The sequence below is a fragment of the Cupressus sempervirens genome, chromosome 5, assembly GCF_028749045.1.
Source record: "Cupressus sempervirens isolate cs-2001-9-10 chromosome 5, ASM2874904v1, whole genome shotgun sequence".
NCBI lineage: Eukaryota > Viridiplantae > Streptophyta > Pinopsida > Cupressales > Cupressaceae > Cupressus > Cupressus sempervirens.
In genome coordinates, this window is record NC_143122.1 from 382,000,041 (window position 1) to 382,072,129 (window position 72,089).

Here is a 72,089-nt window from a genome sequence, read left to right on the forward strand (position 1 = left end):
CCCAACCTAGGCCTCAAGGAGGCCACCCCCGAACTAGGTGAAACAAGGCTCAACTAGGATACATTCAAACAACATCACAAGACAAGAACTAACATGAATCCAACATCTTTACAACACAATAACAACCCCAACCAATGTTTACACAATGATTCACAAATGGAATCATAAGCATTGGGTGAAGGTGGGCTCTCCAAAGAGGAGAATGCAATATCCTTATGCATTAACAAATCTTGTAATTGCAATATGCCCAATAAGGCTTCCAAGAAACACATGCCATCCAAGGCTATCAATATTCACATGCCTCAACAAGATTATCCATACTTTCTCCTTTCAAAAATTCTCACTTATACCTCCCCATATAACAATAGAAAGGCAAATGGCTTTCAATGGAGTCCATGCTCCATGAAAACTATCTTCTCTCCAAGAGAAGGATTTCTCAACTTCAATGTAAATCCCAACTAACCGCTTCACCCCAAGGCTTCTCTTCCCCTCCAAGTGTTAATGAAGCCTTCACACCCAACACAAAATTCAATCCACCATAATAAAATTCAAGAGACAAAATCAAATGCAAGTAAATCCAACATGCTCATTTACATACACAACAACTACTACTTACACCACATACAACATATGAACCTTACAAGAACACTCTTACAATCTCCATTATTCAACTTTCAAGAGATAAGAAAATTCATGGCATGAAGCATTAACCTCCTTACAAGCTAATGGCTATGAAGTGGTGATGAAGAGCTTCCCTCCCTTGGCTCCCATGTTTTCTCCTCCAAAACCCTATCTGTCTCTACAATTAGAGAGTGGGTAAATAACCACTAAGTTTGGCACAAACTCCCTAAAAATACCTCCACTTCCATCCCCATCCACCCCTCTTACACCCTTATACCTTTCTAACAATAGGCACTTAACCAAGTGATGGGATGAGGAAAGAAGTCATGTGACACTCTGATTTTTAAATTGGCTTGAAAATGACTAGTTTAGAGGGTCTCCTTAGTCCCCTAGACCAACTTATGGGTTTAGACCCCCAACCTATACTTCTACCATGTGGGTCACTTATTTTCACCAAAATAACACTTGGGAACCACTTTTAGGCTCTCTAAATATCCTACCAAGTTGAATTCAAATTCCAATAAGATGGTGACTCCTCGTAACACTCTCCAAGGTGGGTTAAATTAATTTCATAATGGTGATTAAATTTAGATTAAGTGACTTCATGCTCAGAAACCCTATATGACATTTTATTTACATATAGACAACACAGGTGTCAAATGACACACACATTAAAATACTTACACATCATGATGTTATGTCTCTAATTACTCATGATCTTAAATTTGTAACACCCATGCACAATCACATTACGAAATACACACAATATGACAAGGTTTTGAATATTCCAAAGATTCACCTTGGCTTTACCGTGTTCACATAGGTTTGAACTTTGTTTCCCCAAATAATTTCTATGGTTCAACTTTCCTGTACACTCAACTTAACCATCAGTAGCCCAATGAAATATTATAGAAATACATACAGATAAGTACAAAATAATCCAATATCACATAACTTGCATTAGCACATACAATTAGCTTTCATCTAATCATTTCCATAAAATATTCAAAACATTGCAACATCAAAATATGTGTATCAATATTTATCTTTCTTAACATAACAAAAATACTAGTCTAACACTATTACAATACTTGTCTATCATAACCATGAAACACTAAGGTCATATCTATTACATCATTAAAAAAAATAAATGGTTCCTAGTATATGTCTTAAGTGGAGATCACTAATATGGGAACATGTAACTAGTATCATTTTAGTCAAATTAAACATAACAATATTCATAGCCATGCCCTTTTATTACATTACGAGGTTGTGTGTGTTCTAGGGTTAATCCCTCAAGCCATTAGAATGTTCCAAAATTATGTCATCATGATTTAAAAACAATCTACAAATAAGAAGAAGGCTTGTGGTGAAAAAGGATGATGATGAATAAGAATAAGAAGAAAGGACTGAGTTTGATGACTTGAGTTAGTTTAAAGTTGTAGTATAGAAGAAACATCAAAACATTGATGAGGTATGTGATAAACTTAAGAACACTGTAGGTTCATAAGGATTTCATTTTATCAAGTTTGAAACATTGAGTAAAGAGCATAAGGTGAAAGTAGAAGAGGTTGTGATAGATATGATGAATTTTTTTAAGCCCACATCAATAGAGCTAGGAAAGATAATTCTTTAAGAATTGTATAATAAAATTGACAGTAAGTGGCAACATGCTCTAACCACTACAAGGAAGATAAGGGAAGCCACATTTCCTTAGAGAATTCCTAAATACACTAAAGGATAGATTAGTTTAGCCTTGAGAGATTATACCAACAAATTTGTACCGAAGAGGAGAGATTATTTGGTATTGAAAAATAAGATAGAAAAAGTTGTGGAAGTGAGTAAAGTCATGTAGAAGAAGATATATGGCCTAATGTTGAATGATGAGGATAATAAGGAAGAGGAAGAGAATGAGGTTGGGCAAGTTGAGCTTGACACTATAGAAGATGTTGCTAAATAGGTAAACCTAGGTGATACTTTTAATGGCCTAGTATAGTTGAGTGAAGGAAGAACAAAGACTGTAAAAATTAATGATAAATCAAACACCAATCTCATAAAGGTAATGATCAAGTCAATATAATAGACACCAAGCCAAGTTTAGACCAAGACTATGGAGATTCCAGTCCCCACAAAGTTGTTTGACACAAATCCTATATTAGTGTATATAAAAGATTGTTCTAAGATTGAGGCATAGATGGCCACTTAGTTAACTGAACTCACAACTACCATTTTTTTGGTACCAAGTGAAGATAATAGGTGTAGACACCTAAATTTGATTACACTATTTTAGTAATCCTATTTAGTTATCTAAAAAGGCATTATTAATTAAATTTCTATTTAATTAATCCTTTGTCATCCCCTAGTTGATTAATTTAATTAATCATCTATAGTCCTAATTGATAAATCAAATAATCTATTATTTATCAATTAAATCCTATTCTTCTATCTAATTCCAAAAATCCCCATTTATTAAATAAATCTATTTGATAAATGAAATCCTCAAATTCAAAAACCCCTAACCTATCTCTAATCCTCCATTTAGCCTAATCCACCCCATCCACCCATACTAACCAAGCTTAGCCACTAACTCACCCACCCTCATTAATGCCATCCACTTGCACATCTCTAACATCCCTAATCTAATCCTAAACCCAAGCCTAATCCACCCCCTAATGTTGTCACATTCCTTAAACATGTTTAAGACTTTCCTAATCCAAACCAAAGTCTCCCCTCAAAAAATCCAACCACTAAGTCATGAGTGCTCTTACAAAACATAAAGACTCTTACAAGCCCACTCATGACTCTTGCACCCATCTTCCACACTCTTCCCTCTTCCACACTCATTCCTCTTACATCCCTCTTACATACTCAACCCCACTCATCATGCCTTTAACCAACCCTTTACCCTACCCTCTCAAACTCATCCTCCTTGTGACAAGTGTCACCTTCCCATTGGTGCTAAACAAGCACAATCCATGTGCTCTCCTTTGAGTGCATCCTAGCCCTCCTTAAGCCTTCATCAATCCTTGCATCTAAGCCCTCCATCCCTCTACCCCTTAGCCTATAAATTGAATCCCATCCCAAGCCATTTCATCAACAATCTTTGAGCTAAAGTTACCATGCTATTTTGAGAACCAAAGCCATCAACCATACCCTTATAATGCCAAATTGAGAGCTCACAAAGCTACCAATTTTCCATTACCCATCTCCATTGAAGCAGCTTTTGAGCATCTTGAGCATACATCCACAGCAAAAGGACACATCTACAGAATCAAGAAAGCATGCAGTGTTTTCTCTTGTGAGGTTTGCACTTCTTGTTTTCTTTCTTTGTCTAAGCATATATGTGAATTTAGTTTTTGGTTTGTGAATGTTTACTTTATTTGATAATGTTCTTTGCATAATGATTCTAGTTCTACAATAGGTAAGGTGATGTACAAGCTAGTGCTTTTGAGAAACTACATGGGCCAATCACTACATAAGAGACCACAAAGATAGATGAAGCCAAAGATGCCAACATTACAACAAATGAAAAAGGATAAAAAAAATTAGAAGGTCAAAATGATTAATTATATTAATCTACTATAAGCAAGGAAATACCACAAGCCTCAGGACCTTATATTGAGGGAGCAAAGGAGGTAGGACAAAAAAGTTCTATAATTGAGCTTAAACCTACAGAGGAGAAGAATTCAAGTGAAGAGCCTAAGAAGGATAGAGAAACAAGATTTAAAATTTAAAGACCACATATGGAGCTTCAAACCAAAAGGTTGCAAGTATCAATGCTAAGATCCAATACTCTAGGGAAAAAGATCAAGAAGAAGAGAGTCTAGTCCCTTATTGAATTCCATGCTAATCCTATTATGCTTGATGAGAACATTTTTATACCTGATTAGGAAAAATATAGCTTGATAGAGGAGACAATGAAGATATTGAGTGAATTATTTTCTAGGAAGGCTAAGCAATCCAAGATGAGAAGAGAACATCAACCAAAACAAGCACAAAAATAGGTGCTTTATGATATTAAGGATATATTTCTTGATTCTTTTTTTATTTATATTTTAGATGAAAATGCTCCCATTATTGAGAAATTAATTAAGCTTGTAGAGAGAAAAGATGACTTGGATATAGATAAAAATGAAAGAATAAGTCAATGGTCTAAAGAGAAATAGAGTGATGGAGAAGGTAGCAACAAAGATTGTTGTTAGATAGGTAGAGTTGTCAAAATTTGTGAATTATTTGGAACAAGTTTCTAATAATGTACATATAAAGTATAGGAAGTTGTTTGATAGCTCTACATACACAAAAGACATAAGAGAGAGGATGGATAAGTTAGAAGCATATTTATAGTTTAGTGCCAATGCACTAACTATGGATGCAAATTCTAGTGCAATCTACTTATCCAAACTTAATTTTCACCACAAAAGGATCACCAAAATTAACTATTAAGTACATCATAATAAGATCCAAAATGATCTCTATACAAGCCATGATGACACCACATCCTGAGGTTATGCATATGCATTTGAAGTTTGCAAAAGAGTTAATTCAAGTAGATCAAAATCTATTTGTCGTAGATAATTTGGTGGATCTAGCACCAAAATTGGAGATATAGATTCATGCTATTAAATCCATAAGGACTAACTAGGATAGAACATTAATTAATATTTTTCAAATTCACAGATCATTTTTGGATAAGTTCGGTTTGACCCCTACACCCCAACAACCATGAGTGACAAAAACAAGGGGGATAGATAATGATGTTTAATGATCAAGGGGAGTTTTGAATTTTTAAATATTTTGAAAATTTATATACCAAGTATAGAGTTAGAGTTTGTGTACATTGTTTACCAAGTCAATGTATGGATTATATTCTTAGGGGGGGTGGGGGGTACTTATGTTTCAATTTTAAAATGCAAAGTTTTGATCATGAAAAAGTGTTTTTTCCACTAATGTCAAAGGGGAAGATTGTTGATCCCTAAGTTATGTTTTTTGTTAGTGTTAAACAATTATTCATTCACAAGGTAGGGTTTTTAGGTCATCACTTCAATTGAGCCATCCTATATAGGTACCTAATGATTCTCATTGCTCAACATCTTATATGAACTTGACATAGCCAAGTCAAGAGGTGTCATGAGGTCTCCTAGGTGTGTTCATTTGTGTATTAAGGAATCTCATAGGCACTTTAGGTTTTTTCCTCCTTTCAATAAATTCATTTTTAGTTTTTAAATCATTCACCAATCTTTCATTCTTGGATTCTATATTTGCAATCTCTAACTCCTTTCTTGCAGTGCCATGATTTGCACTTAATAAATAATTGATCATGCCAAAATAATCATGGATTAGCTTCTATACTTTATTTATCCTTTTATCAAGTCTTGTATCCATCTATATTTTATCTTCTTCTACCATTTCTTTGTCTTCCTAAGCCTTTTTCTTTTGTTTTGTCACTTAACATAGTCACACTGCTTGTATCTCATGTTCTCTTTTTAATGATTAGACTTCTTCATTCACTTTTTTGTTCCTCTCCAACATACCTACTATTGCTGCATTAAATTCATTGGAACTACCCTCATAAAATATCTCTTCAACAATCTCTTCTTTATATTGGATGTCACTTTGTTGAATTTCCATATCTTTCCATCTCTTCAAGGATTTCCTCAATGGCTCATTTGCAGCCTTGACTTATTCAAATGCAAGATGAAAAGTAATTTTATGATTCTCAATGATATTTCATAGTTTATAGGCTTGCATATTCAAGATCTTTAAATCCCAACACTACAACATTTGGGGTCAAATTGCAACAACAATTGGTGGCAGTGTAATTTGTGGTAATTTCCATGGTTTTATTTTTGAAATTTTCCTTGATGCCATCAGAATACTAATGTTGGCATCATAATTGTGACACCTACGTGAGTATAAATGGAAAAAAGAAAGAAAACATGACATAAATCATTCCCCATTTTTTTTGATTGTGGAGAGCTACACACAAAAGAGGGTGGATAACTCTAAATGAGGGTGGAGAGCTCTAAACATTGCTGTAACCTTGTGAGTAGTGCATTTTGTTTGTGTGCCCTTGTGATCTCTACATTTTTTTTCCATGGCCTTTCTCTATAATTTCATGGTCATGTCATGCCCTTGTGATCTTTGTGCCCTTGATCTATGACTTTTTTCAAGGGCTATGTAAATGTTATTTTCTTTTCCTTCTAAACATGTATCTCTTTATATTTTCTTCTAAACATGTATATCTTAGAGATCTTTTTTTAAGGTTCTTATTACATCTTAGCACAACAAAAAAATTGATCTAGCTATATACATATTATAGAATCCAAATAATAAAACAATAAAACTCACTTGACTTGTGGTAAGTGACTTACCTCAAGATCCTACACAAAAATAATGTAGACCAAGAAAAATGGGTAAAGTTTGCAAGAATTAAAAAAAAAAATATCATAGCAGATATTTTTAGAAAGATAATTTAGTTAAATGGGTCTAGCTTTTGATTAGCTTGGTTGATTAAAAATTACTATAGGACTATCATTAGAATAGGTACAGTAAAATGAACAATCAACTATTCCTAGCTAACAGGATCAAATATAGTTTTCCAAGGTGATAACATTGATATGTAGATGCATCACTTTCATGCTAGGCATGAATTTAATTCCAAAATTTATAATGAATGGTTGTATATAAAGGCTTCATATGCTAGACCAACAATGTAAGCCAAGGATGTAACTATGCATGTATTGGCATAGTCTCCTTGCTAGGATCCCAAGTATCTACTACCGCTGTTAATTTGGGCATCACTATATGATCTAGAATGTTATGAAGTACTTAAGCTAGTAGTACCTTATCCCATGTCTATAGAAAATGTAGCATAGGTTCAAGGTCCCTTGGCTCCCAAGAATTTGTAGCAACTATTATCACTAGTGGAAGAATAACTTCAGTGAAGAGTTAAGTGTAAGGAGTTGGACAAGAAAGTTCTTCTTTTGTATAAATACCATAATCATGAGGTTCATTCCATTGTAGAAGCCTCTTCCACAATGAAATTACCTCTAAACCATGCAAAGGATGTTGAAGTGGTTTTGAACCTTGAAATACTCTTATAAGCAATGTATACTTGGGATCATCATAGAGAGACTATGCCAATACTTTAAAATCTCTTATAAGAAAATGCAGATGCAATACATGACAAATTGCACAACTTCTAGTCCTCCTAATATTTGGACTATAAATTCTCAAAGAGACTTGCAAGTGATTCCAATGTCATAGTACCTACTGCAACACTTTTCTAGATTCTATCCAATGGCTCCCATAATATCCTCTATGTTGTCTAGTTGTTTTTTCCAGCTATGCAGTCTCTTTCTATCCTTCTCCTTCTCTTTTTAAAGAAACTCCTCCTTCTCTCTCATGCTTTAAATTATCAAACTTCTAAATATCTACCTCTACCATATCTAAAATAAACTTCACATTGTGTTGTAACTTTACCATAGGTGTTTGATCATCGATAACTTTCATTTCATCATTCAAGTTTTCAAGATTGGTTAACACCCTCATTTGTAGACCTCTCATGTCAAGCACTTTTGGTACTATTTCAACACCATGTTCTTGCTTCTAAGCTAATAGTTCTTCAGGTGCATTTTCTTGTAAAACATTAATTTTGTTGAAAAATTGTAAACTCTTACAAAGTGTATTGTTGTTTTCATGTATGAACATATATTTATATATGTATGTATGTATGTATATACATATACATATGCATATATGTGTATATATACATACACAAACACACATATTTATGTCTCTATGTATGTATGTATGTATATACACAAAGAGATCTTGTGGATTGTAGACTATAAAAAAATGAAAACACAACATTAATCATTCCCCATTTGTTTTGATCAATTGTGGAAAGCTATACAGAAAAAAGGGTGGAGATCTCTGAATGGGGTGGAAAGCTCTAAATGTTGGTGAAGATTAGTGGTGATCTAGGATTTTTTTACCATTCCCTTGTGATCACTACATTTGGTTTCCATTCCATGCACTTGTGATCTAGGTGCCCTTTCTCTCTGATTTTCTTCAAGGGGAGAAGAGGTACCTATGTAAATGTTCATTTTTTCCCCTTCTAAACATGTATCTCTTTATATTTCCCTTAACCGGTGAATAGAGAAGCTTCTCTTTTATGTATATATATGTGTCTATATACATACACACACACATGTGTGTTTCTATGCATGTATGTATGTAGATATAGAAAATCTTCTCTTTATGTATAATAATGTATATATATACATATGTACACACACATGTGTGTATCTATATATGTATAAATATAGAAAGATTTTTTTTAAGGTGCTTATTACATCTTAGCATAACAAAAAATTGATGTAGATGCATACATATTTTAGAATCCAAATAATAAAATAATAAAACTCACTCAACCCATGCTAAGTGACTTACCTCAAAATCCTGCACACAAATAATGTAGACCAGGAAAAATGAGCAGAGTTCGCAAGAAATTTTACAAAAACATATCATACCAGATATTTTTAGAAAGTAACAAGCCATAACCCAGTTAAATGAGTCTAGTTAATGATTACCTTGATTGATTACAAATCCCTATAGAGCTGTCATTAGATTAGGTACAATAAAATGAACAATTAGTTGTTCCTAGCTAGCATGATCAAATATAATTTTCTAAGGTGATAAAATTGCATATGCAGATGCATCACTTGCATGTTAGGCATGAAGTACATCCTCCAACTTATAATGAATGGTTTGATGCAAAGGTAAGGGTGGTGGGAGTCAAAACCAAGTTAATCCCACTTAAACCTAAAAGGGAAGTACAAGGTTTTCCAAACCCTCTACAAAGTAAAACGTATACCAACAAATCCAACCCCTCCCCAATGATTAGGATGGGTGTCTTAGAAAAAATCAAGGTGGATTCAAAATTTTTCAACCAATTTTTGGTCCTCAAGTATAATCCAACACCGAAATCCCTCAAACTATCCTAGAGGCCTAATTGATTTCCCAATAGCCTTGCAATGACACAAAAGTGAACTTTCCTCTCAAACTTTCCTAGACACTCCCCCCAAAAATGGTGGATTTAGATACCCATTATGCCATACTATAACATATCGTAAGGGTTCCATGTGTTCTTTTGGACCATATCCTGTTGTTACTATACTATGGCTAAAAAATTGCATGTAAAGAGGGCAATTTAACAAAGAAAATACAAGTTTCTTGTATTCCCAAGATCCCAAACTCTAGAAAATATCTCCTTATGTTGTAAATGTTCCAAATCCAAAAGGAATTAGTCCCAAAACTTCTATAACCCCAAAAGCCCCAAATCGGTCTCCTACAAACCCTCAAAGGTAGGGTTTTCTAAATCTTTTCCTTCCAAGAACCTTTAGACTCAATTGAAGGTTGTTTCACCTTGTATCCAACATATCAAAGCACTTACAATCATTAATAACTAAACTCTAATGGATATAACTCTTGCTGTTGCTCCATAGCCATGAGTTTAGTGTGCTTTATTTCACAAACTCTAATGGTTGTCACCAATCCTTAGAACTTCCAATCAAAACATTGTTAGATATGATTTGTACATACTGCTATAAGATCATTCCATGAGAATCAGACTCCTACATTCATGGAATGCTCAAAATATCAAGTAGAAACTCAAACTTGTTAATGAAAATAATGCAACCCTTAAAGAGACAACAAAAAACTTGAAAGGAATGAACTTCACAAATATCAATGCATTAGAAATTGATCAAAAAATATGAAAAAAGGCTTACGAGATCATAAGAATACAAGAAACAAATGATAGCCAAGCCAACATACACTAAATGCTTTCCAAATGAAGTTTTTATTGGCTCTCTTTACACAGTCTATAGAACTGATCAATCCCAATACTGTTCTCTCCATACAATGCCTCAAACTTGACTTAATAAAATCCCTTACAAATATCCCAAATGATTTGGATTAGTTTCAATGCCTAGTTATGCCTAAAACTCATGAAATCTAATTTCCCCCCAAAATGGAACTAACCATTGCGATTCAAATATTTGAACTTCCCAACTTACAATTTATTGAATACAACAACTAAATAACCCACTAAACTTGCCTATTAGGTCCCCAAGATCAATTTAACCAATCCTAAACCTTTCTAAGTATCCTAAGGACCCAATTAAATCTAATATGCCATTATTTCCATATTTCACTATCAAAGGTCCTAAGGTCCTTAATAGGCCCTTTAGGATTCATTACATTTCTATCATCTTTAAAGCCTTCTAGGGCCATGCCAATTGATTGGTTTAAACTCCTCCCTGCCTCTAATCCATTTTTTTTTCTTTAGGGATCCTTGCATTTCCTTATGCTCCTATGTCACATACACTAACCCAACAATGGAAGCCAAGGATGTAACCATGCATATATTGACATAGTCTCCCTACAAGAATCCCAAGTATCTACTATTGTTGTTAATTTGGGAATCACTATATGATCTAGAATTTTTTGAAATACTAAAGCCTATAGTAACTTCTCCTATGTCTCCAAAAAATATATCATGGGTTTAGGGTCCCTTGGATCCCAAGAATTTGTAGTAGCTATTCTCACTGTTGGAAGAATAACTTTAGCGAAGAGTTGAGTGTAAAGAGTTGAAGAAACAAGTTTTTCTTCTATGTTAATGCCATAATGACAAGGCTCATTCCCTTGTAGAAGCCTCTACCAAAATTAAATTACCTCTAAACCATGAAAATTATGTTGAAGTGGTTCCCAACCTTGAAACAAAGCAAATGCAGATGCAATACATGTCAAATTGCACAACTTGTAGTCCTCTTGATATTTGGACTATAAATTCTTAGAGACACTTGCAAGTGATTCCAATATCATAGTACCTACCACAAAAATTTCCTGTATTCTATCCAGTGCTCCCATAATATCCTCTATATTGTCTAGCTATTGTTTCTTTAATTTAGTCTCTTTCTAAAGCCGCTCTTTCTCCTTCTAGTATATTGCCACAGATTCTCTCTCATACCTTAAATTTTGATCAAAATTCTAAATATCTACCTCTACCATATATAAAATCAACTTTACATTGTGTTGTAACTTTGGCATAGGTGTTTGATTCTCGATAGCTTTAATTTAAGCATTCAAGTTTTCAAGATTGGTCAATACCCTCACTTGTGAAACTCTCATGTCAAGCACTTTTTGTACTATTTCAACACCATCTTCTTGATTTTGTGTAAATTCCATAATCACAAGGCTCATTCCCTTGTAGAAACCTCTGTCATAATGAAATTACCTCTAAACCATGCAAAGGATGTTAAAGTGGTTCCCAATCTTGAATCACTCTTATACGCAATGGAAAAGCAAATGCAAATGCAATACATATATTACTATTATTTATGTATATGTATATGCATGTATGTATGCATATATGTATGTATGTATGTATATTTGTATGTATGTATGTATGTATGTATGTATATACATATATATACATATGTATATGTATATATGTATATATATACACATATAGATACACATATGCATGTGTCTATGTATGTAGGTATGTATGTATATATATATAGAGAGAGAGACCTTGGAACAATAGAAAAATTGATCCATCTGCATACATATTCTAGAATCCAAATAAAAAAAATAAAACTCACTCAACCCATGCTAAGTGACTTATGTCAAGATCTTGCACAAAAATAATAAAAACTAGGAAAAATGGACAGAGTTCGTAAGAAATTTTACAAAAAACATATCATAGAAAATATTTTTAGAAAGAAACAAGCCATAACCTAGTTAAATTAGTCTAGTTTCTGATAATCTAAGTTGATTACAAATTCCTGTAGAACTATCATCAGATTAGGCACAATAAAACTAACAATCAGTTGTTCCTAGCTAGTAGGAACAAATATATTTTTCCAAGGTGATAAAATTGCATATGTAGATGTATGCATGTATGTATGTAGATATGTATGTGTATATGTATGTATATATGTATATATGTATATATATGTATGTGTATATGTATGTATGTATATGAATTACAATAAAACAAACAACTCCCATTTGTTTTGATTGATTGTGGAGAGCTACGTGCAAAAGAGGGTGGAGAGCTCTGAACATTGGTGGAGATCATTGGAGATCTAGGATTTTATTGCCATACCTTTGTGATTGCTGCATTTTTTTGACACACCCTTGTGATCTCTACATTTCATTTCTGTGCCGTTGTTATATCTATATATGTATGTATATATATATATATATATATATATACATATGTATATGTATATATGGGTATATATACACATAAACACATATGTGTATATATACACATGTATGTATGTATGTATATAAACAAAGATATCTCTATATATACATATATACATAGACACATACATGTGTGTGTATGCATGTGTATATACACATACATATAGATAAAGAGATGCTTCTCTATATATACATACATACATACATATATACATACTTAGAAACACACACATATGTGTGTGTATGCATGTATATATACACATACATATACATAAAGAGAAGTTTCTCTAATAACCTACTGAGGGAAATATAAAGAGATACATGTTTAGAAGCAAAAGAAAAGAACATTTACATAGGTACCTCTTCTCTCCTTGAAGAAAATTGTAGAGCTAGAGCATGAAGATCACAAGGGCATGTCATGGAAACAAAATCATAGAGAAAGGGCATGGAGATCACAAGGGCATCGAAAAAAATGAATAGATCACAAGGGTGTGACAATGAAATATAGTGATCACAAGGGCATGGCAATAAAATTCTAGATCTCCACTGATCTCCACCATGGCCATGAAAAAAAATGTAGAGATCATAAGGGCACAAAAATTAAATGCAACGATCACAAAGGCATGACAATGAAATCTCCACCAACTTATAGAGCTCAGAGATCTCCACCAATGTTCATATAATAAGGATAGATTCCTTTTGTATCTTCTTCTCTTGTTTAGTATATGAGATTTATTACCTTAATCCCTACTTATAGTATCCCCTTAGGAGACTTCATAGACTCATGGCTCACTTTGATCAAGATTCATCTTCTCCTCTCTTTAGGAACCTTAATGATCCTATGGTTTCTAATGTCCCTAATCCTTCTATCGAGCATGAATCTTATCATTTATCTCATGATGAGGATGAGGCTTTAAGGGTTCCTCTTGAACAAGATAATAAGATTGCTATTGAGATTGATAAAGTGCATGATTGACTTCTTTAAGAGAATCTCAATACTAATACTATGGATGCTTTAAATGCTCTCAAGAAAGTGATTTGTAATGATGGACATGGATCTTTTACATGGTCTTACTCACCTTGTCCACACTCACAGGAAGCGTTGAAATTAAGCCACATTTGAAATAGGAATTGCCTCACATATCACTAGTGTTGAGCCTACCTTGTCTCTTTCCAAACCTATCCCTAGGATTCCTTCTTATGTTGCTCCTATTATGAATACTTATATTCAACCATTTAATCCTCTTAATATTAGTCTTACTATTCATTCTCTACCTGTAAGTGTTCCACCTACATCATTTCCTATCTCGCAACCTTCAAACAATAGTGCTCCTTACACTTATCCTAATCCCCTTACTATGGTTCCTAATGTCCCACTTATAGCACCTTCTATTCCAACTAATTTTTACACTCTTCCTAGTGTGTCAAATGCATACTTACCACCTATTTCTTTTATTGATTCCACTATAATTAGTATTTCTCAAATTGTTTCTTCCTTCCAACAACAACTTGATTCCCTTACTCAATCCAAGTTTAATGTGCCTACATGTGATATGGGTAGTCTTGCACAAAAATAATGCAATCTAGGGAAAATGGGTAGCGTTTGACATAAATTTTACAAAAACATATCATAGTAGGTATTTTTAGAAAGAAACAAGAAATAACTCAATTAAATTGGTCTAGTTTTTAATTAGCTAGGTTGATAACAAAATCCTATAGAAATATCATCAAATTAGGTAAAATAAAATGAACAATCAGTTGTCCCCACCTAGCAGGATGAAATATAGTTTTCCAAGATGATGAAATTGCATATGCAGATGCATCACTTGCATGCCGAACATGAAGCACATTCCCTAATTTATAATGAAATGTTGGATATAAAGGCTCCATATGTTGGCCCAATAATGGAATCCAAGGATGTAACCATGCATGTATTGGTATAATCTCCCTTTGAGGATTCTAATTTCTACTACTACTATTAATTTGGGCATCACTATATCATCCAAAATGTTACAAAGTACTAAAGCCAATGGTAAATTATCCCATGTATGCAGAAAATGTAGCATAGGTTCAGGGTCCCTTGGTTCTAGGAATTTGTAGCAACTATTCTTGTTGCTAGAAGAATAACTTTAGCGAAGAGTTTAGTGTAAGGAGTTGAAGAGGAAAGTTCTACTCCTATGTAAATGCTATAATCATGAGGCTCATTCTCTTGCACAAGCCTCTACCCCAATGATATTACCTCTAAACCATGCAAAGGATATTGAAGTGGTTCCCAAACTTGAAACACTCTTATAAGCAATAGAAAAGAAAATGCAGTTGCAACACATATATTACTATTATTTATGTACATGTATGTATGTATGTTGTATTTATGTATGTATATACATATATACATATGTATATATGTGTTTGTATATATACATACATACATACCCATATGTGTATACCTGTGTGTGTGTGTGTGTGTGTGTGTGTGTGTGTGTGTGTGTGTGTATATATATATATATATATATATATATATATATATGGGCACAATAGAAAAATTTATCCAATTGCATACATATTCTAGAATCCAAATAATAAAACAATAAAACTCACTCAACCCTTGCTAAATGACATACCTCAAGATCTTGCACAAAAAAAACTGCAAACAAGGAAAAATGGGCAAAGTTTGATAGAAATTTTACAAAAACATATCATAGAAGATATTTTAAAAAAGAAATAAGCCATAAACTAGTTAAATTGGTCTAGTTGCTAATTAGTTGGGTTTATTACAAATTTTTGTAGAACTAACATTAGATTAGGTACAAAAAAATGAACAATTAATTGTTTCTAGCTAGCAGGATTGAATACAATTTTCCAAGGTGATAAAATTACATATGTAGATGTATGTATGTATGCATGTATGTATGTATGTATGTATGTATGTATATGTATATATGTATGTGTTTATGTATGTATGTACGTATATATGTATGTATGTATATACATATGCATATGTATATATATGTGTATATATACACACACATACGTGTGCTCACATTTGGCTATGAGTAGGTGAGATTTTAAGTAGCTCAAAGATGGAAATCTGAGCATTAGTTCATTTCAACTGATTGAGAACACTATAACTAGTTGCGATCAAGTTCGTTGTGGGTTTTTCACCTTTATCGGATGGACCAGCAAGGGCTTTGTTTTTGTGTTGTTCAGGATTTGAAGTAGGAGGCGCAGGGCCTTTAAGCACCAACTTTGCATGAGAGCAACAGTGTTAGCACAGTGTTGCAAAGACATATTATCTATCTCATTGGAAGTAGGGCCCCTCAAGACAAATGGTGTCTTGGGTTTGTCGTTATCTTGCTTCCCCTTTATGGTAATAACGTCGCAGTATTCAGAATCTACAGGTTTAACCATGTGAATGACATTGTCATCATTGGAATATGTATAGTTGACCTTATTGTAGGGTTTTGGTTTCGAAGTCTCTCCTTTTTCATAAGCTAGGAAAGGTTCTTTGAATGCCTTGTGGTTCAAATTTTTGTTATGTCCATCTACCACAAGATCACCAACATCAATCATGTCCTGGACTTTATGACACAAGTTTATACAGTTGCTAGTTTTGTGTCCCTTGTTTTGGTGATAGTCACAAAATGAGGTCTCATTCCACCATGGTGGACGTGGTTGTGGATCATAGGGATGAGGGCTATCCATTGCTGAAATAAGCTTATGTTGTAGCAATGTTTTGTAAACCACATCCAAAGGTTCCCCCAAAGGCATATACTCTTGCTTGGGGCATGTTGTCTATGAGTTTTTCGGTTTGTTCCCAGACCTCTTATTGTCAGGGGGAGGTTTCTCAGCATTTTTGGCCACTTTGAGGCAATTTGTGAGATTAAATGCCGCTTTAGCAGGTTTGGGTGTGACATTTTCAACAACCCCATCATGTACAATTTCTTGGTTCTTGTTGACATGTTTAGTTTTATCCTTTTTGGAAGTGAAACCTTGTTTTGTGTCTCTTTGAAGAGTGAGTTCACCTTTCTTTACCATAAATTCTTTGATACAGATAGCCTATGTAATCATGTCTTCAAAGGTACATGGACCTTGTAGTTGGACTCTATACCTGAAATCAGGTAAGAGGTTATCAGTGAAAATGTCCAGCTTCTCTATTTTTGGGATTTTATGAGAATACTTAGTGTATAGTTGTCTCCACCTTTGGAGGAAAGTGAGGAAAGGTTCACCAACCTTTTGTTTAAGGTTGCATAGATGTCAAATATTGACAGGGTGTTGTATGTTATGAGAATATTGCTAAACAAATGAATTGGCAATTTCGTCAAACATCTTGATACCAGGAGGTAAATGTGAGAACCACTCCAAAGCCTGACCACCTAGGCTTCTAGGGAATAAATGCATGAGGTATGTTTGATTGTGTATAAACTCCATAGACAAAGCACCAAATTCTTGCAAGTGATCTTGGGGATCAGTAGTACCAAAGTACTTGTCATTTTGGGTAGTTCTACGCCTCATGGGAAAGGCGGCATGTTTATACTTTTGTCAAATGGAAATGAACAAAGAGCATCCAAATTGTATGTCTTTGTGGGTTTCTCTTTCTCATGCATCATCTGAGCCAATTGGTCTTGCATAATTTTCAATTGTTTTTGGAGTTTGGAAGTCTCAATTTCTTCTTCAATTTTGACAATGGTTTCTACATTGAAATGAGAAGGTAACTTTGCTCCCTCTTGGGCAAGTTTGAGAAAGTATTTTTCTTTCTCTTCGTTGATTAGGATTCCCATGACCTTTTCAAAGTTTTTGTCTGTTTGACATTTTTCTATGTGTTCAGGGAGGATTTCCACTTCTTCCTGTTCCTCATTAGTGTCATAGTCTTTCTCTTTCTCTTTGTCATTCCTAGGTGGTTCTTGATGTCAACTATGATTACGATGTTCAGGTTCACGATTAGTCATTATAGGAACGTATTCAGTTTTCATATGCTATGTTTCAAAAGGGTCTCTAGAGAAAGGATCATACATCGTGTTTGGGAATGTAGGACGTCTACCTGTCTCAGTATCCTCTTGGTAAAAAGGATTCCTAATTTGTCGCAAATTTATGGAAAATATTTGTTGAACTCGAGATGACCTAGCAGGTGAGGGAGATCGTGAAAATGCCTCACTAGCCAAACTGGATACAGATTGCGTAACAAAAGCTAAGTGACCTCTGCCATGATTATGGCCCCTAGCACGACCACGCTTAAGGTTATAAGGATAAAACACATTGCCGCTTCTGGTTGTGATAGTCATAAACAAGGACAAGAAGCTAGAACTTGGACAAGGACTACACTAAGACTAAGTCTCAAAAAGGACAAGATAATAGTAAGAATGTTGTTCACTAAGGCACAAATGGTCTGATTTAAAGGCTAGAGTAGCCAGAGATTATGACCAATGTGACACAAAGTATGACAAACATTAAGACAAGGACCAAAAATTTCTTATGAGATGAGACTAGTCAAGGTGCAAGACGCAAGTCTTTAGCTAAGCAAAGTGTCACTATTTTAGGACTGTTTGCAGATAGAGAGTGATAAATGGATGCAGAAAAAGATAGCATACAGGTCATAGACAGCTAAAATAGACCCAAATTGGTAATGCTGACAAAAAGTCTCGCGTGAGAAACTTTTACATGCTGCACGAAGAAGTTTTACAAGTTGTGCGAATAATTTTCCTAGATCGCGCAAAGATCAACGATAGTAGTTTAATTTTGTGGGAAGAAGTTCTAAGGCCACGTGAAGACTCATGTTAGCAATTTAATTTTGCGTGAGAACAAAATGATTTCGTGCAAGAACCAGATGATTTCGTGTGAGACCAAATGATTTCGTGCGAGAAGGCAGGCCAATTTTACAATAGCAATTGATTTTGACAAATTTTGATCATTTTAGTAACTAGGTAGATAAATAGGCACATAGAACAGCAAGCAGGTGATTTCAAGAATGTCTGAAAACAATGAGCAAGGGTAAAAGCAACTTTGCGCATGAACAATCAAGTGACTTAGTTTGTGCTAATCCTTAGGAGAGCTATTTGTGTATGTTTTCAAAGAGTTTTTCAATCATTGCACACATTCCTAGAAAGTGAAAAGTTTGGCCTTTGTAAGGTTTTTAGTAATGTTTTGACTCTGCAACTTTTATGACTCATAGAGGTGACCTCCAATCCTGGTGCACCGAGGTTTCAACACAGTCCAAGAACTTAATCTTCAAGAGCGACTGGGGAGATCTGACAACCCACATTGAACCACACCCATGGAGATTTCTTCCACAAGGACATTTATATAGCGGTTCTCACTACCATGTCAAAAATGGCTATTATTGCTTGAGGTTCCATCCACGTAGTTTTCCTTGTAGAGGGATTGTCTACTATGGTTAACCCTCTCTAAAGGTGACTGATTCACAATAGTGTACCACAAGGGGACTTAGCTTCCAAATTCAAGGTTTTGACACCTTTTCACTTTTAGCCCAATCAAAGCAAACAGATTAATCTGACACTCTAAACTAAGAGTATCTCTTAAAGATCTATGATATCAACTCCTAGTGATCTATCAACCTCTCCGAAGAAAGGATGCCTCAATCAACAAGTTGAAGATTCATCTATCTGCGAGATGCTCAAAGTATCTTCCCCACCTATAAGGAATCTATCATAGAGAGGAGTTTCACTAGGAACCCACTCTCTCAAGATCCACAAATAGTGTTCATGGGGCCTAATTACTATGTGTGTACAGATGTTAATTCCTAAAAGAAAATCTATCCAAAAGAAATCAGAGAGCACAAGGTGGTACACTTAACACTTCAACTAATGTGAGGTGAGTCCAAAGATGTGGAACATTTAACCCCTCACACAAGCCAACATGAGTCCACAACTCAAAAACTAATGAGTTCTAGAAAGCACAAAAGGGTTGCCTTGTGGACCATTTAATGCTTCTTTCCAATAGACCCCTCCCCTTTAACGTGGTGCTGATCTTGTAACCACAGGGTGAAATGAGGGGCTAGTGGATTAGCAAGTCCAATAACCCGAGATAGCTAATTAGATCTATCACTAGTAACTAAGCCTTCTAGTTGAAAACTAATAGAGATCACAACCTAGGATCAAATTATGCATGTGTTGTAAAATGAGAACATGGAAGGAAATACACACAAGCTTGACACGAGAGATGTTCATTTTATGTCCAAATGAAGTGTTATCAGTCAAAGAGAATTACCTAGTAATCCTTGCAATGTTCTTAGTAGATGTTTTACCTATTTTTAGCAACTTTATCACGCTTTCCCAATTGCCTTGCAAAATCGTTGTTATGCTATTCCAAAAAATCAAAAAATATAGAAAAACTAGAAACAATGAGCAATTAGCAAAAACACTAGAAAACATGAAAATCAATGCAAAATAAAAGCCTCTGTCAATAGAATCTCGCGCAAAATTCCTGATAGTCCATGCAAAGAAGTTTTAGGACCCACGTGAAATTATTTTATGACTGACACGAAGAAAACAAGTGCTGTGCGAAGTTTCGTGTGCTCAGGCACTTTCTCGCGCGATACGAAAAGAATCTTTGCGTGAAGATTCTCAAATTTGTATGAGATAGTACAGACAAAGAACAAAAAAAATGATTAAAAAATGCAAAAAGAGGCCAAAAAAATTAGTTTTCCCTACCCCACGGTGGGCGCCAAAAATGTATATGTGAAAATGCGGCCTATGCTAACACGCACACTTCAACATGGTCCTTATTTGCGGATTCATGCCAAAATGAACATTGGATTGTTCATCCAAAAATTAGCCAGCAAGGTGATCTGTTGCCTTCTATCTAAAGGGATTTTTCTTTTTAGATATCCTCAGATTTGAGGTGTTAAGCAACTAGACCCTCTAAGAAGGAAGGATTTAAAAGAAAATGCGACTAATCTATATGAGAATGCAGATTAATCTAGAATGGAGTATGCACGTTTAATCTAAGAACATGTAAAAGAAAGCTATGCTAAAATATATGCATATTATGTTAAATGAGATTAAACTAGAAAATAAATATCTTATGAAAGTAATGAGCTCAAATGAATGCACAATCTAGCAGCAATTCGATGCAAATTCTCATTCAACCTCCTTTTTTGAAATGAAGAGAGGAGGGTCTCTTATATAGACTTTCCTAGAATCCATCAACGGTTGAGATCGATTTCAATCAAGGTAAGGATTAAAGGTGAAGTTCAGTCATAAAGGAAGATTCCCAAATTAGAGGAAGTTAACTGATTTAATTCAAGTAGAATAAGGAGTTAACTAATTTAATCCCTTTTTGATCAACAGTGAACTACGAATTTCCTTTTTTGAACTGAAGAGAGATTTTGGTGAGATATTTAATTTAATAAAATGAGATATGCTCTCATAATTACCTTTTCTATTTAATTAAATAATTCTATTTAATTAATTAAAGACACTTTTCTTATTTAATTAAATAACTTCATTTAATTAATTAGGAATGACTTCCCATTGAATTAAATAACTCTGTTTAATTTATTAGAAGTAAGTTCTCCATTTAATTAAATAATTTTGTTTAATTAATTAAAATAGGCACATTAAATTAAATAAATTTAATTCCATAGTACATTAGCCTTAGGATTTAATTTAATTTAATTAAAGTATAAATACTTAGTAATTAAATTAAATATTAATCAATAGGTTTAATGTGACTAATATGAGTAAATACTATAAGAATTAAATAATAAGCATGATGAATGTAGATTAGGGTTTTCTACATTTGACAATTAAGTCAAGTAGCGAGTAGCCAAATAAGAATTTTCCTAATGGAATAAGACTTTAGGATTGGTCAAAAATAGACCAGAATTGGTATCATGGCAATGAGCCAATTTTGGGGTATTACAATTAGTAGAGAATATTAAATTATTCTCAAAATGAAGTGAAGCTCAACATTAACCTATGATTGTATGACAACTGATTGTGTGAATCTCTTGGTTTTGGGCAATGCAGAAGGAGGCCATAGTTCAATATGCAATCTCAATTCATATGCACATGACATTAGGCAGAGTTGAACAACACAACATGTTTGCATTTTTGTTAGAGGTCTTTAATTAGGTATTTTAAGTTATAGATCATCATGAACATTGTAACTTTGACTCTTATAGACAAGGGTAATGTCCTCAACATGCAAGAAAATCAAGACTTTCTTTGTACTGGCTTATTGAGCACATTCTCTTGGCTATAATAGCTAGAGTTCTAATGTTTATGATGGTCTATAATTTTTAAAACTTAATAGACTTATTAAATAAAAGTAATCATGCTGAACTTTTTCAGCTGCACCTATTGTCCATGCATATAGGATGTAGTTGCACATGCATTCCCAATTCAGAGTGCTTGAATCTTATTTTGGATGCGACAAAAAAATGACATGCACCAGAAGATGAGAAAATGATGTCACTTTTGTTGGTCTAGAACCTTTTTTTATACTTTAAAGATTGATCCTTTCTTAAAGATTTTAGATGTTAATGGGTAATTTAGATGTTAGGGGTGGGGGGTGGGTCCAAATGAGCTTCCACCTTCACGTGGTTGGCTTTGATTAGTAGAGAATATTAAACTATTCTTGAAACTAATTAAATCTCAACATTAAGCTATGATTTCATTATAACTAACTTTATGAATCTCATGGTTTTATGCAATGCAGAAGGAGGTCATAGTTTAATATGTAATCTCAATTCACATGCCACATTTTTTGGTCAATATGACATTTTTGCAAATTTAAATTATGCAAACATAATAGTTAAGAATGAGCTTTGGAAATTGAAGGGAACATTAATGTATGTCTACTACACTTGAATACAAGGATAGGTTTGTACTTGGGCAAAGAAAACTAAGTAAACTTTCAAAAATATGATCATCCCAAAATCACTAGTTAGACTCCTGCATGAGTATCTTTGTTTGTCTTTAAAGACTTGATAGTGTTATGGGTTCTTATTTTGAAATGGATACATGTGATCAAGTATTGTTTTAACTCTTTGTTGGTTGATGTTGCACTTGTAGCTGAACTTAACAGTTGGAGAGGAAGTTGAAATAGAATATGAAGTAGATGATTGGTTCTACATGAGTAAAAAATTTAATAAAAAATAATGCAATTTTTCCTATATTAGATTGTATCAGAGATTTATTTTTCAACATATTATTGAATAAGAATGGAAGTGTCACTTAGTTTTTTTTTTCTTCCAATTTGACATTATATTATTTGATAATATAGAGTCCTCCATATAAAATATTAAGAGCTGACCATATTAAATAGGTATACCTTTATGTGCTATTTTGGATGCTTCCACTTCATTTGCATGTACCTGGTATATGATAATGGGGTAGCATCTCCATGAGAGTCCTCTTCAACTTATCCTTATATTGAAAGTAAGTTTTTGCTCCATTTACTCTTTATTTATTTCTTTTTATTTTCCTTTTCAAGTAGCCAAATATGTTCTTCTAATGCATAAATGTTTTTGCTATGTTATAAAAACATGGGATGAACTAAAATTTTCTAATGTAATAAATATAGTTTTCATCTCGCAGGAAAAGTTTTGTTTGGAAAAAATAATGGTCTACAAATCATTTAAAAAAAAAGAATTATTCATTGCAATGGAATTATATCTCTTGATATCCTAATCCACCATATAGTTCGATTTGAACAAATAAAGCATGTGGATTGTTTATTTTTTTATTTTTCTACTTGCTCCTCTAGGGCATCTAGATGTGATCTGCTAGACTTTTATTCTGCACAGCTATGAAATTAATCTAATATGAATATGTGTTACTTTAAATGCCAAAGTCCTCAACTAGTCCTTGATTGGAAGATACAAGAAAATTGAATTTAGTTTTTGATGGGGACACAACCCAAGCACAGAATAGACACAACAGGAAAGGGAAAATTTTATTAACTGTAAAAATATACTAGTACACTTAGTGCAGAGAAACAGACTCCAAAACATACCCTATGGTCTTACAATAGCATAAATTTGGAAATAAATTCTTCTCCCAATACCTTCTCTCAAACTCCACTCCTAACTGCCTTTTACAGTGCCAGAAATGTTCTTAAATAGACCCCAAAGGGTTAAGGATTAGGAATACATTCTAGAAAGTGCTAGTTGGCATCCACCAACCAAATAGAAGGCTTTAGAAGTCGCATTGGAAGTCGGCACAAAATTAGAAGAATCCAAAAATGGTAACTGAACTTTCGGAAGGCATAACTTTTGAACTGTAGCTCCGATTAACGAACCGTTTAGATTTTTGAAAAGCTCTCAAAGCGCTCTATAGCCCTATGAACCAAATTTTCTCATCCCCTATTTTTTGGCCCTATTCAAGGTCATTTAATGCCCCTAACCTGACTTTGAAGTATTCTTAGGATGTCTCCAAAAATTGAAAAATTGTAAAAACTTTCAAATCGTGGGGCCTTTTGACCTGATTCTTTTTCTGGAATGCTCTAAATTACAATGAAAATAATTCAACCAATTTACACCTTCTATTTAACCAAAATGATGGCTCAATTACATACTCCTATTTTTTTGGCATTTACACATATCCCAAGGTGATTAAAAACTCTAACCTAGAACACTAATAGTGAAACTGTGAGAGTTGGAACCTTTATTTGACCCAAATGGGTATCAATAAATGAAAACACATGAAATGGAAACTAAGTCTAAGTACTTTTTTTTTTGGATGACACAAGATTGCCCTTATACATTTGGATGCTCTTGCATCAGTTTCAGTTTTTGAATAAAATGCCACCTATTTATGAGGCTTATACATGTGCTATAGAATGCTTCCAAAATTAAAATGCAACAAAGGTGGATTATCTTGGCATAACAATATGGATTGTAAATGTAGTCTAAAGAAGATATTTGGTCCTAAACTAAGTAGCAGACTCAAATTTAATCATGTCTCACTTTAAGGAAACTACTTTCTATATTGTTTGACATTGCAAAACTCTAGATATCCTTTTTGGGCATGTAGTTTACAGACATTTCATGTCCTCTTCTTGAACTATACTTGAGGTGTAATACCCATCATTGGAATTGGAGTTAAAATAGTTGAAATGCATGTTAGTATTAGCCTATGGTAGTTGCCCAAGATAAAATCCCAAGTTTTGTTTCTCTCCCCTATTATTTTCCACATGCTTCACAACCCCCTTCAAAATAGACACAATGCATCACACTACCTTCAAATAAACATTTCAATCTATACTTTTGATTTGTCTTTCTTTAAATCTATATGGGGATACCATCTTACTTAGAGAAAAATACTTGGAAATTGTTGTGGATGACATGGGTTCTTCATATACAATAATTCTCTTTGCACCCACACCAATGAAATAAGTGTTTTGGGTTTATAATTCTTATACACCAGCTTGGAAGGTTGTAGTTCTTTGAGATATTGGTGTTCCTTTTAATGGTTTGAATCAAATTATGTCAAGAAGTGTTTTGGATGTGGTGGTTAGTTTCCAAGGAAAATTAAATATAGGGGCATAAGATGTTTGATAGGCACATGTGGCTCTCTAGTAGAAAGATGACAATAGAGGGCTTGAATATGTAGCCATCTAATCACAACTATCCATTGCATTCATTAGTACCTTAATATAATTGGTCACTTCTATAAATTCTTTCTATTTCTTTATACTTCTACTTCTCCTTCCTCTTGGCTTTGAAGAATAATCTAGAAGAGACTTTCTACCTCTTTTCTTCACTAAGTTACTCATGGCCTTCATAGATTGAATAAAATGGGCACCCCCCAAATACTCCTAAAAAAACCCAAGATTAGAAATATGGCACCAAAGATAAAAATATATTAGACAAATAATGGAACAATATGCTTATTTTAGTGGAAAGACATCTAGTAATCAAATTGAGGGGTATAACATGAATTTACTATATTTTTTAATAATTTGGCTATTCATTGCAATCGTGGTGACATGTTTTGATAACTAGCCATTGCTTGCACAACATAGCTGTCACACAACCATCACAAGTATGATAGATAGAAATGACAGATCAACATCACGTCTATAGTAAAAATATTGCATGGATGCTATAATCATGATGACATCAACATGAACTCTTGCCCCTCCCTTCTTCTAATTTATGATAATTTTATCCATCACAATTGAGATACATTCCCTTGCCATTGCAATTTATGATAGAAAAAGTCTGACTCCAATCCGATGAGAGCCAATTCATGGTACTATTGCTTGGGTGATGGGTAGGCATCATAATTTAGGCCCAAATGTAGTAGTGCAAGTGGTTAGACTTCTTCCAAGAGAAATAATCCTGATACCAATTGTTGAAAATCTAATAGGGAAAGTGAGATAGTGAGGGGGGCGGTGAATCAGGATCTACAAAAACTTTCACACTTCAAGAATGACACATATTTGATATGTTCACATAAACCCTCATTTTAATATTAACCTTATATCAATGTAATCATCCAAATTAACATGGTATCAGATCTAACTTCTAACTACATGAATTAACACTCATTAATACATAACACATTAACACACAATGGTAACACAAAAACTCTCCAAGGTGAAGGTAAGAATTGTAGTGGGGGTGACAATCACAAAATCTTCACTACTGAATCAATAAAGTGTGTGTATGAAGGCTGCAATTTTTGATTAGTTCTAATGATCTATCATGTGAGGGGTCTTCACTATCAAAGGCTTAAAGGATTGTTAAGTCCTACCTTGGTTAAAATGTTCTTACATCACAACTAAGTGAGTACTCTTTTAGGATATTTACAAAATCATATTAAAGCTACTCTATTAAGAGATTTAAACCCTAAAATACATGTTAGCATGTTTAGTACTAGATCCTTTAGTTTGTACTTAAAATGCTGATATCAAGTCTCCTCTATGCAATATACTATCACCTTATTGTGATTGATCTTCAATAAATCTTCTTAAAATTGTTCATTACATTGTTCAGTCTCTTCTATCTCTTACACTCTAATTCACCTCCAAAAAATTGCATTCAACCAAATTCTTCATTTACACACACTCACACATGAAATCTAGGTCATAGATCCTCTTCAAATAGTTAGATCCCAAAAAATGATCTAGATTCATTTCTCTTTTTTGCTTGGTCCTTGCAATTTCTGATTGGTGGATTGCATCACATAGGGATTAAAAATCCTCTATTGGATGCATAATCAATTTCTTGATTACCTCCTTGATTTGTAAAACACTTCCAACTCAAAAGATTAATTTACCTTAATTTTTTTTGTAATTCTAAACAAATATGTAAAATTGTCTTGTTTGACACTTATACCATATTGATAGTCAAGATAAACTATCTCATCATGCTATCTCCTGGCCTTAAATATGCTCAACATATATTGAATTTATCAGCCTCTACATCACTCAGCTTCTATTACTTTCGTTGAAAAACTTGACAATAATTAGAGTACTCGGCCACCTCTGGCTTTCTCAACATTAACTACTACTCAACATTTGATTTGAAATATCTATAAGTCTCCAATACATGACCCAACCTATATAGGATGTTGTGGTAAAAAAGATGACAAAATAACCATGCCTTGTGAATGACTAAGTGTTTGACACTAATAATCAACATGACCTAGGGATAAAAAAGGACACTGAGATTACAAAGAGAGACCATCCTTATAAAGGACATCAAAAACCCTAAAAGGTAAAACCTAAGCTGTATTATAATAATTAATAAAAAAATTAATTATTATATGCCCATCATTTAGATTAAGTAGAATAGAGTTTATTAGAAAATATCTAATTATGCTAATGTATACATGTGTATTTATATATATATATATATATATATATATATATATATATATATATATATATATATATATATATATGTATGTATGTATGTATGTATGTATGTATGTATGTATGTATGTATGTATGTATGTATGTACATATATATATGATATGTGTATATGCATATATGTATATGTTGAATTTGATGAAAGATCAACCCCACATCTCCTAAGAATCACTTGCATGAAGAAACTTGTCATAGAAAGAGAGAAAGAAAAGCTATGGAGACTAGAATTTCCAAATCCATAGATGAGACATTTTTTATGAGCAAAAAGAGAAATTGATATTATCAAAATTGAATGAATTATTAAAAATAGATAAATCCTTATAAATGAGATCAAAACACTAAAAGGAATCTAACCTAGGTTGCATGATAATAATTAATAAAAGAATTAATTATTATATGTTGAAAGTTTAGCTTAAGTAAACTAGAGATACTAAGTGACTTAATAATTAAATAAATATGATTTAATTAATAAGAAACACTTTATTACTCTAACATCCCCCCTTAAGATAAAATTAGGGAGTAGTTAAATATCTAGAAACTACTATTCAAAGTAGAACTGGGTCCTGGTAATAAGGCCTGATGAGGTACCCAAGCACAAAAAATTCTATGAAAAGAGGAGAAATAGAGAAAGCCACATTAGAAAACCCCTACTCCAAAAAGAGATGGACATAATGCTATAAATAACTAGTGAAGGACTGAAGAAGCCTCAAAACTAGGGAATTTCCTAGAAAATAGAAACAAAAGATGATCATGAAGAACACTATTGCAGAATGTAGAAGCTATAAAGCTCTATCAAAAGTAACTATTGATCTAAAGAATCTCCACTAAAATAGAACCTAACTAGGTAGAGAAGACTATAATCTACATTGAATTAGGAGGCACACAAAGGAATACAACTAAACTCAAAGATATAGATGGCATAAAATACCAAATACTAAAGAAACATGGAAGGTTCATCCAAAGAAGAAACGAAAAGAAGAGTGTCTATATGGTAAATGATCAATATCATAGAAATGCACATGTACCTAGCTAGTGCATCCACCTAGTATATAGGAACAAATATTGAATACATATCTCACTCCATCAAACCAAGGAAGCATGAGAAGCAATAGAAGAACAAACCCCCCCCCCCCCAAAACACAGATAAGGGTGAGGTGATAGGAAACTAGAAAAGTGGGCTAAAATAACTACATTTCAAGGAACCATGATCAAGATGCATGCATGAAAGAGTACATAAGTGTGTACTAAGGTGATCAAACTTAGATACGTCATGAGGCTAATGTCACAAAAGGGAAACTCACTACACAAAGAAAGATGGAAAACAAAGGTAAAACATCAACTCCACATGACACTTTAATCAGAGTAGTGCATGTACAATAAGGCACAAGATATTCAATGAATCCAAAGAATACAATAATCTATACAAGTGTCCTTAGATGACATTTCTTAAATCATAAAGAAAAACAAGGAAATAAGATTGAAATAAAAATACAGATGGAATATGGTACTTTATCTCAGTGCATTTGCAATAATGCATACAAATGATGTCTACAAAGAATATAAGAAACATAAGGCTAATACAAAAAATAGCTCAACCCATGATGAATCATCTAAAGAAAAAAATTGATCTCTAGACCTGAAACAACCAATATATTTACCAGAATGCAAAAAATAAATAAATTGAATGGGATGTGCTTGGAGCAGAATCTAGAAAACATAATGTCTCAAGATATGTCTTGTGGAGTGAAAAATAGAACCTCTAACTTTGAATATATAAACTATCAACCAAAGAACATGATAATTCCAAATAAATTGCACCACCATGATAGGCTTAGAATAAGCTTTTTGATGATATCTTGTTTGCAAAAAATGGAGTTTGGATGAGCAAGTTATGACCAAAAAACATAGGTAGGTCAAAAAAGTGATAGAAGGGAAAAAATATCATAGCCTCAGGATCTATGCTAGAATGCCTTGGGAAGCATACCCACAAGTACCATAAATTACCTTAGGATTCATGCAAAAGTTCATTAATTTCCATACCAAAATGCCTTGACTTGAATGTAAAAAATCTTAATATTTGTGTAAAAAACTATGATTTACGTGCCAAATTTTTTTTGATCTACATGTAAAAAAATCTTGATTTGTGTGCCAAAATTCATGATTTCTACACCAAAATTCTTGATTTCCATACTGAAAGATCTTAATCTCCTTGCCAAAAACCTTGATTTTTGCGCCAAAAGCCTCAATTTTTGAAAAAAGCTTGATTTTTGTGTCAAAAAAGTTAATTTTCAAGCTGAAAAATGTTGATTGTCATCTTGAAAATTACAAAATATTGCCTCAGGAAATGTGTCAAATTTGGGAGCACTATTTTTGCCTCAATTTCCAACTATGTCCAAATTGGACAAATTTAATATGAAAATAGAGGGTTTTGGGAGTCCTAAGATCAACACTAAGGTTTTTTTGGGTTCAAAGTGCACCAAAAAAGGTGACTCACTAGATCGAATACAAAAAAATCTAATAATGAAACTCTTTGAAAGAAAAAACATAGATCTAGAAGCCAAGACAAGCCTCTCATAAATAGAATAGGGGAATGAAGATCTGGAGCTCTGATATGATTTTGAAGTTGATGAAAGATCAACCCACAACTCCTAATAATCACTTGCATGCTTCAACATCTGCAACAAAAAGAGAGAAGCAAAACTTGTGGAGGCTGGAATTTCCAAATCCATAGATGAGACATTCTTGATGAGCAAAAAGAGAAATTGCTATTATCAAAAGTGAATAAGTTATTACAAAGAGATCAATCCTTATAAATGAGATCAAAACCATAAAAGAAATCTAACCTACATTGCATGATAATAATTAATAAAAGAATAAATTATTATATGCCCAAAGTTTAGCTTAAGTAAACTAGAGATAATAAGTGACTTAATAATTAAATCAACATGATTTAAATAAAAATAAAATATGTTATTACTCTAATAGTATATATACATATATTATATGTACATATATATTTAGATATATGCACGTATATTATGTATATATGTGCATATATACCTACTATCTCATTTTTAAAGTTTATGTGTTTATTTTAATGTATGCACATATTTTTATTTTTTTATTTTTAATATGTATATGTTTAAATTAATGTATATATATATATATATATATATATATATATATACTTGCATATGCATATATGTATGCATATAAATTATATATGCTCATGTGTACATATATATGCATGCATATATAAACACATCTATATGTGTATGTACATGTATATCACACATGTATGTACATATAGATATGTATATATATATCATGCACATGTGTACATATATACATGTCCATAAATATGACTTACATGCATGATGTCTACAAACATGTACACACACACACACACGTGTGTGTGTGTGTGTGTGTGTGTGTGTGTGTGTGTGTGTGCGTGCGTGCGTGCGTGCCTGTGTGCATGCACACATGTGTATTAAACATGTGTGTACACATACATATGTATAATTGATATATATGGATGCATATATGTACACAAGCATGTGATATATATGGATGTATATATACATATATGTGTGATAGATATTTATGTGTACATATACATGTGTGTATATGTGTAAGAATATATAATTTATATGTATTTATTTGTTAGAATATTTAGAATAACTTGGGGGGGGGGGGAGGGTTGTGAATCAGTTATTCAAGGTCCAGATGTACCAATTAAACAAACAAACACTTAAACAACTTTAGATCTTATCATTCATTAACTTAGCTTTTGTAGTTAACTTTCTATAAACATAAACTAGTAGTCCACTATCCTAAATATAATAGACTTGTAGAATGTAAACATTAACTAGTAAATCAAAACATAAAAAATACACATAAGTTTGATACTAGGATTCAACATGGAAACCCATTTTGGAAAAAACCATCAGTATCATTTATCAAATTTTCACTCTTCTGAAGTGAGTTCTATTAGGAGCCAACCCTATTAAAGGTTACAAAATACACTAATAAATGTGACATTGTTAAAGGATTTAATTACCTTGTTAGGAGTGGCCTTGTTAGATGACTTTAGAACATTATATTAGAATGCTACCTTGACTAAAGGATTTATATATGACTATTAGGTCAACCTTGATTAAAGGATTTCAAATAATGAAACAATGGTTAGAAAGTAACAATAGGTTTTGATCTATCAAGTATAACTCACTTTGCAAATTCAGATCTTAGTTCAACTCATAAGGTGATCCATTGATAGGCATTAATTTTCATCCCATTCTTTGACTCACTTGGCAACACTTCAAGAAATCATACTTCTCCACTTCTCAACTCTTCTCAGCCTTTCACTTAAGTTCACCAGTTAATAGCATCAAATATTGCTCCAACCTTTAACCTTATTAATAGTTAGCCCTTATATCTCCTTAAAAAGGTAATTTTAATATTTTTCCACTTAAAAACCATTGTCAATCTTAGGGTTACAATCAGATTCTACACATACAATGAATCTATCCACCTTCTTGTTCATCCTCTTATTTTCTAAAAAATTCTTCATAAATCCTTACATAGAAATGTGCAAAAATATTTTCCCTTGATTTAAATGTTCTAGGGTATCTATCCATATCTTTAACACACTTTCTATATTCCAAGAAATCAACTTTGTTAGTTGGAAATTATGATTTCTCATTAATTGTCAAAATTCTATTCCTCATCCATCATTAGGTTCTAATACTTGGTCATCACTAGGTTACTTAGTTGCTACAAGATTTCTTGCTTGGCACATATACTAGATCACTCAATCAATATTGATGCTTGGTCAACACTATTTCTTCCATGCACTTACCATGGCTCAGTTGACACTAGAATCACTTGGCTTATACTTCAATTTCCTTAAACTTCTTCTCTATTTTTTGGTTAAGCCTATACATTTGGTCTTTTTATCACTTAAAGGATTTAGTATTTCTATCTTCTCCATTTGCAACATGATTTAAAAAATCACTTTATCTTATCAAAGTATAACTAATCAAGTGTCCATTTGTAGTTTCCTCTTCATAACTCAATGTTTCCTCTAGGTACTTTTGTTATGACAAACTTCTCAAATATTTTTAATCAATTAAATATATATGGCACTTAAATAAAATAGAAAATTGTCTCACCAATAAGTTTTGACATCAATGATAACATAAAAATTGTTCCAATTATAGTTTCCAACAATTTCCCTCTTTGACATTGATGGAAACACCTCTAGTTACCATGCAATCCAAATCATGTACTATCTCGATAAATTCCCTCTTTAGTATCATATCTTCAGTAATATCCTTAGTTTCACTTTAATTCTCATCCATTCAACACCTCTATTTAATATGAATCTCCTCCCTCTTTATTTTGTCCATATCTCCATCTTTCATCTTGTTTTGATTGTCTTGTAGTAATCTCTTTCTTTCTTATGGAAACTGATCTTTTGTTCATAACATCTCCCTCTTAGTAATCACTTCCTTTTGCATGGGTAACTTACTAACATTATCTCCCTCTTTGGCAACAATGCCAAAGATATTTCAACACATGCACGTTTTCATGTAGTTATCATAATGTCAATTCTAAATTCATCTTCTATCATCTTTGTATGATTGATTTATCATTTTGACCTTCTTCCTCATTGTTACTTTAGGCAACTCCTAAAGTAGGACTGTCTGCATCAACTTGTAAAATAGTCTAATTAACACATTTAGTGGAGAGCACCATCTTCGCTTAAGTAGTTTTACCTAGGGGAATCACCTCTAGTTTACCTCTTAGATGTTAATGAGCATATTTAGGTAAAGCTTTAGTAAATTTATCATCTATTTTCTCTTTAGTATTCATGTACTTTAATTTTACCTTTTTGTCTTGAACTAGCTCTCTCAAGTAATGATAATTGATAGAAATATGATGTTGGAATATATATATGGGAAAAAAGATACTACAGGGGGGGGGGGATCAGGATTTTATACTTTTGACTTCCAAATCAATTTCATTAATCATACCTAATTAATCATTAAAACTATAAAATTGGAACATAAAATGAGTTCATCACATCCATAATAGTTCAACAGATAATATGATGATTTTGTTACCCAGCAATGCTTCAAGATGATGGTAAAACTGGGGTGGGGATGAAACTGAAAAATCTTCACTATTGAAACAATAAAGTTAACTAGGAAAGGTTACAATGTTTGATCATAAGATATGATCTACCTAGAGAAAAGGTCTATCCTATTATAGACTAAAAATAATATTAGGTTTTGCCTTGTTAGAGGGCTTGACACTTACAATAAAGTAAGGACTCTATTAGGAGATTTACATAGGCTTGTTAGGATCACTCTGTTAAGAGATTTTTCCTATCTCAATTACAAAATAACTAATTCAAAACCTGACTCTTGGTATACTTTGTAGGCTAATCTTAGGTCTCCTCTTTCCTCTATCTCTAGTCTAATTCTCCTGATCTATCCAGTCCTTAACTACTCTAATTTCTCTCTTTGTTGGATCTATCTCTTTAAATCCTTCACATGTATGTATCATTTCTCCATTTCATCCTTTTCTATAATATTCTAGGGTTATAATCCTCCTTAAAAAGAATTCTAGATCTTGATCAATAGTTTAAAATAATCTTTTGTTATTTATGTCTCTTTTTCTGATTGGTTGAACCATTTGTCTAGGGATCATTACCTTCGTCTAATGTTGTGTAATCAGAATTTGATCTCACTCTATAGATATTAAATCTCATTGAAATTTTAGTAAAAATGATTAACATGTGAGTTTTTGCCATTACAAACTCACATATCAAAACTACATTTCTTGGCACTCGAGTGCTCTAACACTTGGTCATGTATGCTATTTCTTAGCTTCTATAAGTCTCTATGCTTAGTACTTGTTAACTTCTCAATATGCTTGATCATTATTAAATTACTCAGCTCATACTATATTCCCTGGCTCACATATTTACTCAATCTCTATTGAATGCTCAACAATCATTTTTCTGCTCATTCTAAGTGTTACTTGTTCGACCTTTACTAGATAACTTGGTTGCAGTGATGACCTTGTAATATTTCCTAGTAAATGACTTGCAAATGACTAAGTGTTTGGTCACTAATTGGAAACATAGGCTTAGAGATCAACAATCTCCACCCCCCCTCTTGACAGTAGTGGCAAAAACACCTTTTCATGAAATCATTCCTTACAAAAATGTATTCTCCCTTTAGACCAAAAATTTGATATTTTAACTCCAACTCTAACTTGTAACTCCCCCTTGTTACTTCTCCCTTCTTATCAATTATCCCTCTTGTTTTTGTCATTGATGATAGATGAGGCTGCAAGGGTGAGTTAGAACTTCTAAAAAAAAATTTTTATGACTTCCCACAACATTGGCATAGCCTTTGTTCCATATGTCTTGTACTTTTTCCAAAATTTGAAATTGAATCTCTATCTCAACAATTAGGTCAATGAATCTTGTAATATGTGCAAAATTTGTACCTTTCTTCAAAATTTCCTTGGCAATAGAAATGACATTCTGAATTATTTCTATGTATGGCAATAATTGATGTTGAATTAATGCCAACTTAGTCTATATTTCTACATCTTTAGCTATGAGCTTAGCTAATTGACCTTATTTGATTGAATGTAAGTACATTGAATGAAAATGAACTTGAACTTGCATTATTTCTCAATTAGTGAACATTAGTTTTCATGCTTGCATGTAATAAATTTAATGTTCATTTAGTATCTGCTACAAAGAAATCTATATCACAAAATTTTAAGTATAATGAATTTATTATTTTTAAAACTATTTCCAATTGTGTAATAGATGTAAAAATCTCATCTTGTCACTGTAGAAGTTCATGCAAGACTTTATGCAATGCTTTATGCTCCATTCTTCTTTTAGACCATTGTAACTTCTCATTTGTTTCTATGTCATCTATTTGAACTCTATCAACTACATATACTAGTTGATCCAAAATTGTATGCTGATGATTGACATCTATAATACCAAAAGCATCGATAAAAATGTCTTTGACAATATGCAATACATGTCTTCTCTTTTTTTCTCTCTCCAACTATTCTTGTTTGGTCTTTTGACTCAACAATATTTGTAGTTCATGCATTTTCTCTAAGGTAAGATTATTCAAATCATAAGTAGGTAAATTAATTACCTCATTAAGGTCTATTGACTCATTATCAACCTCTTCTACATGAGTCATAGCCTGAGACTTGAGGGCGTATCACTTGGTTGTGATAGTTGTAATTTCTTCCCTTTCTCACTTGATCTCTCCTTTGGTTATTGCATTGGTATAGATATCACCTATTGTACAAGTGTTTTTGGTGTAGGTTTTGCAACCTTTTCATTTGGCATTTGAATGAGAACTTGAGTAGTTCTTTCTCTTCTTGTGTAAGGTCTTCATCTACCAACTTTGTGCTTGAAACTTTCTTAGAATTTACTTCCTTTTTCACAAAAATTATACAAGTCATTGGTGGAAAATATACAATCAATGCCTTACCAAGTTTTTCAACACTTGTAGCCTCTATAATTGGTGTGACTACAACATCATCATTCTTCTAAACTTCAAGTGTTGGATATTCAATTACTTGTAATAGAATTGGATTTGTACAAAGTTTTATTGAGTCCTTCATCAATCCTTGAATTTCTTCTCTAGTGAGTATATTTGGATTAGGTAGAGGGATGTTAGTATCATCTTCAATTGTAACAATATCATTAAATTCAATTCCACTAACAATTTCTTCAGTTTTTGTTGCTAGCTTGGACACTTCCTTCTTTTCTTTATCTTTCAATTTTATAGCATTGTGGCCTTCCCTCACCTCTACATTTGGAGTAAGTACTCCAAATACTTCTTTCCAAAATTTAATACTAGCTTTCTCAACTTCAAGAACTTTATTCTTTAAAACTTTGTATGCCATGTCCCTTGGTATAATATTTTTAACATAATCTGTAAGGTATATAGACATATGTGTCTTTCCCAAATCTGGCATGAAATGTGCCAATGTTATTTCTTTTATTTTCTTCTATGTGGTCAATGCCAATTTCCATTTGGCATCCACTCTATTATACAATCCCATAGGAATTCTAGTTCCTACTTCCATGGGTGCACACATAAACTCGATCAACATATCAATTAAAGCTTCTTCAAATTTATCTTGATCTTCATTGCTCAAAGAATCATACTGTAAGTCTTTAAGAGATTCTATCAATTTTTCACATACCTGATCCATAGTCATTGGAGGGAGTCTCTTTATAATTTTGATTTTTCTAGTCTCATTGAACTCTATCCTTTCTTCTTCTTCCTCCTCCTCTTTTGTAACTTTCTATTTTCTCTTTGGTTTCACTTGCTCATCTGCCTACTTTCTCTTCTTTGATGGGCTTCCTAGTAGTAGCTCATCAGTAGGTTGTTTTTTCCTCCTTCTAGTGATGATAAACCTACCCTTTGGCCTTGGTGGTGTTACCATTTCTTGCATATCTTTCTAGAGGTCTTCCTTTACCTTCGATGTAATTATTACAACCTTCCTTTATTTAGTAACCTTTTATTTCAAAACTATAAGCTCTTTTTCTTTTCCTTCCTTGGCCTCTGAGGGTTGACTTGACCCTTCTCCTTGTTCCATTTTACTAGCCTCAACAACTTTTCTTTTTCTTTTCTTATCTGTCATAGGTGTGCCAGCTTCAACACATAACTCATCAATAACTATTTCATATGTGCTAAACTACTTGGCACTTGCATCTATGTCTTCTTCCAATAGTGCAGTGACAACTATTGATATGTCATGATCATTTACCTCATGGGGCATAGGCCTCAACCATACTACCCCCAATATTACTACTTGTGTATACACAAAATTTGTGTCCATAATGAAACATATTTCATCATAATATTTATCTACCACTGATTTTGGAATCCTCATCCCATTCTTCATTTTGGTTTTGAATTCTTCAAAATAGTTGTCCATAATTGCTTCAAAATTATCTCCTAATCTCTTTATTAGGTCATTTAGCTGATCTACAATAGTCCTATTTTTGTCCCATGTTATTCTTCCAATAGTAGGGAAATAGTTATTGTAAGTTTTTGTAACTGTAGCTCAACAAGATCATATTCATGATCTTTCTTCACAATTTTGTATCCCAAATCAGCTACAACACATGACATGCTATTCAATATTCTAGATTGATAAAATGTGTACAATCACATGAACATCAAATTCAATTAGTGGATCCTCAACACTATCTATTGACATTCCACATCCATTCTACTTTGCCTTGGTTATGTTTTTAGTTTCATTGTGTATGCCACTCCTTATGCTCTTAGGTTGATCCAATGTAGGATACCCTATTACTCTTTGAATGATTGCCTTGTTCATCTTGCTTGGATCACCTTCCAACTATACTTTCATGTTTTGAACTCGGCTTAAATTTTTTTTTATCCATTCATTCTTGAATACTTAAGAAAAATCTAGGGCATGATTCATCCCTTTGTTTGAAATGATTTTGAAATCATCTTTTAGAATTCCATCTATACATAACTTGTCATAAGCTATTCTGATTTCAAAATATCCAATTTCTCCAATCTTACATTGATAACATGATCTAATGCCTTGCATAGTCAAGACTCTAGGTGGAATAGATGATAATGCTCCAACATTATCAACATGGGTTTCAATATTAACTATGTTTCTAAAGTTTGGTGGAGGTTTGTGATCATTCTGTATGATTTGTGCATTTTTATCCTTTGTCATTTCACTTACAAATGCCATTATAAATTAGGGATTTTAATAAACTATTTTTCACAAGATACCTTACTCAAAAATAAGAGTAATCCTTACTTCTCTTCAAAAATTTGATAATACCTTGATGTGATTCCTTGCTCTAGTTGTAGAAGTTGAGAAATCCAACTTCACAGATCCTCAAGAACACCTGCATGAAAATATCCTGTAGTGAAGAGAAGCAAGAAAATGGAAAAATAAGAGCTTAGAAGCTCTCAAGAATGTGAGAGAAAAAAATTATTCTAAGTTATGAAAACAAAATACAAAAGTTCAACTTTTAAGGTGAACGAAACCCTAAAGGAAAGAAAACTAGGTTTGCACAATATAATTAATATAAAATATTAATTATATGCACCTAAGAGAGCTAAAGCAACTAGAGTAATAAATGACTTACTCTAACACCCCCCCTTAAAAAATTTTTAGGAGGAAGCTAACCTAGCAAAGCTATGAAAGCAGGAAAATGGGTCCCGACAACAAGGCCTGATTAGGTACCCAATACAAGGAAATCTCTATAAACTAGAGACAAAGGAGAAAACCCAATGGGAAAAACCCCTCTCTAAAAAGAGATGAAAAAACAAAAAAAAAAAAAAGGCTCAAGAGACTCTATCAAAACTATAAACAACCCCCCCATGAGAGAGAGATGAGACATCAAAGCCCCCCCAGAATGATGAAGCCCCTGTAGAAATGAACGAACCAATGGAACTCCAATGTAGAAGAAATAAGGGCATAGAACAAGGAAACCACTGAATGATAGGAAGGCCTAGTTGATGCTCAAAAGAGTAGACATGAGGATCTTGAAAAGGAATCCCCAATGCAGGTGTGTTGATACTGTCATGAAAGAGGAGATGACTTTCCTCTATAGAACCCACAACAAGTTCCCCTGAAGGCTCGATGAGTGGAGCTAGAGGGTCTAGCAGAGCTAAAGAAGAAAAGACTTCAATGGAATGAGGTGTGGTGAACTTAGGAACAATACAAAGGTTCACATGTCTTGATTGCACCACATGATGCTCTCATGAAAGAGAGAAGTATGCTCTGATAATGGAGATGGTGGACCAAAGTGCAAGAAGGTGTAGAGATAGGTGGTATGATCAACTATCCTTGTAGCAATAAAGCCTCTTGTTGAACTATCCTAAATGTAGATTGAATTTGCAGTGAACTCAACTGACTTCCCTGATCCACTGTGTGTAATCTAATACATCGAGAGAAGGTTTGCAGAGAGAGATGGAACATAAGATACAACATTGAATGTGTCATCCTAAATGCGAACTAAACCTTTCTTGTAGACTTTTAGAGTAGAATTGTTCCCCATGAGAATATGAGGAATTGGAGAAGCCTCAATAGAGGAGAAGACCCCTTGAGAAGATGCCATATGGTGAGAAGCACCTGAATCCAGTATCCAAGGGACCTAGGAAGGGGATGCAACGGAAGCCTATAATGCATGACCCTATCCAAAATTTGGCGAAGATGTTGAAGAGGTGGATGAAGACTAAAAGGTAGACCCTTGAGAGGTAGAAGAGGATGGGGATGAAATGGAGCTCTTTTGAAGAAGAGTTTTCAAATTTGCAATCTGTTTCTCATAGCCATCAAATCTCTTCTGAAAATAATGTGCCTCATCATGGGCTCCTTTCTGACAATAGGAATAGGAAGGAGCCTCAGTCTTCTTTTTCTCCTTCTTCTTAGAAGAAAAGGATGGGCTACTAGAGTGCTAAGAAGAGGAATTTGATATCTACTTTGACTTCTACTCCTGTGTATCCTTGGCAAGTAATGCCTGTGATGGTGAACCTATAAGTGAATCCATCTGAGTGCACTTGGACTGCTCACGAGTTAACCTGTCACAAAAAATCTCAAAAGAGGGCATCTGATGTTTTTTACCTAGGGCATCCATAGTGGAGTAGAAAGTGGAAGAAAAGATCTGATAGTAGCCTTGCAACTTTGAGAGTATAAAAAAATACACTCATCATCTATTTTGTTTCTACCATATCCCTGCAAAACTATACGCAGAGATTTGAACTTCATCAAGAAGTCCTCAATAGTGGGAAAGCTATCAGGTGTCAAAGAAGTCAACTTTGCATCAAGTTGAAGTGCTTAGAACTCATTCACTTGGCCAAACAAAGTCTAAAATTTGAGCCAATAAGCTCGTGGAGTAGTCAAACCATCCAAGTGAAATAGTAGACTATTGGAGATGTTTAGTGCAATCAGTCCCATGGATTCATCCATTTTATTTTTGTGTTGAAGAGCCTCATAAGGGCAATGCAAAGTAGGTTGGTTCACAACTAGGCATAACCATAAGCCTCTTGACATGAGAAGCCTAGTCATCTATGTCTTCTAGGTGTGATAGTTGTGCGGCATGAGCTGGATCATAGAAGGATCCGACATTAAGAGAAAGAAAAGAAGAAAGTAGAAGGGTCTGATTCTAAAGAAAATTATAGAATAGAAAATGCTCCCCCCCACAATGAATACAAATATTCCCAAAAACCAAAGAAAAAACTATGGCAAAACACAAAAATTGAGAAAAGAACCTAGAATTCAGATGTAGAGAAGAGGAAAATAGAATCCTCTACTTCAACACCAAATTTGGAAGCTCAAAAAAAATCTAAATCACACAAAACTAGCACCATTATCTCTGTCTTTGAGTTAGCTTTCTGAAACTTCTTTCAGATCGTAAAAATACATTTGTATGCTCAACTTATGAGCAAAAAATTGACTATAGGTCCAAAAAAAGAGCTCTCTGGTAAATTACAGTGACAGGCTTAAAATTGATGCTCATTTGGCGATCATAGGCTATCATAAAAAAAAACTCTAGTTGTCCAAAAAATGATGTCAGCAGTTGGTAAGTGATGTCTCCATGCAAGAAAATGATGTCATCAATTGCTAGAAAAGACTGCTGTGAAGTCATGTCATAGTCCAATTTCTGACATTAGCTGATGGAATGCTGAAATCAGCCTACAACTGCTACTATGACTGCACTGCTAGCAGAGGTGGCACCTAGGAGGAGAACTTGGAGGTGCCCTCTGGAAAAGGCAGAGCCTAGGTGATTGACTGGTGGCAGTAGGGTGTTGGCGGTGGTATTGGTGCTGCAACTGAGTGCAGACCAGGTGCAGGGGGTGCTTTAGTGGCTACATGGTGGCACCGGGGTGGCTCATGGGCAGAGTGCCCAAAAACACTATTTAAAAAAAAAAATTGATTTTTTTCTCGAAAAATGTGTCTGTACGGCCTCCCAAGGGGCTAAAAAATTTTCCCAGATGCTTGGAGACCAAAAACAACAAATTTTTTATGTATTTTGATTGCAAACGACCTTTTAGATCCAATGTCAGTGTCCGTTTGAGCCCAAAGTGCCCCAAAAATTCTCCCTTGACCCTTTTGAAAAAAAAAACTTTGAAAAAGTTGGGGTTTCTTACTGCGAATCATGGCTTCAAGAATCTTCAGATGAGGAAGTAGCAGGTCCGCTTTGATACCATGTAGAAGTTGAGAAATCCAACTTCATAGATCCTCAAGAACACTTGCATGTAAATATCTTGCAATGAAGAGAAGCTAGAAAATGGAAAAGGAAAAGCTTGGGAGTTCTCAAGAATGTGAGAGAAAAAATGTATAATAAGTTATGAAAATAAAATACAAAAGTTCAACCTTTTAAGGTGAACAAAAACCTAAAGGAAAGAAAACTAGGTTTGTACAATATAATTAATATAAAATATTAATTATATGCACCTAAGAGAGCTAAAGCAACTAGAATAATAAATGACTTACTCTAACACTAGTTGCTAAGATCACCTTTAAATATTCTTGTGAACTCTTTTATCGCTAGGTAAGAGAAATAATTATTTAAATTTGATATATATATTCAATATTTCAATTTAGGTTTGCAATAAATGTCATACTTAGATAGTTTATGACAACTAGGCTTGACCTTGACTTTAGTTTGATCAAAGTTATGCACTCAGTCATAACTAATTCATTCGATTAGTATGTGATCCTTCTTGATCACTTGGTCTATACTACAGGAATCAATCAATATAGATGATATCATTGATGCTTAGTACTTACTGAATTTTCATTTATAACATTTCTCAATACATGTTTAATTATTCTGATATATCTTTTCATCACTTTAATGCTAGAAACTAATGTAAAATATAGATTTCAAGTATATAGTTCCTACATACCTCTTCCTTTTAGTGAGATGTGGTGTGAGCACTAGATCCATCATATTGGGTGATCATAGTATCTTCCACTCTGCTACTTCCAACTCTTGCTACCTCTATCCATTTCTTCTTCTTTTCTAGTTTGTCATCTTCATTTCTTGGTGCTAGTGTAGGTGTCCTAGTTTTGAAGTTCTTACTGATGTGTCATACTCTAAGAGAACTGAAACATACCATCTCACCATTTACAAATTTCTTGTAATTTCCTTTGAAATTTATCTTGATGCAATGCTCTAGAATGTGTCCATATTCTCCACAATAGCAACAATTTTACCATATGTTGTAATCCTAGTCATAGCAATTGCCTTTCTTTATTGTGTGAGTTTGTTTTCTAAGTGACCACTGTGATTTCTTTTTAAGTTTTCACTCAGAAGCCTTATGTCCATACTTTTTACAATTGTAGTAGTGGCCTTGGAATCTAGATACCGTTTTAGTTGAATTTTTTTTCTCTATTTGCATTCATGAGCTTGATATCTTGCTTTGTTGCATTTAGAAAAATTACCACTTAGCTTAGGTTGAGGAGTTTTCTTACCATTTTTTCTTCTGAAATTTTTTGTTTTATGTCCAATATTTCCATATTAATGACATATAACTTTTTCTTTTGATTTTACATTCCTTTTTTCTCCACTTTTGGATGATTTTCCTTCTTCAATAGTTGAAAATTGCTTATATCCAAGTCCAGATCAATCTTTTTCTCTTGGTGACTTCATCATGTATTCAAAATGTTTTATTGCTTCATTTGGTTTGTTCATCCTTTCCATGATTTCCTTTTCATGCTTTAACTTATTTTTCAATTTATCATTTTGTAACTTTAGATTTTTGATCTCCAAATCTTTTTTGTTTGCTTCCAAATTTGCAATTACCAATTGGTTTATCATGTGAAGTTGAGTATTTGCAACCTTCTAAACTTCAAATGATTCTCTTCAAGTCTACTAGCTATCTACCTTTTTCTTCTTCAACCATGAGCTTATCTTCTATTTCTTTCTTCTTTTGTTCAATAACTTCATGTAGTGTGACAGATTGAATTTCTTTCTCTATCTTTAGATCTTTTTCTTCCTTCGCTAGGGCACTAATTTCTCTAGTAATTCTATCATTACTTCATCTTTGTTACCACTCTTTTCATTGTCCAACAATCCTTCTATATCAAATTTTGTGTATTGAGTGTCATTAAGCTATGTAGCCATCTCTCTTCTCCTTTTGAGGGATTTTCTCAAATCTTCTTTTGTTGTCTCTAATTGTTGCAACTCGATCTATATTTCAATTATCTAATTTTCAATGATCTTTCCCATCTTGTATACTTCCATCTCTATGATCTTAGACTCTCAACTTGTTAACTTTTCTAACAAGAGATATGAGCTCTGATACCAACTATTGGAATACATATATATGGGAAACATGATACTAAGAGTTGGGGGGACAACGGGTGAATTAGAATCTTATACTTTTGACTTCTAAATCAATTTCATTAAATCATACCTAATTCATCACTAAAACTACAATGTTGAAACATAAAATAAGTTCATCACATCCATAGTAGTCCAACACATAACAAAATCATTTGGTTACCCAGAAACACTTCAAGATGAAGGTAAAACTGAGGTAGAGATGAAACCCACAAATATTCACTATTGCAACAATAAAGTTAACTAGTAAAGGTTACAATGTTTGATCATATGATATGATCTACCTATTGGTCTCAGATTGGTTTTGACAATTGAGAGTCAACACACTTAAGAAATTTCTAAGTTGATGTCAAGTATAATATAGATGCTGAGCTACAGTATGTCCCAAGCCAAAAATTCAATAGGTGTTGAGTTATTTAGATGTCAAGCAGACAAAAAGTGCCAAGCAAGTTTCAAGTGCTGAGTGACAATTGATGTTGAGCCAGTACATGTGTTGAGTAAAGTATAGGTGTTGAGAAAGAATGAATTACTATAGGAGCTGAGCAAGATAGAATTCCTATAGATGCCAAGCAAGATAGAATTCCTATATGTGCCAAGCATTAGTAATCAGTAAATGTTGAGTAACAAATAATCAACATAAGAGTTTGTGCCCTCACAAACCTAGATGTAAACTATTTTTGGGCTGAAATATGATGAATCTCAAAGGATTAAAATATAAGATCAAATCTATTACATTCCCTATGCAATCAACATGCAACTAATCAAAAAAATGAAAAGATTTGAGTAGGAAAAATGGATGAATCTCAATCATAGATTCATACCTAATCCTAAGTCTCAAGACCTTTTTAAGGAGGTAAAAACCCCATAATTTAGTATTGTATGGAATGCATGAGAGAATGCTAATAAAAGTTTGAAGGAAGTGAAAGGGGTATAAAGACTTAGAAGAAGGACAACATTGCAGAATCAAGTTGGTGAGAGTATAGCATCAGCACTTCAAACAAAGTTATATCAGGTAAAAAAATGATCAAATTAGATTAGATAGAACAAGGATCTGAAATCAGAAATTGAAGATTGTAAGTCATCAGATCAACACAATCTACAATACTTTCTAGCCATTGTATTAGGAGAATGAAAATCCTATGAAGATAGGTTGGTTTAACAACCATATTGTAAATCCTTTAATAGGGTGACATTCCAAGTGATTTTTTGTAAATCCTTTAGACAGGTCACTTTTAATAGAGTGTTAGAGCCTTTAATAGGGCAGGCCTTTCACAGGGAAGACCATTGATGATGGTAAAAAATTTGTAACCTTAACTAGTTACATATTGTTGTAGTGATAAGTTGTGGGTGTCATCCCCACCCTAGTTTTACCTTCTCATTTTGGAGGGTTTTTGGGTGATCAAATTTTGTGTTATCTATTTTCATGCATGTCTTTACTTCCATATAAATTATATGTGTTACATGCATGTGATTGATTTCAATTAAAAGTTTTTAGAGGTTAAAGTTTATTACTTCTGATTCACCCCCCCTCTCAGAATTATTCTTCTCACTTGTAAATTCTAATAATTGGTATCAGAGCTAAGTTATCACAAGGAGAAGCCTTATAGCTTGGAGAAAAAGATCTATAAATGGAACTCTACAACCTTGGGAAGATTATAGAGAATTAGGAGATTGAGATACATCTCATTCTACATTCTCTGGAAGAAGCTAGGGAAGAATTGAGAAAATCCCTAAAGAGAAGAAGAGAAATTGCCGTAGCTGAAAATGATACACAATACAAGGAGATTGATACCTCAAAAGTGTTTGCTAATGGAGATTACAAGGATTTTGATGTAGCAATCGTAGACCTAATGGAGAAGAATAGAGCTCACGTAGAAGAAATTAGAACTCTCAAGATTGAACAAGAATCACAAGCCATGATACTTTGTGAAGCGACTGAACAGAAGAAGAGAGTTGTTGAAGAAAAAAGAATGATATAAGATGACAAGAGAAACCTAGCCAATATATTAGAGGAAAAGTAAATTGAGCTTGCAAGAATTTCCAACATGCAACTAGACACCCTAAGCTAGATGATGAATTGCCATCGTGAGCTGAATGTCAAGGACATTGTGATCTCCACACTGAAGATGCAAAATGACTTGAGAAGGGAAATGGAGATTGCAAAAAGCTTCAAAAAACCTAATGAAGCTATTGAGTACTTTGAATAGCTTCTAAAATCACCAAGATCTAGCAATGACACTTCAGGACTAGGATACACCAACACTGACAAAGGAGAGTCATCTAAGCTGCAGAAGAAAGAAATAAAAAAGGTAAGAACAAAAAACCTACTTGTTATTTTTGTGGTAAAAAGGGCCATACCTCTAATGTGTGTAGGAGTAAGAATGTAAATTAGCATGACAAACCTAAAAACATGGGTCACTATCACAAGTGCAAGAAGCAAGGACATCAGGCACATGACTGTAGGACTAGAACCATTAGAGCACCAAGATTTGAAGGTCACTACTACAATTGTAAGAAGTATAGACATATAGCCTCTGAATGTAGATCAAAGCCTATGTGGACATCAAACCAACCAAAAAAGTCAAATAGTCATGGATATCACTAGAATTGGGGCTACAACACTCGGTAGAGGTGTTACTACTGTCAAGAGTATGGACACATTCCATAGAACTACATAAGAAAAAACTTTAGTGGAAGCTACAATAGATGGTTGAGCCAAACTACATGCTTCAGTTGTTTAAAGACTAGTCACATCAGCAAGTTTTTCCTTACAAGATCAAAGGAAACCAACTCAGAGTTCAAAGGAAAAGAGAAGGTAGATGGTGAGCATGTCAGAGGAGAAATGAATAAAACATGGAAGAAGAAAGAAGGAGGTAGCATATCCAATAGAGGGATCACTTCACCTAAAAGGTCAAGTGGTCACACTACATCCAACTAAGCAAAAGAAGGTATGTGGGATTGATATTTAAATGCTTTCTCATACATCAGTTCCAAGACTAAGTCAATGCTAAAAAGGATAGATAAACATAAATAAAGATGCAAAGTTAAAATTTTCATAGTGTTTCCAAGTAAGGAAAGTTGTTGTTTGGCAAAGTTAGTAGAAGCCGAGTTAGTAGTGGATGTTAAGCAAAGGGAAATTTCTATTGAAGCTAAGCAAGGGAAACTCTAGTGTATGTTGAGTAATTGGAAATCAATGGAAGTCAAGTAAAGTAGAATTGCTTAAGAAGCTGAGTGGACAACTATATAAGCACTAAGCATTAAATGCTATGAAATGAAGGGTATAAGGTTGTGTTTTCAATCATTTTTCATCATCATGAACATAGAAAAAGAGCAATAAGAGCACACAAATGGTTTCCAAGAAGAGATTGAAGTATTTGTGAAGATACCAATAAAAAATCAGCATCATTTTGTCAAATTTAAGGTATTTACACTTGTGTTGAGCTACACAGTTAAGCCATTTTTATGTTTTGAGACCCTAGTTTGAGGAAATGGCATCTAGCTCTAGAAAGCCCTAGGAAAAGGGGTCATTTGAAGGCCAATTGGTTAGTAATGAAGTTAAGCAACCAGATTTTAGACCTATTCCCAAAGTTTCCTACAAAAAAAACCCTACCAAAGCTTTATCCATGATTCCACCTAAAGTGGTGATGGTGCAAGATGTGCGAAGATGTTACAATTACAAGATTGGTGTAAAGGTGATATGGAAATTAGGGAGGCATATGAAAAATTGTGTGAGAATGGAGTTTTGAAGGAAGAATTTCAAATCATTAAGAGGAAGGGCTTAACCTGTGCCCTAGATTTTCCAACTGTGTTCAAGATAGAATCGATTAGAATTATGTTGAGTTGAATCCATGATGGAAGCCTTTGGTTGGAGGATGGATCCATTAAAATATCTAAGAGAATTATACATAGGGTGACTAGGTATCCAACCCTAGAATGGCCTAAAACCCTAAGGAGTGATTCTAAAGAAGCTATAGAGAAGAACACTGGTGCAAAATGGAACAAGAGAGGGATGACAATTGACACAATCAAAGACCCTCTTATTGAATTTTTTGTTAGAGTCATATCCCACAAATTTTAATAATCAAGCTAACTCAATAGTGTTCCTTGTATTGCAGTGGACATTGGTACAAACTTGTCAATAAGGATCATACTTATGATCTAGCTGAACTACAACTACAATAGATTATGGAAAATTTGGGAGCCATAAGAAGGTCCAAGGGTGCTTAATGTAAATAGAAATTTTGATATGCATATTTTTCTATGTTTAGAATGAAGTAACCTCTTTTGAAAAGATAAGTTGGAAATAAAAAAGGTCAATAGTAGTATAGGTCAATGAATACATAGAGTAGATGGGGGAAGATTTTGAGACCATAATGAACAACTACTTTGAAGACTTCAAGAAGTCTATCAAACAAAGACTCAGGATATCTATTTCATTAGTTGGGTAGCACATAAATGACATATGTTTTCTAGTAGACATTGATTTCACATACATCCAAGCAGCAATACCAAGGGTGAGATGGTTAAGGCCACTTGGTTATGAAATCAACATTGATGAGGCATCTACAAAAATCATTGCTCTGCTTCGAGAGGAAGTACATAAAAGTGCCCAAGCCTTTGGCACTTATGATTTTGTAAGATCCAAGGTGTACATGGAATTGAAAACTACTTCAACACTGAAGAAAAATGATAAATTGGTTAAGAAGCTTAAGGCAAGATTTGGAGAAGGCACTGTAGAATGCAAGGAGGATGATGAAGAGGAAGGTGAAGATGAAGAAGAGTAAGATCAAGGTCCACTCGCACTGACCCATCAAGGTCCACTCACATTGACCCAAGGCATGAGAGAAGAGGTAGAAGAGGTAGAAGGTGTTGAGGAGGAAGAACAAGCCAAGGAAGAACCTACCAAGCCTAAACCTAAGAAGAGGAAAGCTTAGAAATAGCTTATAGCTCAACCTAAAGGAAAGAAAATAGCAAAGCCTAGCCTAGCTAAACCTACTACAAGGGAAAACACAAGAGCAACATTAAAGAAGGCCGAGGAGTAGGAAAAGAAGAAGGCCATTGAACAAGAAGGACTAGCCTAGAAGAAGTAGAGAAGAAAATATGTGGCACCTCCTGAATCAAACAAAGAAAGAACAAAGTCTGATGACAATGGAAAATTTAGAGTGGTAAGTCACACCACCAAATCTGATTTAGAAAATATTTGTGATAACATTAGAGATAATTCAGATTTATTAGACTTAAAAGGCATTGACTTTAATAAATTAAGTAGAGATGAATAGAACATAGGTGAAGAATTAGTTTACACTATGATGGCCAAGTTCAAGAACACTCCACTTGAACTTGACAATACAATGCCTAAGGAGTTATATTCCATTATAGAAAATAAATGGCATTATTGTCTCAATATGGAAAAAGAAATAAGAGAGTCAACATTGGCTCAAGTAATTCCTGAACTCACTAAAGGAAAAATTAGCAAAGCAAGTAAGATGTATGGGAGAAAATTTTCACCCAAGTATAGTGCCTTCAATATACTATAGAATAAAATTGAAGATGTAGTCAAAAAGTCCACACAAATGTGGAAATTGATTTATGGGCTAACAATTGTAAAAGAAGGAGAAGCAGACCCCTTTGAGGGAAGAAACAATGATGAAGAAGAAGAAAATGATAAGGAAGAGGAAGCAGAGAAAGAAAAGGAAGATGTTACAGTGGAAAAGGAGACACAAAAAGATGACATGGAAACAATTGAGGAACAACAAAAGGAATAGAGTGTATAAGACACATAATTGCCACCACCAAGTCCTCTAGATGTAACTCCCACACCTAAAAATACAATAACTATTCAAGATGTTCCTAAAATATCTAGTTAGAACATAAATCCACTAACTACAGAGGACATTAAAAAGATCCTTCACCAAACTACTCTATAATCACAGTCATGTACTAACCGAGTCTTGGTGAGTGTGGATGAACTGCAAAAAGTTGTGGCTGATATCACAAAGGAGAAGGTGAATCTAAAAGAACCACCTTCACATATCCAAACAACTACAAGTGGACAACCCCAAGAACAAGTTTCAAAAAACACAATAGCTAGGGTTGATTCTATAGTACTAGACACAACAACTATTGAGAAGAAAGCAAAGGATCAAACATGACAGAAGGATACCTTTGTTTTGACTACACAAGGATGAGGTGCACCACCTTAGATTACAATAATTGATCAAGGTAGAATAGAAGAGGAGGAGACCCCTAAGGAGAAATAAAAGGAGGTAGTACAAAAAATGATAAATTTTCCTACAATAGGGACCCCTATAGAAACAACACAACAACTGAGCACTGAAGTAGTACCACTTCAATTTTTAGCACTAGGCTTGAGCTCTACCAAAGTTGCAAGGGTAATTCACTATAGAGACCCTACTCTTAATGAAGATATAGTCATTCCTAGGTATGACTGTAAAACCATGAATATAGATTAGATAAATGAAGTACAAGAGGCACTAGAGAAGAAGAAGAAATAAGAAATACTCAAACATGAGTACAAGTAGAGGCAAGCATTGATAGAGATAAAATAAATCTTTTTAGATGCATTTAGCTTGCAAGTACCTGATGAAACCAAGCCAATTATGGACCAATTATCCAGTATAGTGGACTAGGTACAAAATGAAGACCTAGACACTAATGAAAAATTATTAGAATGGTCTAAAAGGAAGTTCCAAATGAAGATGAATGAATGGATATCAAGTGAAATAGCACTATCTCAGGTGGAGCTGGCCAAAAAGTTAGGAAAGGTAAAAGTAGTACTTGAGAACATATTCTAATTGTACTCAAAGCTGTGTGATCCATCAATTTTCACACAAGAGACCAACAAAAAGATAATGAGCTTAGAGAGGAACCTAAAAATATCAAGCATGTAGTTACCCAAGGATCCAACTTAGAGTGATAAGCATTTTGCTACTATGCTTCACACATAGAAGGAATTAGTTGTGTTAATAGTAGATGAGATGAACATAAAGGCCAAATTGATACAAATACAATCTGCTATCACCCCTCACATGGAAGTTTTGCAAAAGGAACTAGCCTATGTTGAGAATGTTTTAAAGAAAGACCCCAATCTTTTTGCACTAGAAGGCCTAGTTCATTTTATAGCTAAGACAACCATCCAACTTAAAGCACTGGAAATTATACTAAATAATTGGTATGCTGCTCTAAAGATTTTTATGGAGGTAAATAAATCTTTTTTGGCTAAGTATTCAGTTAATGCATAGAACCCTTTGACATAAGTATCAAAAAGGGGAAGATTATAAAACAAAGGGGGAGATAACATTTTGAGGGAGATAAATTTTTTATTTTTTATTTTATTTTTTAGGAGATAAAACTAAAGGGGAAGATAAGGAGATAAATTTTGAGAAATAATAAAGCCAAAATGATACAATAACAAGGAAAGATGTGTGAAAGAGGGAGCAAAAATAGAGTAGATAGAATAGGATATATAAGGCATAATGATAAGGCAAAAAATAATCAACATGATACAAATCTAGCATGAGAAGTTGTGGATACAAAAAAGGCACATCAGCTTAGGGGGAGATACAAATTTTGAGGTAGCTTCATAAAATTTTGAATAGTTTTGAAGTTTTGTACATATGTGAAACAAGATGTATATTATACTCATAGAGATTAGATTCATAATGTTTAGTTAAGTATTTTTGACACTCATCTCAAAGGGGGAGATTGTTGGTCTCATATTGGTTTTGACAATTGAGTGTCAACACACTTAAGAAATTTCTAGGTTGATGTTGAGCTATAGTATGTGTTGAGCTAGAAATTGAACAAGTGTCAAATTATTTAGATGCCGAGTAGATAGAAAGTGCTGAGCAAGTTTCAAGTGCTGAGTGATAATTGATTCCAAGCCAATATATGTGCTAAGTAAAGTATAGGTGCTAAGCAAGACTAAATTACTATAGGAGCTGAGCAAGATATAATTCTTATAGATGCTGAGCAAGACAAAATTCTTATATGTGTCAAGCATCAGTAATCAATAAGTGCCAAGTAACATAGAATCAACATAAGAGTTTGTGCCATCAAAAACTCAGATGTAAACCATTTTTGGGCTGACATATGATGAATCTCGAAGGATTAAAAGATAAGATCAAATCTATTACATTCCCTATGTAATCAACTATCAGAGAAATGGAAAGATTTGAGTGGGAAAAATGGATGAATCTCAATTGTAGATTCATACCTAACCCTAAGTCTCAAAACCTTTTTAAGGAGGTCAAAACCCCATAATTTAGTATTGTATGGAATGCATGAGAGAATGCTAAGTGAAGTTTGAAGGAAGTGAAAGGGGTGTAAAGACTTAGAAGAAGGACAACATTGAAAAATCAAGTTGGTGAGAATAGAGCATCAACACTTCGAATAGAGTTATATCAGATAAAAAAGGATCAGATCAGATTGGACAGAACAAGGATCTAAAATCAGCAATTAAAGATTGTAAGTCATCAAGTCAACACATTCTATAATACTTTCTAGTCATTGTATTAGGAGAATAAAAATCCTATGAAGATAGGTTGGTTTAATAGCCATATTGTAAATCCTTTAACATGGGACATTCCAAGTGAGTGTTTGTAAATCCTTTAGATAGGTCACTTTTAACAGAGTGTTAGAGCCTTTAATAGGGTAGGCCTTTCATAGGGTAGACCATTGATGATGGTCAAAACTTTATAACCTTAACCAATTGCATATTACTACAGTGATAAGTTGTGGGTGTCATCCCCACCTTAGTTTTACCTTCTCATTTTGGAGGGTTTTTGCATGATCAAATATTGTGTTATCTATTTTCATGCATGTCTTTACTTTCATGTAAATTAGATGTGTTACATGCATATGATTGATTTCAGTTAAAAAGTTTTAGAGGTTAAAGTTTATTACTTCTGATTCACCCCCCCCTCAGAAGTATTCTTCCCACTTGTAAATTCCAACACTACCTAGTGAAAGGTCTATTCTATTAAAGACTAAAAAGACTATTAGGTTTTTCCTTGTTAGAGGGATTGAAACATAATAAAGTAAGGACTCTGTTAGGAGATTTACATAGGCCTATTAGGACCACTCTATTAAGAGATTTTCCTTGTCTCAATTACAAAATAACTAATTCAATACCTGATCCTCAATATGCTCTACAAGATGATCTTGGGTCTCCTCTTTCCTCTATTTCTAGTCTAATTCTCCTAATCTAATAAATTTGTTTAGTCCTTCACTTCTCTAATTTCTCTCTCTACTAGATCTATCTCTTTAACTACTTCACATGCGTGTATCCTTTCTACATTTCATCCTTTTATACATGATTCTAGGGTTAGAATCCTACTTAAATAGACTTCATGTGAAGTTTCTAGATCTTGATCAATAGTTTAAACTTCATCATTTTTTCCATTTATGTCCCTTTTTCTAATTGGTTGAATTATTTTCCTAGGAATCATTATCTTCTACTAATGATGTGTAATCAAAATATTATCTGGCTCTATATATATTAAATCTCATATAAATGTTGGTCAAAATGATTCAGATATGAGTTTGTGCCATTACAAGCTCACATATCAAAACTACATTGCTTGACACCATAGTGTTTTGATGCTCAATCATTTATGTTTTTTCTTGGCTTCTATAAGTCTATGCGCTCGACACTTGTTAACTTCTCAATATGGTTGGTTTTCATTATATTACTCATATCATACTATATTCCTTGGCTCATATATCTTCTCAATCTCTATTGAATGCTCAATAATCATTGTTCTTCTCAATCTAAGTGTTATTTGCTCAACCTTTACTAGATAACTTGGTTATAGTGATGAACTTGTAATATTTCCTTGTAAATGACTTTCAAATTACATTTTAACACTCCAACTATGGTGTTACATGGCATTTTCCAATTCTAGGGACTTTGAATCACTTTGACCTAGATAACCATGGTCAACATGACCTTAATTGAACACCTAATAACATGTATTGAAATAACTATTACCTTAACCTATCATGACTCACAAACCTACTAACTATGACTCAAAATTCTATGGGGATGGTCAAGGTGCTCTAGCAATAGATCCACTTTGAATATAAAATAAATATATGAAATCCACTTTGAATATAAAATGATTATCCTTGAATCAGTTATCAATAAAATATTTATAATAGAATTAAGGTCCCATTTTGAATATAAAATTCAAATTTGGAGATTAATGTAAATTTTCAATTTATTTGAAATTAATATTCATGTGTATTTTTCAAATGGTTTGTAATAGTTGATTCAAATTAATTCATTTTACTTCTCATCATGATGTAAAATTCTGCATTTAGGATTTTGACCAATTTTGAGTGATTAAAGGGCCGACCAAAACTTCCAAAATAAATGTCAAAATTGCATTTGGTCGACTCTATATGTATTTTTAGGGTCTTTTGGCCCTAGGTATTAAATTTGAGTTTCTAGAACCTTCTTGAGTGGCATAAAATTTCCTATTCAAGAAATGTACATACATTGTCTAGGACAACTCTGGGTTATAAGTTGTATATTTGTCTTGCAGATTACTATAATGAAGACACCCATGTGGGTTAGCATATTCTAATCCTGAATTCTATAATTTAACATTTGTAGCATTAATAAAAAGGCCATATTTTGGTCTCATAAATTGTTTTTATTTCTTTATTTTTGTTATGTGTTTATGGTATTATGGGGAACACCCTTCATCAAGTGGTATAAGACTTGGAGTTCCTAAGTGTGTGGATAGGTCATTGGCTATGAGGTAGTTCAAACTAGGATTGTGGTTTGGGTTCAACATGTTGACTAATTGTTGATTGTGTGGTAGTTTGCACTAGGGTTTTAGTAGAAGTGTGAAAATGTCTCCATAAAGAGAGCATGGTGGAAGAGTTGTAGGTGTTATAGCTAAGGGTTTTAGATCCCTCTAGAGATTGATGGAAGTACTTGAAGAATTTTTTTACAAAGGAATAAATATTTTCATAAGAGATGAAAGTGAGGATGAAGGTGAAGAAGAAGAAAATGTTGAATTAGAGGTGGTTCTAAACATTGAAGAAGAGAGACATTTCAAGGCCATCACCAAAATTGGAAAAAGACCTAAGTTTGAGCCTCCCACATTTTCTAGATATCTTAACGCAAAGGAGTTGTTTGATTGGATCAATGAATTGGAGGAATACTTTGAGCATGAAGATATTAAGGATCCTGGCAGGGTCAATTTTGTGTAGGAAAAACTGAAGGGATGTGCAAAGATCTAGTGGAAAGAAATTTAGTTAAAGAAAAGTAGAAGAGAAAAACACAAAATCATCAACTGAGATCAAATGATAGCTAAATTGAAGTGACAGTTCATTCCCATGGATTATGACCTTGATCTACTAAAGAAAATGCAATGGTTGAAGTAGGAAGGAAGATCTATTGAAGAGTATACCAAGGATTTCTATAGAATTCTCATAAAAACTAGTCATATAGAAGCTAATAAGGAGAAAGTAGCCCATTATCATAATGGGTTAAGGCCAAGCATTCAAGAGGAGATGAGACTAGTTCAAATGACGAGCATTAAGAAGTTGAGGAGAAGTTGATGAAGAAATATGATAAAAATAATAGTGGAAGAGTGATGCAGGAGCATCCAGAGGTATAAGGGCAATCCCGTGTCACCCAAAAAAAAAATACTTAGACTTAGTTTCTATTTCATGTGTTTTCATTTTTGGATACCCATTTGGGCCAAATAAAGGTTCCAACTCTCACAGTTCCACTATCAGTGTTTGTATAGATCTCCAAAAAATAGGAGTATGTAATTGAGCCATCATTTTGGTGAACTAGGAGGTGTAAATTGGCTAGATGAATGTAATTTTAATTTAGAGCATTCTAGAAAAAGAATCAGGTCAAAAGCCCCATGGTTTGAGAGTTATTGCAAATTTTTGGGTTGTAGAGACCTCCAAAGAATGCTTCAAAGTCAGGTTAGGGGCATTAAATGACCTTGAAAAGGGCCAAAAAATGGGGGACAAGAAAAGCTGGTCCATAGGGCTATAGAGCACTTCGAAAGCTTTCCAAAAATGTAAACGGTTTATAAATCAGAGCTACGGTTCAAAAGTTATGCCTCTCGAAAGTTTGGTTAACATTTTTGGATTCTTCTAGATTTGTGTCGACTTCTAACACAGCTTTTGGAACCTTCTATTTGGTCAATGGATGCCTACTAGCACTTTCTAGAATGTACTCATAGTCCTTAACCCTTCAAGGTCTATTTAAGGAGATTTTTGGCATTGTAAAAGGCAGTTCGGAGTGGAGTTTTAGAGGAGGTACTGAAACGAGAAATTATCTCCACATTTATGCTATTGTAAGCCCTTAGGGCATGTTTTGAAGTTTATTTTCTCTATACTAAATGTAATAGCTTATTTTTTAGTTAATAGAATTTCCCTTTTTCTGTTGTATCCATTTTATTCTTGGGTTGTGTCCCCATCAAGTGGTATCAGAGCTAGTTTTCCTGAGTGTGTAGATAGAGCACCGACTGTGAGGCAGTTTGCACCAGGACTGTGTGATTGTGGGTTTGAGTTAAGAAGATGCCTAAATGAAGAGAGTGTGGTGGAAGGGCTAGAGCTATTAATCCTGAGGAGGTTAGAGCCCTCCAAAGGTAGGTACAAGCATTGCAGGAGGAGCTCCATAGAGGAGCAACTGTGGCCGTAGGTGATGAAAGTGAAGATGACAATGAAGAAGATGAAGTTGGACTAGAAGGGGAATTTGATAGGGAAGTTCTAAATCATTTAGAGGAAAGGCTTTTTAGGGCCATTACTAAGTTTGGGAAAAGACCTACAATTGAAGTGGGTGTATTTTTAGAAAATCTGAAACTAGATGAGTTGATCGATTGGATCAATGAACTAGAAGAATACTTTGAGTATGAGGATATTAGGGACCCAGATAGGGTTAAGTTTGTAAAGGCCAAACTAAAAGGCCATGCCAAAATCTAGTGGCAAGAGGTTCAATTGGAAAGAAATAGAAGAGGAAAGGAGAAGATCACAAGATGGGATCGCATGGTGGAAAAATTGAAGAAGCAGTTAATTCCTGTAGACTATGAGCTTGATTTGTTTAAGAATATGCATGGGTTAAAGCAAGCAGGAAGATCAGTCCAAGAATATACAGAGGAATTTTACCGACTCTTGATTAGAGTGGGGCATGCAGAAGCAAATAAGGAGAAGGTTGCTCATTATATCAGTGGGTTGCGACCTAGCATCCAGGAGGAATTAAGTCTGGTAAGAATGACCAGCGTTGAAGAGGCATACCCGTTTTCCCTACGAGTTGAAGAGAAGCTGAATAAAAGGTTTGAAGGAAGACAAAGAGGGTGTGGTCAAGGAGGAAGGGGAAGCGGTAGATCATCTGGTGGCCGCAATGAAGCCCAAAAGAAAAATGAAGATGTGGGTACTAGCAAGAACCAGAGGAATGAGGGTTTCAACCGCTCCCATGATCAAGACTTTGGAAATCAAAGAGGAAGAGGTAGAGGATGTAGACAAGGAAGAGGAGGCTTTTGTGGTACCTATTTCCATTGCAATGAAGAAGGTCATCGTGCCTTTGAATGCCCTCAACGACAAGGAAGGAAAAATAGGAGAGCTGAGGGCCAATCTAGGGTTGCTCATGTGGATGAGGATGCACAATCATCACATTCAGAGGATGCAGAAAGAGGAGAGACCTTGGTAAATGAAAGAGTCCTACTAAGTGGTGAGATTGAACCAGGACAATGGAGGAGTTTGTTTCATACTAGATGCAAGTGTGAGGATAAATGTTGTGACGTGATCATTGATGGTGGTAGCACTGATAACTTGGTATCAGAAGAGATGGTCTCTAAGCTGAAGCTCAAGAGGGAGAAACATCCCCATCCCTATCGGATTTCTTGGGTAAAAGATGATCATAAGGTCCTGGTAAGTGAACAATGTTTAGTGAAATTCAAAATTGGGAGTTACCATGATGAAGTTCTCTGTGATGTTATTTCGATGGATGTTTGCCATCTATTGTTGGGTAGACCATGGCAGTTTGATAGACATGCACTACATGATGGACATACAAACACATACTCTCTGACAAAGGACAGAGTTTGACACAAATTGAAGCCCATGAAAAAGGAAGGTGAAAAAGTATGTAGCAGTGGTAGGATTTGTCTTGTTGATGGAAGGAAGTTTTTAGATGGCATGAAACATCAGCATATGTGCTATGCTTTGACTCTTAGGAAAGATAAAGAAGGTAGTAGTGAAATACCACTTGAAGTTTCAAATTTACTAGGGGAGTTTGGAGATATTATCTTTGATAATGTTCCAGATGGATTGCCACAAGTAAGGCAAATCAGTCATCAGATAGATCTGATTCCAGGAGCTAGTTTTCCTAAAAAGGCTGCTTACAGGATGACTCCTACTGAAACAGAGGAGCTAAATAGACAGGTTCAGGAGCTATTGAGGAAGGGCTTGATTTGAGAGAGCCTAATTCCATGTGTAGTACCTATAGCACTCGCACCAAAGAAGGATGGAGAGTAGAGGATGTGTACAGATTCTTGAGCTATAAATAGGATCACCATCAAGTACCGGTTTCCTTTGCCAAGGATGGATGATCTTATGGACTGCTTGAGCAGAGCTCAGTACTTCACAAAGATAGATCTGAAGAGTGGTTATCATTAGATATAGATTCGATTAGGAGATGAGTGGAAAATAGCCTTCAAGACCAAGGAGGGTCTTTATGAGTGGTTAGTCATGCACTTTGGATTGATGAATGCCCCAAGCACCATCATGCGGCTCATGAATGAGGTACTTAAGAAGTTCTTGGGAAAATTTGTTATTGTCTATTTGGATGATATTTTAATTTTCAGCAAGATTTTGGAAGAACATTTACTGCATATTCGTAGTGTCCTTGAAAGGCTAAGGGAAGAGAAACTGTTAATTAATCTGAAGAAGTGTACCTTTGCAAAAAGGGAGTTAGTCTATTTGGGGTTTGTTATATCACCTGAAGGTCTCAAAATGGATCTAGAGAAGGTAGAAGCCATCTTGGAATTGCCTACTCCAAGGTCTGCTACTGAGATAAGATCATTTCATGGTCTAGTTAGTTTTTATAGGAAGTTTATTAAGAATTTCAGTGGCATATGTGCACCCCTAACTGATACAATAAGAGGGGATAGAAAAGAGTTCAAATGGACTACAGAAGCTGCGAGAAGTTTTGAATTGCTGAAGAAGAAGGTAACAGAATAGCCTATGTTGGCACTTCTAGATTTTAGAAAGGTTTTCCAGGTAGATTGTGATGCTAGTGACAGTGCCATTGGGGCTGTCTTAAGCCAAGAAGGTAAGCCTATTGAATATTTTAGTGAAAAATTGAATGATGCAAAGAAGAAGTATTCTGTTTATGATCAAGAGTTCTATGCAATAGTTCAGGCCTTAAAGAAATGGAGGCATTATTTATTGCCAAAGGAATTTTTTTGTATACTAATCATTAGGCATTACAATACCTAAATAGCAAAGGTAAATTGAATCCGAGGCATATGAAGTAGGTAGAGTTCTTGCAGAGTTATACATTTGTGTTGAAGCATAGAAGTGGAAAATTTAACAGGGTTGCAGACACACTAAGTAGGAGACAATTGTTGCTTATAGTAATGCAGGTTGAAGTAGTTGGATTTGATGAACTCAAGAATTTGTACCCTGAGAATCTTGATTTTGCTGAAGCATGGAAAGCTTGTAAAGAGCCTGTTGCTATAGATAGAACCAAGTGGTTACACTATTTGATTCAGGATGGCATGTTGTTCAAGGGTAGTCAATTGTGCATTCCAAGGAGTTCCATGAGGGAAAATTTGATTAAGGAGAAACACAGTGGAGGGATGGCAGGACATTTTGGTTGAGATAAGACCATTTCCATTCTTAGAGAACATTATTTTTGGCCTCAAATTTCACAAGATGTGAAGAAGTTTGTACAGAGTTGCCAGGTTTGTCAAGTTGCCAAAGGGTCTAGTCACAATACTGGCCTATATCAGCCATTGCCTGTTCCATCAAGGCCATGGGAGGACATAAGTATGGATTTTGTTCTTGGATTGCCAAGGACACAAAGGGGTAATGACTCAGTATTCGTGGTGGTTGATAGGTTCTCGAAAATGGCACATTTCATTCCATGCCACAAAACTCATGATGTTGTCCATATTGCAGACTTGTTTTTCAAAGAGGTGGTAAGACTACATGGTCTTCCAAGGAGCATAGTTTCTGACAGAGATACTAAATTTGTGGGGTATTTCTAGAGGACATTGTGGAAAAAGTTAAGAATCGACTTGAAATTCAGTTCCACGCATCACCCACAGATTGACGGCCAAAAAAAAGTGGTAAACAAAAGTCTGGGCAATTTACTGAGATGTTTAGTTGAGGATAAGCCCAAGGGATGGGATTTGATTCTACCACAGGCAGAGTTTTCTTATAATAACTCTGCAAATAGGAGTACTAGAAAATCACCATTCCAAATTGTATATGGGAATAGCCCAAGGATTGCACTAGAATTGAGGAAGATAGAGCAAGGGGAGAGGACAAGTGCTGAAGCAGAGGAATTTGCTGAACATATCAAGCGTCTACATGAGGAGGTTCAAGCACACATTACCAAGATGAATAAAGAGTATAAAGCTAGGGCTGATCAAAGGAGAAGACATAAGGAATTCCAAGTAGGAGATTTAGTCATGGTGCACTTATGAAAAAAAAGATTTCCAGCTGGTACTTACAACAAGCTAAAAATGAAGAAATTTGGCCCCTGCAAAATTTTGAAGAAACATGACTCAAGAAATGCATATGAAGTGGAGTTGCCCGATGGTATTCACATTTCTCCCATTTTCAACATTGCAGATTTAACAGAGTATCATGATGATGGTGCAGATGAGGAGCTGGTGTTAGAGCCATGTTCGATTCCTGCTTCTAAGAAGGAGGAGATAGAAGACATTCTAGATCATCGTGTGGGTAGGAGTACCAGAAATAGGCAGTATGAAGAGTATTTTTTGAAGTGGAAATGAAGGTCGATCGAGGACTCAACTTGGATTTCAGCAGGTGAGGTTTCCCATTTGGGATTTCCTCTACCATTCATAAAGTGACAGGGTCACTTTTCAATCTACCTTGGGTGTCTGATGCAGGAGCATCCAGAGGTATAAGGGCAATCCTATGTCACCCAAAAAAATATACTTAGACTTAGTTTCTGTTTCATGTGTTTTCATTTTTGGATACCCATTTGGGCCAAATAAAGGTTCCAACTCTCACAGTTCCACTATCAGTGTTCGTGTAAATCTTGAAAAAATAGGAGTATGTAATTGAGCCATCATTTTGGTGTACTAGGAGGTGTAAATTGGCTAGATTAATTTAATTGTAATTTAGAGCATTCCAAAAAAAGAATCAGGTCAAAAGGCCCCACGGTTTGAGAGTTATTGCAATTTTTCGGGTTGTGGAGACCTCTTAAGAATGCTTCAAAGTTAGGTTAGGGGCATTAAATGACCTCAAAAAGGGCCAAAAAATGGGGGATGAGCAAGCTGGTCAATAGGGCTATAGAGCGGTTCGAGAGCTTTCCAAAAATGTAAACAATTCATAAATTGGAGCTATGGTTCAAAAGTTATGCCTCCCGAAAGTTTGGTTACCATTTCTGGATTCTTCTAGATTTGCGTCGACTTCTAACGCAGCTTCTGGAACCTTCTATTTGGTCGGTGGATGCCTACTATTACTTTCTAGAATGTACTCCTAGTCCTTAACCCTTCAAGGTCTATTTAAGGAGATTTTTGGCATTGTAAAAGGCAGTTCGGAGTGGAGTTTGAGAGGAGGTATTGAAAGGAGAAATTATCTCCACATTTATGCTATTGTAAGCCCTTAGGGCATGTTTTAAAGTTTATTTTCTCTGTACTAAATGTACTAGCTTATTTTTCAATTAATACAATTTCCCTTTTTCTATTGTGTCCATTCTGTTCTTGGGTTGTGTCCCCATCAAAGAGGTTGCAATGGAAGATTTGGTAGATGATCTTCTGGAGGCAAAATGATGATCAAAAGAACAAGGATAAGGCTACTAGTACCAATCAAAACCAAAGGGGAAATAATCTCAATCATTTCCACGACCAGAACAATAGAGATCAAATAGGAAGAGACAAAGGGAAAGGATTTGGAAGAGGAGGTTTTTGTCAAAAATGTTTTTACTATGGAGAAGAAGAGCATAGAGCATTTGAATTCTCCAATGACAAAGAAAGATTGATAGAAGAACCAAAGGCTAGGCTAGAGTTGCCAATGTTGATGGAGATGCTAGATCATCACATTCTGAAGATGTTGAAAGAGGAGAAGTCCTAGTTAAAAAAAGAGTCATGTTGACTAATAAGAATAAACCTAATAAAAAAAGGAGCTTGTTTTGCACAAGGTGTGAAAGTGAAGATAAGTGTTGTGATGTGATCATTTATGGTGGAAGCAGTGCTAGTCTGGTATCTGAATAGATGGCCACAAAGCTAAAGTTAAAGAGGTAGAAACACCCACATACATATTATATTGCCTAGGTAGTGCAAGATGACCACAAGGTCATGGTTAGTGAAAAATACTTAGTGAAGTTCAAGATTGGAAGCTACCAAGATGAGGTATTGTGTGATATCATAACTATGGAAATATGTCATATGTTGTTGGGTAGGTCATGGTAGTTTGATAGGCATATTGTATATGATGGGTTTGCAAGTACCTACACTTTGATAAAGGATGGAATGAAACATAAGTTGAAGCCATTAAGGATATAAATGAAAAGGTATGTAGTGTTTCTAGAGTCTATTTTCTTGATGGAAAGAAGTTCTTAGAAGGTATGAGGCATGAGAAGATGTGCAAAAGATGACAAAGAAGAAGTGGAAGAGTACCTACAAAAGTTGTAGATTTGTTGGGAGAATTTCCAAATGTAATATCTGATAATGTATTTGATGCATTACCACCAGTAAGGAAGATCAGTCAAAAGTTGGATTTTATTCTTGGAGCTAGTGTGCCAAATATAGAAGCACAAGGAATGACACCAGTAGAATATGAGGAAATGAACAAACAAGTGCATGAGTTCTTGTAGAAAGGGGTTGATTTAGAAGAGTCTAAGTCCATGTGATATACCAATAGTACTGACACCAAAGAAGAATAGAGAATTGAGGATGTGCATAGATTCTAGTGCTATCAACAAGATCACAATCAAGTACAAATTTTCATTGACAAGGATGGATAATATTATGGGGTTTTTGAGTGGAGTAGTTTATTTCAAAAAGATGGATTTGAAGAGTGGATACCATCAAATTCACATAAAATAAGGAGATGAGTGCCATACTTCCTTTAAGATTAGGGAAGGATTGTACAACTGGCTAGTTATGCATTTTGGACCAACAAATGTACCGAGTACTTTCATGTGACTTGTGAATGAGGTAATGAAGGATTTTCTAGGTAAGTTTTTCATTTTTTACCTAGATGATATTTTAATCTTTAGTAAGATGTTGGAGGAGCATTTTATGCATATTTGAAAAGTGTTTGATAACTTGAGGGAATAAAAGTTGTTGATAAACTTGAAAAATGTAGTTTTGTGAGGGAGTTGGTCTACCTAGGATTTGTAGATTCAGAAAAAGGTTTGAAAATGTACCTATAGAAAGTGAAGGCTATCCTTGAGTGGCATACTCCAAAGAGTTCTAAAGAGGTGTGATTTTGTCATGAAATGGCCAGTTTTTATAGAAAATTCATAAAAAGTTTTAGTAGTGTCTGTAGATCCTTGACTAAAACAATGAGACTAGATAGGAAAGAATTTAAGTTGACTATAGGAGAAGATAAGAGTTTTAATTTTTTGAAACAAATTAGAAATGAAGGGTCTGGTGTGTAGTATTGTATTATAATAATCAATTTTTGTAAAATTCTATTAATATTCTAGTATTTGATTGCAGTCTCATTATCTTCTCCCCTATTTTGAGGTTATGGTGATTATTAAGTTTCCTACATGGTGGAATGAATCTTATAACTAATGTTGATGTTACTAAAATCATTAATTTTTTAACAAGATCATATTACTCTGTATTTTGATAGTAAATACTACATAGTTTCAGATTATAGTGAACATATTGCTGCATGTTTCATTGTGTAAGGCTAGGAAAGTTGTAAAGGTTTTCATTATTATTATTTTTATTTCCATATTTTTGGTCCACACCATAACCCTATTCTATTCCATGAATTTGGCCAAGAATCAACATGTTAACTATTGTTGCAAGCAAAAATTGTGGATTAACATTTTAGAAAATCATGACAAAAGTTTGGTTAGTGTTTTCATAGTTGTTTGAAGGTGGGAATACATTCATGGGATGCTAAGGAACCTTTTTGAAGAATGAAATAGACAAGATATGGGAGTTTGTGACATAGTTACCATGATCAACAATGAAACCCTCATAATGGCAAGGGTTTGAAGGATATTCCATCTACTCAATAACTAGGAGCCCGAAAGTTAGTAGTTTGGAAGGATTTGATAAGCTAATAGTATGTTGAAGTTTGTTGGTTCAAGTTCTTTGAGAGTTTGGTGACTTATAGTTTGAGTGTGTTCTTTAGGCCTATTAGCCTAGATTAGGGCCTACGAGTTATATGCCTTAATAAACAAGTTAGAACCTAAGATTTTGGAATTGAATAGAGTTCAATATTGGGTATATGAATCTTCCTTTGGTATTGATAGATTATTGAAATATTTTGATTTCTTACCTAAATCCCAAGCTAGGGCTATAAGGAAGAGCCCTCATTAGGTTTGTTTGTGGGAATTGGGGTTTGGAGCCCAACAAAGTGTATAGAATTGTATGAATATTTGAAATCACTTTATTGCCAATGAGTTAAGCCTTTGGAAGCTATTTGGGGTATGGTGTTGTGAAATATCATGGAGGGTTTAAGGGAGTGGAGGTTTTGTGTGTTGTGAGAGGTAGTTGGTTGAGTTTGTGAAGGTTTAGGTAGAGATATTTGGAATAGGTGAGTGTGGCAAGAGGAAAAGGCCAACCATCTAGCCTCTAGCCTTGGAAGAGTCCTAAGGGATTGATGACAATATGCTTAGTAGGCTTGGAAGAAGCCTATCTTGGAGAGTTTTTAAGAAGAACAATATTAACACCTCCCTAGTTGCATCATATTTGGTATCAAAGAAGGATTACATCATATTGGAGAACATAGTTGTGTTGGTTGTAGAAGCTTGATAGAAGTGGGCAAGATTTTGTTTTAGAAAGATAGTTGTAATTCTTATTGGGGTTAAAATAGGATAGAGATGTTGTGATAATTTGTTGTGGAAGTGGAAATTATTATTTTTGTCTAAGAGGCACCAAGGATGACACTACAATAGGAAGAAATATGGAAGACATGGGTATGCTACAGAGATACCTTGAGAAGATAAAGGGAAGAAGAAAGGAGAAAGAAAAAAAAAGAAGAAGAGGAGGAAAGCATGTTAGAGGAAATTTGAAATTTGAAGGAGGCACTAGCAAAGAATGAAGAAAGAGGAAGGAGACTACAAATGTTTCTAAGAAAGTAGGCAGAGGAAGAAGAGGAACAAAAATTTGACAGTGAAGAGGATAAACATACGAAGGAACTTATTAAGATAAAGGATTAGGAAGATGAAAGAGTAATGGTCACTAAGTTAGACAAATTGAAAAAGGCAAAGGGATAATAAATGACTAAAGTAGAGGACAACAAGGGTGAAGAGGACATACAAGAAGAGTTGGAACATGATGTGATCGTAAACTCCCTAAAACATGAAGGAAACATGGGGCAGACAATCAACACTATGACTCAAAATGCTAATGATAGTAGTAGAGAGGACGACCATTTGAAGATTGGATTAATGAAAGAGGTAAAGAAGACATCAATTTATGTACAAAATAGGGACATATCCCTTGGAGAGGCTAATTCCTTTTCTATTATTGTCAAGCAATACTAGAATTAGACAAGAGGCAATCAGAGGAAGGAAGTTGTGAATTGGATGAAGCCATCATTTTTCACAAGTGGTATGTTGTATAGTAAGAGTATTGTATTTGTCTCACCAAGGAAAGGAAAACCTTGGGTGAAGATGAAACTAATTGGTCTATGTGGAGATAAGGTATCTTAGATAAAAGAGCCACCATACATTATCACAATTCAGATCATTCCTATAGTCCAAGATAGAGTTGAAGAAATAAAGATCACATTTTGCAATCCAAGAAATATGGTAGAGATTAAAATCATTTGGAACAATATGAAGGAGATAAAGGAAAATGATTGGACAAGGTGGAAAGCAATTGAACAAGGAGGCAACATCAACATCAAAGTGGAAGGAAGAAGCACAAGAGGGAGAGTCTAGAGGATGTGCGCTCTCAATTTGAGGAGGCATCTATGCTGGCCCTTTCTCCTATCCATCTCCACCCTGAGGAGTAGAAAGAGGAGAAAGTTGGGTATGCAGAAGGGGAAGTGTAGACCATTGACAAGAGGAAAGCGTAGATCAAATTCAATGTCAAGACTACCAAGATGGGAATCTTTAGGGAGGCCATGAATCCCCAAATCCTCATGGATAATCAAGAAGAGCAACAACTGGAAGAATTAATTGATCTGGAAATTGTGGCTATTTCGAACAGAGCTAGGGAGACAAGGATGAACCTTTTAAATAATGCTTGCAATAGCATGATTGATAATTTTAGATCAATCAAATGGATTTTCCATGAGCTTGAGGAGGTTAAAGATCAGGTGAAACATATTGAGGCAACAAGGAAAGGAATGGATGCCAAAAGGAGGATGAATTTAGATGACAGGCTCAGTCTGGCAGAATCGAGGATACACAACTTGGAAAACTACAATCACAACCTTGTGAATCAGATGTTTTCCTTGTTAAGCTCCATCAACAACAACATCATCTCTCTCATGGGCTAGATCAAAGATAGAGAAATGCACAATGATGAGGATGGAAGTGGCAGGGATGAGGGTACAAAGGAGGACAACCCTGAAAAGGACAACTCCATTCCTTCTTAGGACCAAGGGAATCAAAGGGTGCAACAGATGAAAATGAAGGAGAATCAACTAGCCTTTGAGGCTACTTAGGTGATGCATATTCTAGAGTGAAAGAATGAGGAATAACTCTCGTCTGTTCTTTTGTTTATCGTTGTCTTTTGGCTTTTTGTTCTGGCTTTAGGCCGTGGCTTTGCTTGTTTTCTTTTCCTAGTCTTTTCTCAGAAATCTTTCCTTTGGCTGGGCTTAATGCTTATTATCAGCCTTTGAACTTATACTTTTTTGGCTGGACTATCACACTTATTATCATTTTTCTTTTGTACTAACTATTGAGTTTCAAGTTCCCTGTAAAACCTGTTTATCTAATAAAAAATATTAGGTTAAGTCCCAGTAGAAAACTTAAAGGACTTGAGTTTTCTCAAAAAGGGGAGTATGGTGTAGGAGCACCCTAGCAATCCCCATGGAATTTTGAGTCATAGTTAGTAGGTTTTTGAGTCATGATAGGTTAAGGTAATAGTTATTGCAATGCATGTTATTAGGTGTTCAATTAAGGTCATGTTGACCATGGTTATGTGGGTCAAAGTGATTCAAAGTCCCTAGTATTGGAAAATGCCATGTAAGGCCATAGATAAAGCATTAAAAGGTCATAATAAGATTTTGGACCTATTTAGGGTACCAAGAAATTATGTAAGAGCATAAAATGCAAAAATAATGTGGAAAAAGTGTAAGAGTTGTTATGTTGTCAAAAATGTTGCTAACAACATTTTGCAATATAACAAATTGTGGAAGATGGAAGGCCATCCATCTTGGATGAGCCCTTATAGGAGGTCAAAGGTCATTTTATATAAAAAAAAATGTAATCTCATGTAGAAGAGATAGAGATGAGAGGCGAAGAATAGAAATGAAGGGTCTAGTGTGTAGTATTGTATAATAGTAATCAATTTTTGTAAAATTGTGTTGATATTATGGTATTTGATTGTAGTCTCATTATCTTCTCCCCTATCTCAAGGTTATGGTGATTCTTAAGTTTCCTACATGGTGGAATCAATATTAGAACTAACGCTGATGTGCCTAATATCATTAAGTTGTTACCAAGATCTTATTACTTTGTATTTTGATAGTAAATACTGCATAGTTTCAAATTGTAGTGAACATATTGTTGCATGTTTCATTGTGTAAGGTCAGGAAAGTTGTAAAAATTTCCATTATTATTTTTTATTTCCATTTTTGTTCCATACCATAACCCTATTCTATACCATGCAGTTGGCCAAGAATCAACATGTTAACTATTGTTGCAAGAAAAAATAGTGAATCAACATTCTAGAAAATTGTAATAGAGGTTTTGTTAGTTTTTTCATAGGTTTTTGAAGGTTGGTATACACTCATGGGATGTTAAGGAACCTTTTTGAAGAATGGAATAGACAAGATACTGGATTTTTTTAGATAATTACCATGATCAACAATGAAACCCTCATAATGGCAAGGGTTTGAAGGATCTACCATCTACCTAATCACTACGAGCTTGAAAGTTAGTAGTTTGGAAGGTTTTGTTAAGGTAATTGTGTATTGAAGTATTTTGGTTCAAATTCTTTGAGAGTTTTGTGAGTTATAGCTTGAGTGTGTTCTTTAGGCCTATTAGCCTAGATTAGGGCTTACGTGTTATATGCCTTAATGAACAACTAATATTTTGGAATTGAATAGAGTTCAATATTGGATATTTGAATCCACCTTTAGTATTGATAGATGATTTAAATATTTTTTATTTCTTATCTAAATCAAAAGCTAGGGCTACAAGGAAGAGCCTTCATTAGGTCTATTTGTGGAATTGGTGTTTGGAGCCCACCACAATGTATAGAACTATTTGAATGTTTGAAATCACTTTATTGACAATGAGTTAAGACTTTGGAAGCTATTTGGGGTATGGTATTGTGAAAGATCCTCGAGGCTGTAAGGGAATGGAGGTGTTGTGTGTTGTGAGAGGTAGTTGGTTGTGTTTATAAAGGTTTAGGTAGAGATATTTGGAATAGGTGAGTGTGGCATGAGGAAAAGGATAATCACCTAGTCTCTAGCCTTGGAAGAGGAACTAATGGTAATATGCTTAGTAGGCTTGGAAGAAGCCTAGCTTATAGAGTTTGCAAGAAGAATAAGATTTACACCTCCCTACTTGCATCATGATCCATAAAATTTTTTTAATCAAAGTGTTCATTTTAATATTCAAAATGTTTGCTTTAATATTTTAATATTCAAAGTGCTCAATTTAATATTCAAAATGAATCCTCAATTTGAATAAAATAATCATAAATGGATCCATCCACTCATATTTGAATCATTCTCCACCCTTGATTATGTTTGCATCTCAATCATCCATTTTCATTTTAAAAGGACGCTTTTCCTCTCTTAATTGCATCTTAACTTTGCTATTGTTATGCTGTAGGATTTGGAGAACTTCTTGCTTGTGGATAATTTCTTTCTTGTTGTCTCATTCTTTTAGATCACCTTCATTTTAGTTTTCTTTCATTTCATAATAGCTTAATGACATTCTAGCTGAGCTTTCTTTCATGCTCTTAGCTTAAAGAATCTAGTCTAAATAGGGATTTTGTAATATCTTTCTAGCTTAGATTTTTTTTCATTTTCTTAGTTCATCTTGCATTCCACATTATTTTTTAGCTTTGGATTTACATTTATAGTTTCATATGTGCATTGCATCCTTTGGAAATCTTGGACATTTGCACTCTTGCTCTTGTTCTTGATTCTCCCATTTCATGGTGAACCCTGTGATGTCTTTGCATGTTTGGGTAATTTGAGAGCAATATTTTCATACCTCACACATCATGGATAGCAAGCTATAGGCCACCATCTAAGTTCTCTAATTCATAGAGTACCTTGTATATAAGGTTCTATATAAGTGTGACCCACTTTTATACACACTTCTTTGGCTAAATATTGTAAGAAGTGCCAGCTACATGGAAACTTGATTCATGCTCCTTGATGAGAATTAATACCATCTAGTACAAATTGGTCATTTTAGACCTATACTTTTGATTTGGTTGGAAAGATTTACCCTAGTTCTTCTAGTGGTCATGAATTCATCATTACCACCATTGATTATTTTACTAAATGGATTGAAGCTATCCCATTTAGTGTTGCTACTAGAAAGCAAGTGCTATCCATCCATAACCATATTATTTGTCACTATGGTACTTCCTCTTCTATAATTACTGATAATGGAGGAAAATTTAAGAATAAGGACCTCAATCAACTATGTACAAGGTTCCAAATCAAACATTTTCCCCAAGGGAGTGGTCAAGCTAAAGCTTCTAATAAGACTCTGTAAAATATATTATATAGGGCTATACATATATCTAGAAGGGATTGGCATCTACAAATCAATCTCATGCTATGGGCACATAAGACAAGTATCTTTACACCTACTAGAGCTACACCATTTTCTCTTTTTATGGTCCTAAGGCTATCTTACCATTAGAAGTTGAGATTCCTTCCTTATGAGTCTCCCTAAAAGGATTAATCACTGATGAAGATTACAGGGCTATGTGTATGCAAGAACTTGAACTCTTATATGAACACCACAAAGATGATTTTGATCATATAAGAACCTACAAAAAAGGATGACTATTACTTACAACAAGAAGGTCTATCCTAGAGATTTTTTTGTTGGCAGCTTGGTCCTATGAGAGAATCCGAAGAATCAACAAAATAGAGAGGAAAGGGAAAGTTTGAATTGAACTGGCTGGGTCTCTACATTGTCAGTACAACTTTTGGATCTGGTTCTTATCAACTTTTTACAATTGAGGGAGAACAACTCTCTAAACCTATTAACATGCTACACTTGAAGAAGTTCTATGCTTGACACTTTCCTACTTGGAAATTTTGTCTATATCTTATGATGCTAAAAAAAATCCTAAAAAGAAAAAAATGTGTTGAAAAAAACATTCTGTTGGGGAAAACATAGCAATAGGTAACTTGATAATACCAAAAAAAAATATCTATAAATCCCTCCATAGTTGTTAGTTGCTTTCTTTCTTTGAGTGCTTTTCTTCCTAGAAATTTCGTACTTTAGTTTGTTGTCCTTAAATGATTTTTGCTCCATTTGTAACGTCTCATGAAGTCTTGTCCTAATATCTCTCAACAAATATGTCAATAACACCCTATAGACTAAGGGATTAAGTATAATCACCTAAAAATGGTCATCTAGACTATTAGCCCCCTTCTCAGCATTTTGGATAATTTAATTAATCATTTACCTAGACCAAATTGCTAATAATCAATTAATTTAATTATAATCTATAGTTTTACTATGATATCCTAAGTTCATTATTTGATTAAAAGGACATGTTTCCTTTTAATTAAATAAATGACCTCATTCTTCTAACCCACTTAAAGTGCACACATAAAGTCATTTTTCTATTTTACAAATTAAAAGAAAAGGCTTTGTGACTTTTGTCTTATATGGGAAGTCAACTTATATTTTATTGGTTGACTTGTGAGTGCACATGGATCACTCCTCTTTTTGAAGTCCACCATTGATCATCCATCATCTTGACCTTGATGTCTATAGTCCTTATGATTTTAAAAGAAAGAGCTCTCCCCTTGTTAAAGGATCCATCAACACTCTTGAGTATTGTTATGCTATAGGTTTACCATTTGAATTCTTGAGGGATTTGTGGTGGACTTATTTTTCTTGTCTACATTCTCTAATCAATGGAATTGTAATATAGTTTCATTATAGCTTAGTTTCCTTTACTATAATCTAGCTCACATAGCATAACAGTTGGATTGTAACACTCTCATTCTTGTTAGCATAGCTACACTTTGCATTTCATATTAGCTTACTTCATATTTGCATTACATTTTGAGAGTTCTCATTGTAGACACTTGCATTCTTGTTCTTGTCTCAAAGAACCTCCCATTGCATGGTTTACTAGAAAGAAGAGCATTCCTACGGCTTAGTTGAGA